This window comes from Rhagoletis zephyria, unplaced genomic scaffold, assembly GCF_001687245.7.
Source record: "Rhagoletis zephyria isolate East Lansing unplaced genomic scaffold, Rhagoletis_zephyria_1.1 Rzeph_scaffold_01953, whole genome shotgun sequence".
Classification (NCBI taxonomy): Eukaryota; Metazoa; Arthropoda; class Insecta; order Diptera; family Tephritidae; genus Rhagoletis; species Rhagoletis zephyria.
Genome location: NW_016159037.1, coordinates 38,956 through 99,212, shown reverse-complemented (window position 1 = coordinate 99,212; position 60,257 = coordinate 38,956). Strand labels below are relative to the sequence as shown.

General features: G+C 34.3%; 1 protein-coding gene and 1 long non-coding RNA gene across 2 annotated transcripts; one reads left to right on the top strand and one right to left on the bottom strand.

The window, feature by feature from the left end:
- Positions 1–19,468: 19,468 nt before the first annotated feature.
- Positions 19,469–28,402, bottom strand: LOC108365668 (uncharacterized). Its single transcript, XR_001847981.1, has 3 exons — positions 28,391–28,402; positions 23,662–23,664; positions 19,469–19,543 (listed from the first exon to the last, which is right to left on the bottom strand). It is a non-coding gene; the product is annotated as an uncharacterized LOC108365668 (long non-coding RNA).
- Positions 21,196–47,420, top strand: LOC108365667 (transcriptional regulatory protein RCO1-like). Its single transcript, XM_017619765.1, has 4 exons — positions 21,196–21,200; positions 21,420–21,426; positions 38,566–38,571; positions 46,339–47,420. The coding sequence occupies exon 4, from the start codon at positions 46,389–46,391 to the stop codon at positions 47,151–47,153; it is 765 nt and encodes a 254-aa protein (XP_017475254.1). The 5' UTR covers positions 21,196–21,200; positions 21,420–21,426; positions 38,566–38,571; positions 46,339–46,388; the 3' UTR covers positions 47,154–47,420.
- Positions 47,421–60,257: the final 12,837 nt, after the last annotated feature.

The window sequence follows — 60,257 nt, the reverse complement described above, 5'->3', positions numbered from 1 at the left end:
AGACAAGATAGAATCAATTCAAAAACAATTCCTACTTTTTGCTTTAAGAAATTTCCGTTGGGATTCTCAATATAACCTTCCACCTTATACGAGCCGATTAAAACTTATTAATCTTCCTACACTTTCCAGCCGCAGGCAAATGCTTGGTACAATTTTTATAGTTAAATTACTAACAGGCTCAATTTCAAGTCCGCTTCTTCTTGGCGAAGTTAGCCTTAATGTTCCCTCCCGGGTATCAAGACACTTTTGCCCCTATTTCTGAAAGCTTGTAAAACTAATTTTGAATTGCACGACCCACTCCGTTGCTTATGCCAGGATTTTAACTCTCATTCCAGCACGTTTGATATATCAGATCCGCTTTTCAGCATTAAGAAATCGATACTGTCCTCTCTCAATAAATGAAACATTAAAATAAAGACATAAAATCGGCTGATGAATTTAGTTCTGTAGCTGAACAGTTTTTAGATCTCGACACTTAACAAACTCCTGCCTATCGTGACTCGGCGCAAAAATTGACGTCATGCGGACCGCGCCCCTCGTGCGGATGGGCGGGAATGGAGGGTAAAAACCGTTGGGATGTTATTATTATTTTGAGGATGACGACTCCGATGTCTGTGGGCATGGAGAAGAGAGGTTAATTAAGTCATTCGAAAGATTGTTCTGGCGTGGAGCGATTATCCTTTCATTAGGCGGACTGTGAAGACGCTTGCGTTTTGAGACACGAATATCCTTCATAGATTGTACGGTATCTAAGCATTTAAAACATTTCAACACATTTTCATAATGCTTGAATTTTTCGGTCAGTACCGACAACTCTCTCCCCACCTCAGAAAAACCATTTCTGGTTTGCCTAAACAACTTAAAGAGATCAACTTCGGTTGACCTGCACATTAAGCAAGACCAGCGAAGACCTTTGCCATCATTAATTGCGTCCAGAATACTACCTGTCAAACCAGCACATTTTAGATGGCAAATACCATNCATAATGCTTGAATTTTTCGGTCAGTACCGACAACTCTCTCCCCACCTCAGAAAAACCATTTCTGGTTTGCCTAAACAACTTAAAGAGATCAACTTCGGTTGACCTGCACATTAAGCAAGACCAGCGAAGACCTTTGCCATCATTAATTGCGTCCAGAATACTACCTGTCAAACCAGCACATTTTAGATGGCAAATACCATACAGAGCCAGCACGATAAGTAGCGTTCAGAATCGCTTTTAATTTGGCAATTATCAAGATCACTCTTCATAGTAAAAAATTAATAACAATTATGTATGGTAATAAAAAGCAAACAAAATTAATTAAAACAGATTAGGAGCTGATGTATTTAGTTTTAGAATATATGTAGCGAACAGTTTGAGTATCACTGTATTATGAAACTTAATAAACGCAAAGCAAACGGCTGTTCAAAAATAAAAACGATTTCAGTTAACTCCAAGGAAATTACAACGTCAATGATAACGACAAATGACTCAACAAGGTTAGATGTATGCTACTGAAATTTAATGAAATTTAATATAAAACACAAAACTTTCTCTTAGCTTCGATTATTTTTACTCTAAGATGCTTGTAAGCACTTTTTGTAACAACTTTAACTCTGAAGTCGCACAATAAACTTTGCAAATAGAAAGACAAATCAGAGCACAATATAAGTTGAACCTCACAGCTTGACTTACATCAACAAATAAAATTTATTTATATACATAAGCATAGATTATTTAATATACTATTAAGTTATATACATACATATGTAAATGTGTCCATACATAACATGCATATACAGTGACGAGCAAAACTGTAACATGGTGTAACACTTTTTATTTCAGCTACCGCTATATTTCCAAGTTCTAACGACTTTCATCCTTTTGTTGTATATTCTTGTTGGTACATCCCTACTCCCTCTCTCATAACGATTTGAAGTCAATACAACAACAATAAAAAAACCAGCAGACAAAAATGTAAATTAAGGCAGATGTTACAGTTTTGCACTCACACTCAGTTTTGCATTTGACAGTTATCTTTTGCTTAGTTGGAAGTCAGATGACTTTTTTCTATATTGTAATTTATTGAAGAAGTAATCACCAGTAAATAACATAGTTAATCAGGCACCATAAATGTAAACAATAGATTTACTGCGGAAAGGCGGAACCGCACGAAAAGTGGCAACAAATTTTGGAATTTGCTATTTGAAAATGTTAAGACTTAGAAAAGATATAGCCTAAAGTGTTCCCAAGGACAAAGGAAGTCTGTTAAAAAATATTACGGTACGATATCTTGTGAACTTAGCAGCAAGTAGCGATGCAGCCACTATTACAGACGCGCTTAAGGTATTAAACTTTAATGCAAATCAATTGACAGCGAGGCGAAGAATTGCCAAATTGAGCGCAAAGGGATCATAAAGAAGAAAAAAAAAATTTTATCATAATACATGTGCGAGTGTGGCAGCATTTCGCTGCATCGCACGAAAACCGCACCGTTGCCTATTGGGATATGTTAGGCCGTTCAATATGCAATAAAAAACATATTTTTAAGTTTCAATTAAAGGTCATTTGGTCTGACAAGACTAAATTAAAGACCCAAATTAAGCCTAAGCGCATCACGTACGGCAAACTGTGAATCACAGTGGTAGGATCTTAATTGTTTGGGGTAGTATTTCAAAAATATTGTTGGTCCGTTAGTACGCATTATGCGTAAGGAACAGTATTTGTTCATATTACAACAAAATTTGCAAGATGTAGTCGAAATATGAGAGTTTCTGCTGAAAAATCACCCAAAACATACTGCATATGTTCGCAAAGACAGGATGCAAAAGCAAAAATGTGCTAATTTGAAATGACCTCCACAATCCGCGGACATGAATCTCATCGAGAATTTGCGAAATCAACTAAAAGCACAGCTTAATACATAAGTATCAAAGTCCGTAAAATCGAGTACATGAGCTGTGAAAGCAAACTAAGGATATACCTCTAGAATTTTTACAAAGATACAAATAAGGTATGCCAAATCGCATCCAAGAACTGAAACAGGTAAAAAAGTACTGAACATTGTGTTAGTAGTTCTTTTTTTCTTGAAAATTGTTAAAAAGTTCTTAAAAATATATGAGTGCAAAACTGTAACATCTGCCTTAATTTACATTTTTGTCCGCTGGTTTTTTTATTGTTGTTGTATTGACTTCAAATAATTATGAGAGATGGAGTAGGGATGTACCAACAGGAATATACAGCAAAAGTATGAAAGCCGTTAGAACTTGGAAAGATAGCGATGGCTGAAGTAAAAAGTGTTACACCATGTTACAGTTTTGCCCGTCACTGTATATATACATATATGAGACATTCTTTTTCATATCGGACACGAAATTTGGTGTCACACTTTCGATTGGCTGAAAATTTTTTTTTATGGGTTCTATACATGAAATAAGCTAACACGTGTTCGAGGAATCTTTTTTCGCCATTTTCTTTAGAGATAGGATCTGTCAAAGTTTGAATTTTTTCGTGATTCTGACTAATCATGTACTCCTTCAAATCGTTATATCTCGTCTTAACGTAGTTTTAAAGCTAAAGAAAGGGGCTTAATATTTCTATACATAAGATCGTCAAGATTGTCCTAAGGCTAACTTAGCTATTAAAGTTGAACTTTTTGAAGTTGATTTGCATAGTGAAGACCATTACATTAGGGATTTATGGTTATGCCATCGTAATCTTTGTTTAATTCTCTATAAAAAACGTGGTAAAAAAATGGGGGGTTTTAAGAACTATTTTTAAAATATTTTTCTTTACGACGAGATGGTTTATTTTGTGAGAATCAACAAAGTTTTGTAATTTGCTTTCCAAAACTTATGTTGAGACATATTTAGTAAGGTGTTAAACATCGAGTTTTTGCAAGAATTTAAATTTTATTGCAGATTCCGAAGTTCCAAAATTTTTACTTTATTGTGGATTTCGCCAGAATATCTATATGGATTGAAAAAAGTGGGGAAAAAATATTGTTAACGAAGCAATATTCTGCCGAAATCCGCAATAAAATCTGCGTTTTGCTAATTTTAGTCCTGCAATTGCCACTCCCATTTCTAGGGGTTTGTCGCCTTTAAGTAAAATCGTTACATTATATCTGGATAGGTATTCTATCAGAATCCGTAATAAAATTTTACTTTTTGCAAAAACCCGATGTTTAACACCTTATCAAATATATCTTAACACAAGTTTTCGAAAAAAAATTACAAATAATTGTTGATTCTCACAAAATATACCATCTCGTCTTAAAGAAAAATATTTTAAAAATAGTTCTTGAAAAACGCCCATTTTTTGAACCACGTTTTTTTTTATAGAGAATTAAACAAAAATTACGATGGTATAATTTTAAATCCATAATTTATTAGTTTTCACTATGCAAAAAGTTCGACTGTTAATAGTTAAGTTAGCTTTAGGACAATCTTGGCCACCTTGTATATAGAAATGTTAAACCCGTTTCTTAGCTTTAAAATGACGTTAAGATGAAGTCTCTACGGTCAGCAGAACCCGAGATATCGCACACCGTCTTCAAAAGAGTCACAACTCAAAATAATACGTTTGTCAGAAAATGCGAAAAACTATTTCTTAGCACATGATAATCATATGGGCAAGGGCGGCTTTACCTTAGTTTTTTTAAACAAATTATAACAAAAATTTGCTCCAGCTTTTGCTGAAAGAAGATAAAAGCTCTGCGAACATTTTTAGCGTATAATCTCAAAAATGCCAAATTTTGAGTTGTGACTCTTTTGAAGACGGTGTGCGATATAGCGATTTGAAGAAGTACATGATTTGTCAGAATCACGAAAAATGCAGACTTTGACAGATCATATCTTCGAAGAAAAAAATAAGAAAATAATTCCTCGAACACGTGTTAGCTTAATTCATGTATAGAGCCATGACATAATTTTTTTTACGAAATCCGTCCGACTTAAAAAAGAATGGCTCATATACGTATGCATATTTTTATGCACATATGTACATATGCATGTATTTTGTCTTTACAGAGAAAAATAAGTAAGGAGGATAGTATAATCGTTTGTGCCGCAGAATTAAGAAACAACGAAGCACTTTTTAACACCCCGGAAATAGTTTCCTACTTGTAGCAGTTATGCTGTATACCTGAATGGAATATAATCCTTAGCGAAAAAATTTATTTGTGTCCTGTTGTTCAAGGACATATCTACATATGTATATTGTCGTGTAAGGTACAAAACCGCGTATGTGAATTATGTAAATTATCTTCTAGAGAGTAAAAACACTCATATTTCAAAATGGTTCTCTTTTTTATAAAGCAATCGCATACCTGGCCAGTATATTTCAGGACGAATGGATAAGGATTGAGCCAAGAGCTTGTGTGAGCAAATCCAATTTTTGGCAGCTAATGCCAGTTACGCGGTTTTGCAGAATCACGATACGCGGTTTTTTAGTTTAAACGACGATATGTATATATAGATGTAGGAAAAGTGCGTAAACAAAGAATAGAGGCCGGTCCACATACAAATTTGGCGTTGCGTTCAGTGTTGCCAGGTCTTCGGCATGAGAAAACGTCACTCTTGGTCGGAAAAACGTCATTTCCTGCCCAAAAACGTCTTTTTCAAATGTATGCTCACAGGATAGTTCTTATTAAACTTTTATTGAATACAAAGGTACATACATAAGTATATATGTAAGGTGTATTAAAATGTAATTTCGACAGAGCACATTTAAAATTCATTGCAAACTGGTTTGAGATTGTTAATATAAATATCATTTTATATATACACTTTTTATCAACTGATTAAGTCATCAATATTTTGATCGATTGTGGCTGTCTTTCTTTTGTTTATTTAATGTTTATTATTTTTCCATAAAAGCCAAGCTGATTATATAACAAAATAAATATAAATCCACATTTCAAACTTTGTGCAAAAATTATAAAAAATATGCAAAGTTTCAGCTAAATTTTCGAGTTTTTATTCGGATTTTTAAGAAATTTTTGGAGTATGCAGTTTGATAGCCCATTATTTTCCAGGGTAATAATGTGGAAGTTTTAAGTTGCTAAAGAATCGCGTTGATTTTTAATATATTTTTTTCTTTTGTAGACATTTGGTTAGGTGGTAGATTGTCGAAAATGCTAAATTACGTTCTGCTAAGAAGGAGCATAGCAATATTTCAGCCTTTTTTGCGTTCATTACATTTTCAATGAAGTCTTAAAAAAGTCGCCTACTTTTTTAAGACTTTTTATGCTGCTACAGCTTTTTTGGTGCTTTTGCGAGCGTGCGTGTTTCCTGATTTGGCTTTTAATGTGCACTTGCAAACATTGCAATAAGCCTCGTAACCTCAAGTGTTTACAAAACCAGCCTTTGAACGCGGGATCCTTAGTCCAATAATCCAAAAAAAAAAATGACCGTACGCTTGGTATGCATCGTATTTAAGTCATTTGTGTCCAAAGGACAAATATCATTTGAAGAAGCTGCTGCAAAAAACAAAGCTTGTTAAGATTTATTAAGAAAATAATTCAAAATCAGTTCTACTGACAAGATTTAGTAACCGAGAAAAATTACTGGGAAGTTAATAAACGTCATTTTTTGCACAAAAAACGTCCGACCGTCAACAAGATACAAAAAACGTCCAAATGACGTTAAAAACGTCAACCTGGCAACGCTGGTTGCGTTGGTGTTGAATTTCAATGCAGCCGTCCACATACCCAAAATTTGGCAGCGCTAACGCCTACACAAAGTGGAAAGATCGCGTGCGTCGGTCGTCAGCTGCTGCAAATAAATAAAATTATGTGAAAAATTTTTTCCTTTTAATCAAATGAGGGCAAGAAATATAATTTTTTGGGTAATTATTGCCAAGCTTCGTTGTAGAAAGCATACTTTTAACGTGCGTATGTATGTATGTATGTACCTAGATAAAACTGGTCAAACTAGATGCGCTCTATTCTTCTCAGGGATGGAAAATCAAAATTTCAAATTGTACCTAATTTGGCAGTATAAATGTACCTTTTTACTGTCAAATGTACCTAAAAAGTAACTCACGATTTTGTTAACTTTTTTATTATTTTCATACAATTGGTAACTATTTAATAAATTTATACATTATTTGCATTACCAAGAAAGGGATTAATATATCAATACAGTTGAATTAATTTTCATAAAAATTCAATAAATAATTGTAAAATCAACAATTGAATATTATTATTGGCAGTCTCTCAAAGTGACGCAACGTTTTCCAACCAAAAAATATTGGGGCGTATTCTTGTTTTCGTACGAATCGAAAATCTTGAAATTTTCCTATCATTTCCCATACAAAAATTTCAAGCTTTCGATTCGTACGAAAACCAGAAAACGCCTCATTAATTTTCAAGAATTCTATTACATTTCTACGAAAACTTGTTTTTTCCCATATAAACTACAAACTTTGAGCTCTTTCTAGCGACCTCTAAATATTTTTTGATATAAAAAAGGGTTATACTTTTTTCGGTATCATTAATTTATTCATTTATTATAAACTGCATGTTTTAAGCAGGCTTTCTAACTGTTACATTTGATTTTACATGCTTGAGAATTACCTAATTATTCAAAAATATACTGAAAATGAAAATACTTTAACTTTGTCCCGTTTTCTCAAGTGGGCAACTTGCTGTCTTAAGATATCACTTTCGCAATGGCATCACGCCAATCAGATCGATCTGTACGCAATGTAGATGGCACGGTAAAATGAAAACTGAGTTGTCAAACTACAAAATGACAGCGGATGCTAAGACAGCGATGGTAAGAAATTCGGCAAGACAGATATGGTTTAACAGTAGAAATTTGCGGTCTCCACCTGGCGTTTCTGTCTTACCACAGCTTTTTTTAACAGAATCTGTAGAAGGAGGAGACGTGGGGATAGTTTACACAATTCATGTTGGATCTGAATCACACACAGTTAAATACACTGAGGTACACCATGTTGACTGTCAGTTGATCAGTTGAAATATATATGCATTGGACTCGAACTGGTCTTAGGTAGTAGTCCCTAAAGGAATAAAGGGTGAACACACCAAAACTGCGACACTTTGGGAAGCTTATAACCCAAAACGAATTCAATATTTTGAAATTCAAATACCATAAGCTGACCACATGACCTTAGTTGGACGTAGAAGAAATTTCATTTGAATTTGATTCCTAGTTGAGTTAAAAATGGCAACCGAGTTAGAAACGAGACAAACCATTTTGCACGAGTTTATAAATGATCCGGCCTTAAGTACACGTAAAATTGCTAAAAAATTAAAGATTGCACTATTCGACAGTTTGCAGGGTTTTAATCGGTACAAATAAGGCCTGGCAGTTACGAGAAAACCAGGGAGCGGGGGTTAGCATGGTCAAAGTGATAAAAACAGTGCTCGGAAGGTCCTCAGTGCGTTTTCGCGAAATCCGAAGATTTTGTCGCGTTATGTTGCAAAATCCGTACGCAGATCGCAGTTTTTCGTACAAAAGGTAAAGCGGAAAGCTTCATTGAGATGTTCTACAGCTCAAACAGCGCCAGACCGAGGCGCAAAGTAGAATGTTACAGCGAAATCCCGCATTCGGAAGTTGTATGAATTCTAAATTAAAAAATACAACTGCATTGTTATGGACTACGAAACCTACTGCTATAAAAATTCAAAATATATTGCAGGTCAAGATTTTTATACTGGTGCAAGTCGTCAAGATGCCCCTGAAAGTTGTAAGCTGAAAATGAAGTCCAAATTTCCAAAAAACCACATGGTTTGGCAAGCTATTTGATCCTGTGGCCGTAAGAGCAGCCCTTTTTTCCCATCCGGGACAATGAATGATCAAGTTTATCGGGATGAGTGCCTCAAAAGGCGTCTTCTGTCATTTATCAACAGATAAGGAGTAGGCCACTGTTCTAGGCGGACGTGGGAACCTGCCACTATGCCAAGGACACATTGCCGTGGTATAATGCAAATAACATCAATTTTGTACCTCACGACTGCAATCCACCCAATAGCCCAGAGCCACGTCCTATTGGGGAATATTGGTCAATTGTCAAAGAAATCTGGCAGAAAACAGGTGAAACAGTGAAAAATATTGAAGAGTGCAAAACAAAGTAGTTGTGCGCATCGCGTAAAGTCGATGATGCAGTCGTGCAGAACATGATGGCGCGTGTGCGATGAAAATACCGATCACTTGCATATGGAGCAAATAATAACTAATATTTTAATATATTAATATTTTAATAACATCTAAACTTCCAAGTGATATAATACAAAAAATAATAATTTCAAAGCCTGCTAGTTTGTTTCTGGTAGTAATTTCTAAGTGTCGCAGTTTTGGTGTGTTCACCCTTTAATAAATTGCGTACTTGAAGAGCAGATGCTCGAGGATTTTCAATTGGCATGGATTGCACTGCGTACGTTAAGCATTATGTCTATTTTGCAAACCAGGCCATTGATACAAAACCTTATGTGCTATATCGTGGGTAGCCGAACTTTCTATTTTATATATACTTATCCATCGTTGCAAGAATAAATTCCCACCATAGAACATTCAGATTGCAGATACTTCCGCCTTTAATTTAATTCTTCCGTACATGCATTGCAGCCACTTTGCTAGAAATCCCTCAAAACTTGAGGAGTTTTTTCACTGTTCGCAAGGTGTTTAATAAAGGAGCTTGGCCACTTTGCAAAGATTTCTTGTTACCACAATGACATGTTGACAATAATATACTAGTTGCATATTTATTTGGCTATCGTCTAATTGTACCTAAATTGAGCTCAGTGTACCGAATGCAGCTTTTGGCTCGAAAAAGTCGGAAAAGCTACAATTGTTCCTACTTTGTCATTCCTGATTCTTCTGTGCATGAGAATACCCTGCAGCAATTCAGACTCACCCTAGGTTAGCCCTCAGATAGTCCCTATTGTTACCAGCACTAGTCCCTCATAATTCCCCTGCCAATGGTTTCAACTGCTATTTTTAGCATTGGCGTGTCATTGGAAAAGGACCGGTCCAATCAACACTGACCGTAAGATAGTCCTGGACTAGTCCAATTTTGGAGATTTTTTTCGTTGGATTAAGATTGCGTTCTGCACTTCGCAGATGCTTTTTCATAATTCGGAAACACAAAAAAATAATAAATTTTATCATTTTATAACCTGTTGCTTCTGACGGCATTTGAACCCGGACCCTCCTGAAAGCTACCAAATAGTGGCAAGCATCTCTGCTCACTGAGCTACAGCCACGCATGTAAAGGCGTGTTCAAATGTTCACATTGCATCAAGACCAAGCGATTGGGACATTTACAGGGTGGTGTTCTTTAAATATTTTTTTTTATTGAATTGCAAGACAACACCACCCTGTCACTGCCAAACTGTACTTTTCGTCTATCTCTACTCCGGTTCCTTGGGGACTGGTCGAAGGCTGAAATTTTCGATGCAAGCAAATGTCCAATTCTGACCATTTAAATTTTAACCGCCTTATTGCTGCAGGAGATATACATAAATAAATACATACATATGTGTATATATGTATGTATGTATATACATATCTACATGTGTACATACAATCCTTTACTCGAAATTCTTAATTGATGCAATTTTTATATCATAAATTTTTTCTGACGAAACAATCCATTGCCTGTTTAATCTGCTTGCCTAATTTACCCGCTCATTTATTCGCCTCGCTCGTGTGCTGCTGCAAATGAGTGCCTCACTCGTAGCGACGCGCGCACGAGGGCAGAGCTAAAGAGGTCCTCGTTTGCTTGCCGTTCTGATCTTGCGCTGCCCTCGTTTGCTTACTCGCTCGCTGGCTGCTCAGCGCGTGTGGTCGTACTTAAAGAGCATTCGTTTGCAAACAGCCTCGCCTGTTTTCTTAAGTTGCGCAAGCTCAGAGCAAACTAACGAGCGAGCTAGGGGCTTTAATGAGGCAAATCCGAACCCTGGTTAGAGCAACGTTATCCAAATTGAAATTTATTAACAACAAACAAAAAATTTCAAAATCATTCATTAAAAGGTTAAGTAAAGATTTTTGTTTACTTAACTTTAATGTTCATTAAATGCCGTTAACGAATCTTTAACTGACTCAGAGGGAATTTTTCCAAATCGTTACTGAGGGACACCTTAAGTAATCATTAAACGACTCTGAGTGCTGCTGTAAGTCTTTCATTCAATAGTCAAACTAAATACATAGACCTAAAATTTCTGCAGCACAAGTACAAATTTGAGATCGATTTTAAGGTTCGATATTTATATACCTACATACGTATACACATATATTACTTTTTATATAAATTCAAGTCTATTACATGCGCTCCACGCTTTTTATTTTCAATCTCATAAATTGTTTATAAGGACTTTTGCAACAATTTCAAAGTCAAGAGTTATAAAAGCAAATTCTATGGCACTGAGAAATGCTATTTTCTTCTTTTTGGAAGCGTGGTATATTAAAAAGTTTTTTATTTTATTCATTTTTTTCTTTTTAGTCATGTCTGTATAAAATTTTGCAATAAGTAAGAAATAACTCAAAAATGCTTGTTTTGGAAATTTATTTTTATAGATTTTTTTAAAGGTCATTAGACCTTTCGATTTAGGACAGAAAATACGAATTTGTAGATTTATTAGTTTTTGTATGACCGTTTTTGATTCGATTTCAAAGAGCGAATGTGATCTGAGAAGAGGATATATGTAAAGGCCTTTCAAATGGTATATAATAATCTATTATCGGACTTGGCTTGTTGGGATTTTTATCGGGTAAAATAAAAGAATCCATATTGCTCTAACTTTTTGAAATTCTGACCATCGATAATTTCCACAATTTTAAAATATGTAGTACTGTCTAAAATTAAATCAATTTTTAAATAAACTGATAGCTCGTTTATTGCAATCGCATAAAAATTGTCGAAGTTAGGCGCATTTTCTTAAATACGTCATTGAATTTATATTGTGTATGTAGCGGACTTTCAGATTTATTGGGCAGTGTGGCTAAGGAATTTATCAATATTTATTCAAAATTGATATATACAATCGCTCTTTAGCAAAAAATTGGTTTTTCCAAAAATTTTAGGAAAATGGGGGTGGCACCGCCCACTTATATCATATATGTGTATCTCAAAAATTACTTGATCGATCTCGACCAAATTTGGTATATACCATTTTAAAGGCCTATATTTTCTCTTCTCAGGTCATATTCTATCTTTGAAATGGAATCAAAGATAGTCATTCAAAACCTCATAAATCTACAAAATCGTATTTTCTGACCTAAATCGACAGGTCGCGACCTTTAAATGACCTTTAAAAAATTTATAAAAATAGGCAATAATATTTCTCATAAAAACGAATAAAATTAGGGGGTAGGGTCTTGAAATTCCCAAAAAAGCATTTTCGATGGGCACCCTCATAAGTATGTATTGTATTTTATCAGAATTTTTATTTATTTTCTCTTTCAACATACACACATGCATATATCTGTGGTCATAAGCAATAACCGCCTAAGTCGAAAAACCTGAATTTGAGAAAAAAACGTTTTAAACATATGGATTGTAGCCTTATGGGGAAACCAAAATGTTTTCACCTATAAATTTTTAAGTAGCCTAGATGGACGAGATGGGGATTTCACGTACGCATAGAATAGGGGTTGAAGAATACGGTAGCATATATCATATATGGGCATTCCCATGGTGGCGCACGTGACAGTCGTACGATTTCAATGTGATACAAAAAAGGAATACCATTTGTTTTCTTTAACTTTTTTGGGCCATTGTATAGCACATAATTAGCTCTATATTTAACCGAAAAATGAAATCAATCGAACTGCTTGGTCCTGAAATATAAGCATTTAAAGAGAGTGTCGTTACGTGACAAAAAATGGAAGTTGATTTTTTCTTTTCTTACAAAATCGCAACACTCTGCGAATTGTGGATGGCTATTTTGATGAACATTATTTTGATATGATTTGGAGCAATTCTAGTTGTTTTTAGAGTTTTTTGAATTAATGCAAATTGTTTCAATCCTCTTATTTTTAATATTTTTATTGAGCTTTGTACCACGATTCAATTCTCCTTTACAACCACAAGTGTGAAACGTGACGTGACGTGGCGTCACGTGACATAAATTTCTATCGTTATATTTTCGTTAATATTGCTTTTAAATGAATTTTCTACGCAAAAAAAAACATGTATTTTATGTAGAATATACTTTATATTTTGACTTCAGACCCATTTCGGGGTCAATTTATTAGAAATTTATGATTTATTATGTTTCAACCACATACGCCAAATTCGAACCAAATCGGACCATAAATACGGTTTTTCGAAATATCTCGACCTTGGCACCACCTAGGAAGACCATTTTATGCAAACATGATTCTACTTACCTAGCCAGTATATATTTTAAAAAGCAGACAAATCGGCCCGTAAATACGTTAGATATTCAACTTTTATTTTTTTTTTGTCGTGGTGGACCTTCCGCTGGAAACACCCATATGTAATACTCCTATATTGGCAGTAAGAGCTAGTACCGTCCGAAAATACTACAGTACAGATATATCAATAAACACGTACGAAAGAAAAGGTACACATACGTTTATAAATAAACATGTACACAACACATATACAAAAACGGCAGTCAAGTACACAATACATTGACAAAAATGGTACTAGACTGTCTCGCTTTGATTTCGGAATGCTTACACATTGAGAAGTTAGCTTACTGCCAATATAGAAGTATTACATATATGGCATATATAACTATTCTTTCTTTAGTCGACTTAGGCGGGTTTTGCTTGTGACCACAGATATGTACATTAGACTGCATCACCAAAAAAGGTGCGCCTTTTCCGCCGGAATTACAAAATTTATTATATTTGAAGACGCCCACCAAAATATTTCGGAAAAATATTAAGATTTAGGTGAACTGGACCGATTTAAAAATACCTCCAAAAATGTAGTTTTTTATGAATAAAAATAGTTCCTTCAAGAACTTTAAAAAAAATCCCCTCAGATGGCAAAACAGATTAAGCTTATAAAATCTGCATAAATATTTAAAAATCTTTTTCAAGGGAATCGTAATAATGAGATTTTTGATGCTGTTTTTTTTTTAATTTTTCAAAGATTGATTTACGAAAAACTTGAATAACTGGGCCAAAACTATTCTCATTTAGACTTATGGGGTCTCAGTAGAAAAGTATTTTCCCACTCTTTATTTCTTTGCAAACAGAAGTCATTCATGTCCCAGTTTTTTTAAATACCCGCACATCTTAATTCAACTCGGAATGACGCTCGTTCATTCTACCTTTCTCTTTCATTCTTTGAATGAGTTTATTAGCAAAGAAATAGAAAAGGTGAGAAAATACCTTTCCAATGATACCTCACAAGTCTAAATCGGAATAGTTTAGGTTCAGTTATACAAGTTTTTCTTATACCAATCATTGAAAAAATTTAAAAACAGTATCAAAATCTCATTATTACGATTCCGTTTAAAATTTTTTTTTGGAATTTGTGTTTCAATATTTCTATGCAAATTTTTTAAGCTTAACCCGTTTGGTCATTTGAGGGGATTTTTTCAAAAAAATCTTTAAGAAACGATTTTTATTCGTAAAAAACTCCATTTTTGTAGGTATTTTCAAATCGGTCCAGCTCACGTAAATCTTAATATTTTTCCGTAATATTGTCGTGAACGTCTTTAAATATAATAGATTTTATAATTCGAATGGAAACACAGTACCGATTTTTTTTTATGGGAAGTGATGCAGTCTTATATACATACATACGATCACCAATTAATTTCATTTAAAGAAATGGCGTGCCGTTCATTTCCGCTCGGCTGCTCCATTCCAAAACACTATAGGGCTGTTCAGGATGTTGTGGAAATGGTCTTGGATTTGCAATTGGAATTGCATTTGCAAAGTTTGAGCTTGCTGCCATGGCAACCGTGTGCATTTTATTGTTGTGAATTTTCAAATGCAAGAGCATATGCACAAGATTCTGAAAAGCCCTAGTATGTTTTAAAAATAAAATTGATGTAGAGAAAACAGATACTTTGTTTTGGGATGGGAAAAGATTAAAATTTATGTAGATACTAGGTTTTTGATGTGTCGTATCTCCGAAAATCTTGCAGTTATCAACAGTATATCCCAAATTATAAAAACCCGATTTTCCGAGAAAATGTTGGATACCGTGTTTTGGAATGTAGCAGCTGCGCTGTAACATAGAGCATATTTTTAGGCGCTATTGGCAGCGAGGTAGCTGTCTAGACTAGTTTTGCTATGATATCTACCGACGAAGTTGAAGCCGAGACTAGTTATTATAGATACTTTTATTAAAGCAAAGATTGTCTGGACAAAGCAGAAATCAAGTTGATAAAAGCGTGGTAATAATAATGTTTATTTCCCGCCAGTGCCCTAGTCTGGCGACTACTATTGTCTGGCCAAAAGTCCAGAAGTAACCAAATTGATTTGAGACTTGGGGTTTGGGGGTTTTTGTGCTCCCTGATTTCGAACATGATTTCAAATTTTTTAAATTAAAAATAGTGGATCAAATATAGCGACCAAATTTTATAACTTTTTCCTTTGCACCAAAATCTTTCATTGGAAGGGGTTTTCGAGGTCGCTGATTTCGAATCCGATGTCAGATTCTTAGAATTTTAAATGGCGGATTTACTTTGGCGTCCAAATTTTATAATTTTTTCCTTTTCACCAAAAACTTTTATATAAGGGGCGATGGCGAGGTGGCGATGACAGTTTTTTTACATTCAAAATGCGGGTCCAATATAGGGTTATCTTATCGGATTCGGAGCAAAAAAAATGTAATTCAAAATAGTAGACCACATTTTTGCTATGTATTTTTCCCTAATCATAGGTGCTTCAAATAAAAACTTTTTCCTTTGGATATAAGTATAACGAGAGTTTGTATTTGTACTTGCGTATTTAACAGTGATGGGCACACCTAAATACTTTTGTACTTAAAGTACCAGTTTGGGAACTAAATACTCAAATACTTAACATTTGGAGATGTCTAAATTAGAGGTGGGCAAAATACGCGTGAGGGTGAGCGGGTTTGAGATAAAAATCACGTAATTTCCGTGATCGTGCGTGGCGTGAGCGTGCATGAGTTAGTTTTCCGTCAATCACATAAACATAAACATAAACATAATTTTAACATATCACTATTATTGGGAAGGTATTTTCCCGCCCTTTTTACTTGTGTGCAAAAAACTCATTCAATACCAAATGGCTCTAAATTGGAATAGTTTTGGTCCAGTTATTCAAGTTTTTCTTATACCAATCTTTGGAAAAGGTTAAAAAACGGCATCAAAAATCTCATTGTTACGATTCCGGTAAATTTTTTTTTAAATATTCCTATGCAGATTTTTTACGCTTAAACTGCTTTGTTATTGAGGTTTTTTTTTTAAATTCTTTAAGAAGCTGTTCTAATTAAAATTTTTCCTAAATATTTTGGTGCAAGTTTTAAAATATAATAGATTTCATAGTTCCAATGGAAACACAGTACCGATTTTTTTACGATAAAGCCTATTTATATGAAATGCTATTTATATAAGTAAAGTTTCAATTTGAAAAAAACAAATATCCGTGAAGAAGCGTGCGTGAGCGTGCGTGATTAAAAAACTAGGCGTCGTGAGCATGTGTGAACGTGATTGAAAAAAAATATAGCAGAACGTGAGTGTGCGTGATTTGCAAAACCATCAACGTGAGCGTGCGTGAACGTGAGCCAAAATTAGTCACGTGTCCATCTCTAGTCTAAATATTCAAGTAAAAAGAACTTAGGTATGTATTTAGGAGTTTATAAGTACCCAAATAAAATATACTTAGGGATTCAGGAGTTTGCTACTTACATAAGTACAAAATACTTAGGTATTTAGGAGCTGTTTGATATTAAAGTAAAAAAACTTGAGTATTTAGGAGCTGCTAGATACTAAGGTACAAAAAATTAAAATATTTAGCAGGCGGTCTTTTCCAAAGTACTCCGTTACTTAGGAGGTGCGAAATAATTTCACTTCTTGGTATTTAGTCTCTCGATGGCTAAATACTTTCAAACTAAATAGAAATTTAAAAAATTAACCTCACCCTCTACTCACCTCAACTAACCTTACCACAACTCACTTAACCACAAACAAACTCACCACACCTTACTTAAACTCATCACACCGCATCCTACCACACCTAAATTCACCAACCGTAACTCACCACAGTTTAACTCATCACACCCGTTCTCACTAAACCACACCTCAATTTGGGGACTATTTCGGCATTTTAGAGATATCTGAAAGCATTTAAACATGCCATGAAATAAAACTATTTAAAATTTACGACAAACTGATCGTAAAACTCACATCCTTACTTCCTTACTAATATTATAAATCCGAAAGTGAGTTTGTTTATTTGCTACGCTCTCACGCTTTAACTACTCAACCGATCATCATGAAATTTCGTACACTGCTAACACTTAGCCCAACTTAAAATATAGGACAAATTTAATCTCGATTAGACAAGGGGGCGTGGCACCTCCCATACAAACGGAATTTTCCATACTGCATTTCTCAGGAAATATATTTGATAGATTACTGGAACTTGGTATGGAGATACATATATAAAATCATTATCTTCTCATGGATGAGGGCTGCCACCTTTTAAAAAAATCAAATTCAACTTCAATTAAGGGAGTTATTTATTTGAAAATTATATTAAAAAATGGAGGCTTAAAAAATCTGTAGTTCGAATATATTTTGAAAAGGGTTGCCACCTGTTTGAAAAGTAAAATTTAAATTAATAATACGCAAGCTATCTGAAGAATTAAAATATGGTTGTCTAACTAAACATTGTTAAGAAACCTTTAGTCTGAAAGTTTTGAATACTATTGAAGTCTTTTACAAGGGTTGCCACCTTTTTAAAAATTAAATTCAGGTATTTTGAAATAAAATTTAAAGTAAAAGGCGCGCAATGGTTCTGGCGGTTGAGTTATCGGTAGTGGTTTGAGATTTACCGCTGCACAACTCAACCCGGGTGTCTCCGAAAGAAGCTTTAACGCATAATAATACTGTCAAATCACATCCATTGGGCCAGTCGTAGCACACAAGAGTCCGATATATTCAATGATGCAACAGATCGATTTAATTTGACATTCACGGCACCTTTTCTAACTTGGAGATTATTCGTAATGACTCCAGCGCCACCAGGGCTGCATCCGCCTCTTTCCAATAGCTCCAATTTTTCTCCAAGGATATGCGATTGATTTCACATATCTCCATACCAAGTTCCCGTACTCTACCATGAACATTTGCAGAGATATTCTGTACAAAAATTCAGTATAAATGGGAGGTGCCACGCTGCCTTCTCCAATAGCACTAATTTTCTCCATGAGTATGCGTATGTAGCCCATTTTTCTCCATGAGTATAAGATTGATTTCATATTTCGCCGTACCAAGTTCCAGTATTCTATTATGAACACTTCCAGAGATTTGCAGTACGAAAAAATCGGTTTGTATGGGATGTGCCGCGCCCCCTTTATATATCGAAATTTTTGTAGCCTATAACCATCCCTGGGACATAAAAAAACGGCTTTCAAAATATATATTAGCATAGAAGATTGGTATGGTTCTAAATGGTTTTGAATATCACAATATGAGTGTCAGGCGAAAGAGGTTTAAAACGGTTGCCACCAGTTAAAAAGGTTAGNTATGAACACTTCCAGAGATTTGCAGTACGAAAAAATCGGTTTGTATGGGATGTGCCGCGCCCCCTTTATATATCGAAATTTTTGTAGCCTATAACCATCCCTGGGACATAAAAAAACGGCTTTCAAAATATATATTAGCATAGAAGATTGGTATGGTTCTAAATGGTTTTGAATATCACAATATGAGTGTCAGGCGAAAGAGGTTTAAAACGGTTGCCACCAGTTAAAAAGGTTAGATTCAAACTATTCAATAATTTAAATGAATTATTACAATATGGGTACCAATTGAAATGGTTTTTAAAAGGCTTCGATTCAAAACTACATGTAAGAGGTTTCCATCTGTTTAAAATCTCAAATTGAGTTCAGGGGATAAGTTAATTGAAAAAGTATGACAAGTGAGAAGTTTAAGAAAGTTTTAGTTTGAAAATATTTAGAAGATGGTTAAAAATTTTAAACCTCCTGTGTTTTAATTGAGTTTTCTTGAAATAAACTTTACTCAATGTAGCACGTAGAAATTTCATACACTCAGCGGAGCGGGTGAGGGCGATCTAGTATTTATTTAATCAAACAAATCTTAAAGTAATAAATTTTTTAAATTGTATTTAAAGAACCATGTGATTGAGGGTCGAATACATCACAAATAACAATGTTAATACCAAGTACTTTTGAAATTAATGATTAATACAAAAAAAATTACAAAAATATACAAAAACGATTCCTCTAAACATGTTTATTCTACTCTATAAAGAAATAGCGAATGGGGATTTTTATTTCTTTTTTTCGCAACTTACTCAAAATTTTGAGGGTGTACGAGTCAAACGGATCTCAGAATCGGATTCAGCGGGTCGAAACACATGTTGGTAGGTTGGTCTGGTTAAAAACCTACCCCTTTTTTGTGCCGGTGTTACTTAAAATGTTTTTATAGGCATTCAAAGCGGAGACTTCTAGTCTTGACCTGAAGTTGTTAAATACAAAACCTACTGATGAAAAACATATTTAGGCTGAACTGTCAAAAGGTAAGCCATTTGAAGATAATGACCCATATCTCCTCCATTACAAAAGATTTGAACTTCTTTCACCACCACGTCGGATAAAGTATAACTTTTTCGATTTGAGTAAGTTTTGAGTAGATTGATTTAAAAAATTATGTAACTTTTTCTTAAAGCTATCTGTTTCGATTACATTAGCGATGCTTCAAAATTCATAACCAAGTTCTTACCATCAATTCGATATTTAAAATTTTTCGGGATCCCGGGATTAGCTTTCGTTTTCGGGACCTCGAAAACACCGGGATCCCGGGATTGGCCTCCCTAGCCTTGGCTCATATACATATACTAGCAGACCCGGTCAACTTCGTTCCGCCAAAAATTAATTTTTTGATTGAAACATTTGGTCCAACGTTTTCACCAACAATTCACGTTCACGTTTGGTTTTGTGGTCGTCACAACGCATATCCTCAATTGCCGTCTTAGACACTCCACACATTATGCGCCTAATCAAAGAGAGTAATCGTTTCGTCATGCCGAAACGAATGCATGACGACTCGACTTCTCCTCAAATAGTTTTGCAGCGAAATATTGCATAATTGCTTGTGGTTTAATATAATTTGAACGAATTTTAGCACGAAATCGGTTATTTTCAATTATTACCTATAGAAATAACAAATAATTTTTATTTCCAACACAAAAATGGTCTACAATGTTGGGCGCTTCGATTCAGGAAGCTTTTATGAGTAGGCGAAAACATGATTATGAATGGTAATGTACAGAGCTGCATTGAAATACATGTGTTCGGCATAAAAGCTTCACACTTTAGTATGCCGAAACGATTCGATTCGGCGCTAAATGAACGGAGTGCCTTAGATCAGAACATCCTAAAGTGGGTTCCGCGGAACATAACCCCACGTCTCCACCTTCCACAGATTCTGTTAAAAAAGCTGTGGTAAGAGAGAAATGTCAGGTAGAGACCGAAAATTTTCACTGTTAAACCATATCTGTCCCGCCGAATTCCTTACAATCGCTGTCTTAACATCAGCTGTCATTTCGTAGTTTGACAACTCAGTTTTCATTTTACCGCGCCATCTACATTGGGTACAGATCGATCTGATTGGCTTGATGCCATTTGCCATTTTTATGCAAACTGAATATACAAAATTTATGTAAAGTACATGCAAAAAATATGCAAGAATTATGAAAAGTATATCAAAAAGGTTTATAAAACGCGCATATCTGTTATGCAAGAATTTAAGTAACACCTAAAAAACAAGAGCGAAGTCTTTTGCACTTGTGGCTATGTTATTAAGATTTCGGAGAAAATTAAACAAGTTTTGTTAAGCGCATATCTCATTTTGTTTTAACTTGTAGTTGGTTTGCTCTTTAAAATACTTTAGAGTTGTATCTACTATTGCAATATACAACCGTAATTTTTTCTAAATTTTCAACTGAGAGGATCTGTCGTTTGTCGTTTAAAATAAATTTATAAGCGGAAAATGGTCGCAACTAGTAATTGGTGCAAAATTATATTTGGTCTAAAACAGCTGGTTGATGGATAAATCAGTATGTTCTGCCAGAGGATCTCTTAAAATCGCCGCTATTTGCCTTAATTCGAAGAATAAGGGGTTTTTCTACAGAGCCACAAATGTGGCTCGAATGTTAATACCATAGTTCCCAGGAACGTTTTCTAACGATTTCTCGAATTCTGTTACAATGCTATAGATACGCCAGTTGCATATGCCGTTCCTCTAATTTCTGTATAGAAGCTGGCAAGTTGACAAAATGCGTTTTTTTGAATAGTAGAGATGTTAGCAAAGATTGATCTCGATTTGCATTTTGCACAGTCTCAACACACTCCGCATCAGGAGTTAGTGCTTCAAGAACCTAAAAAATTTAAAATGATAAACCATAATATCTTTCGTGAAGTGTATATTAGGTACCTCTTTAATTTTAAAATAGTTGTCCGCATAATATAAAGCTGCATTAATCCAAGTGCCCCATCTGGTAATAATCGGACTTGGTGGTAAAGGAGCATTACCCATAATTTCTTTCTACAAAGATATTCGGGCAGGCGATTTCAAAAATACTCTTTTTACAGCTGAAATGAAATCATTAACGTTTGGAAAAAGTAAACAGATTTTTTCAGCAACCTCGGTGAAGTCCGTGGGCTAGGCAAGTCAAATGTTTAAGGTTTTTGTAAAACACTTTGAGATGTTTTGCTGCCTTAATCATATCAGCTGCATCAGTTAGTAGAAGTAAAATTTTGTCTGCATTATTTCCATTTGGCTATAGTTGAGGAAGAGAACAATTAATGAAGCGAGCAATAGATTCACTACGCGCGAGCTATTTCTGAACAGCAAAGCAAATGGGATGATGATGTCTCATTTTCGTTAAGCTTTCCTACGATAAAATTCGCAATATAGCGCCCGTTGAATCAGTGGTCTCATCAACTACAATCCAAATGTAATCATCTTGAATGTATCTTTTTATATTTTCTATCGTTTGGTCATAGACGTCTTGAAGACAATTTTTTCGAAGTGTGGACTCATCTGGAACCATACGCTGAGTGTATTTTTCCAAAAAAAATCTGAATTTTGCATTTTGCAATGCATGCCAAGGGACATTCACAGCAACCATTGCCTGGCATAACTCCAAATTAAAGTCTTCGCGTGTTGCCTCTTGATTTTCCTGATTAATAGGGCTGCCCGATATCTCTGTTGCCAAACCGGGACACTTTAGGGAGGGCCTCTCGCTCCCTTCTCTTTCATTTCGACGTGCGAAAGGATGTAGTGAAATTTTATTTTGACAGACAAAAACAAGAACATAAAAACATGAGATCATGAGATCATTACAACGTACGCCAACAAAACAAAACAACTTATCACAACTAAAGCACAGAGAATTTTTCACAATGCATGAACCTTTTTTTATTCTTTATAAAAATACAGTTTATACTAAATATATGAAAAAAAACATAAAAAAATTGTTAAACTTTGTGCTAAACTCGGCAAAATTCAATAAATTTTCAAACAAATTTGCAACATTCTAATCAGACTTTTTATAAAATTTTTTAAAATGAAGTTTTGCAGCCCATTAAATTTTAGTTGATTTTTGGTATTGTTTTTACTGAGAGTTTCTTCCATACAAACTATGTTCTATAATTCTTTTTATATGGAGGACACTGTCAGCAAAAAAAAATGCTAAAAATCAACGAAATTTGCTGGCAACTTCAGACGTGTACTTTATTAATTGGCCCAAAATCTACATTTTCAAAATTTTTCTAAAAGATCTGACTAGAAATTGTGATCTGATGAAAGAGCCTTCGAGCCAATAATTTTGTACGGCACTGTACTCTAGGTTTCATGAAAGAAAAAAATTCAAGTACAAGATAACATAAAAATATCAGTCATATTTTTCGTTGCTGTGAACTTGTTTCAAAACTTCTGTCTTTTCCTTAATATAATTGTAAAACTCTGTGCACGTCATTTTGAACGTATTTGGNAAATTTCTCTACTTATATGTTTGGCTTTTCTTTGTTTTATTTTTCCAACGTCAAAAGCTGGATTTTTTTTTTGAAAAAGTTGGTACAACAAAAAATACGAAACACGTTTTCTGTCAGATAGCTAACATGGCGGATAAGAAGAAGAAGTGAAACTACCTTCTAAAAATTATTGTATCATGGGTACATATACGAATCATCAACTATTGCTTGTGCAAAGTTCAACTATCTCGAAATGTAACTATTTCACAAATTAAACCGGTGCACTGAGAGAAAGAAGTTTAGAATTAAAAAAGCGTGCTAAATTAAAAAAATACGCATATGAAAGAGCGCCAACCCAACTCGTAATACATTTAAGTATACAAATTTTAGTGTTTAGTATAGAAATATTCACTTCAAATACGCCCATATTAAAATGAAGCGATTTGCAATTACTGATTGCTTTTTCATAATTAAGTTAAAAAAATATTTAAATTCCATGCTGGTTGTAATGGGAATTGAGCTCTGACCCTCTGGAAACTAGCAAATTGTGGCAAGCATCTTCGCGCACTCAGTTACCGCCAGACATGTAAATGTGCATTTAAATGTTGCGTTTGAATCAACACCACGCGTGCGTGTTATGAAAGTATTATTTTTAAATACGAACATTTTCAAACGATAATCAAATAGAAAATATTCATGTTTACTGTGCGTTATTTCCCTCAGTGAATTCATAAAATTTTTCTGAATATTACAACGCGTTTTTTCGCTTAGTGTAGTGATTTTTGAACTTTTATTCAAATTTGTGCAATCAAATGAAAAACCGGGACACTAAAACGAAACCCGGGACAAATAGTCTAAAACCGGGACATGTCCGGGAAAACCGGGACGTCTGGCAGCCCTATGATTAATGCGCTTGCCTTCCTTAAGAAATTTTGTTGCAACATACTGCACTAGCTGCGATTTTCTTGAGCACCCGAAAGCACAAAATTTTTTATAAATAATGCATGAATTTTTTGAAAATTACTTACGAATTTGTTGCATACTTTGCATTTGATTGAATTCTCACTGATCTGTAAAGTTCCATCTTTAATTATATTAAGTCACTTTTTGAAAGCATATTTTTTTAAGGATTTGACATATTTAGTTTATTTTAAGCTAAGTTATTTTAAGTATGAGTACGACTCGAATTGAAATAATTATGTTCAGCGAAAAGGTTTAAATTTTGGTCGATTAAAAAAGCATACTCAGCAGAATTATAAATTGCAGTTAATTTTAAAGTACAGTTCAATACAGTACAGTACACAGTATACAGCCAAAATCAGTCTAAATTTATAATACTTTATTTATAGGGAATATTCAACAAAAAAGGTATAAAAATATGCAAAATATATGGAAATATGCAAAACATAGTAAGACCAAATTAACTCATATTCTGCTATAATGAGCTTCTACCCAGGTCCGGACTTTCTGAGATGCTAAACAAAAATATACACTTGCATACGAATCCGAGCTCATGTGATATGTTATGACAGCAAGTTGCCCACATGAGAAAGCGGTACAAAGAAATTTGACAGATGTTAAGACACATTTAGTAGAAAATGGAGACGTGGGCTAAGGGTTCCGAAGAGAAGTCACCGGGGTTCCGCGAAATTAATTTTGGTATGAATAAGCACGGTTGTCGGTTTGAGTTGCACAAAGAAAGAAAAGTTCTATAAAAAGCTTGACCGTGACGCAGTTATCTATTTTCAAGTATACATATGTACTCGTAGTTGGTATGATTGCCGTACTGAGTGCCATACCTAAATAAGAGCGTTGAGCTTGCGCTTGACAGCTTGTTTATTTTCTAACCGGTATGTGTTGTTGGCGGCTGTAGCCAAAGGGTTATATACAACTTTCTACAAGGAACGCGATGAATTGCCAAATAAAATGTGAAATGTCATAACTGGGCACTTGGTCAATCACCTGAAATCTTTGTCAGATTATTTTTCGGATGGTAGTAGTAATATCGGGACAAACATCTGGTATTTCTTCATAGCATTTCCAAAATACTATATGTCTGTCACCAAATATTATAATATTCTTCAGGAGACTACGTGAGCAATCTCGTATTTTTACCTTCCTTTTATTAACTCGGGATGTAACTATGTAATAGTGATGCGCCTAAAAGATGCACCGATTTCTATTCTCAAGTTACATATCTGATGACAGTACGAATGGCAATTATAATAGGGAGATTTTAGTTTTTTAAACTATAATTTTATTCTATCACTGTAGCCTGCCACAAGAATATTAATGAGTCTTGTATTGCTTCACTTTGAATACGTAATTGCGGCTTAATGAAATCGTCGCGCATACATATAAATATACTGCCCTTCAACCAAGCTAGTGCTAGTGGTGGCATGGTTGTGGGTTGCAGCGCGCTTTGGTTGGCTTGGTTACTAATGCCGTCTTTAAGTACTAAGTAGTACTATATGGGTACTTTTGAATTTGCTACTGAAATTTCTTATTTTAAAATTAATAATGCGAAAATGTTTGGAAATTAATTTTAATTGGAAAATAGTTGCGTATCTAATGAACAAAACTTTGTAAAGGAAACAACTTTACGTCACAGCTTATCGGATTTTAATTAAAACTAAAAAGTTTCAATGAAGTATTTCCGACATTGACTTGCCCAAATGTACTAATTGGATATTTAGACCTATAATATTTTGGCGGCGTATACAAGTGTTCGCTTTTGGGGAAATGAAGCGATACGACCATGTTAAGATCATGGAAAAGCTACAATAAATTGGGTTTTAGCAGCTGCCTTCATTTCGAATGCGAGTTTACTTAGGCCGAAATGAATCTGATACAACTGTCTTCACTCGATGTTGAGGCGGGCTAATCACCTTTAAAGGGCACCAATTAGATTGTCTGGAAAGGCATTGAAGGTCGCAGATTCTTATCAAACTAAGGTCACAAAAATGTTTGCTGTAAACTCCAATACCTTAGCGTTTTCCGCGCTTCTCAATGGTGGATACAAAAAGCAACGCTCCCGATCTTGTTGTCATTTCGTGGACTGCTTTGGTTATAGTAAAGGTCAGCGATCTAGAAACGAGTATTTATGTATAAACATTGGCAAGTTTATTCATAAACGTGGCCTTTACACGTTGGCGAAGGCGAGTACCGCAGACGATATAGACAAAGCGCAGCGAAGTAAAATGCAGCGGCTCCGGTGGCTTGGCCATGTCGTTTGAATGGACCCCGACGTTCCAGCTCTGAAGCTATTCAACTCGGAACTCGCTGGTGGTAGCAGAAGAAGACGGAGGCCCCACTGCGATGGAAAGACCTAGTGGAAAAGGACTTGGCTTCACTTGACATTTCCAATTGACGTCAGTTGGCACAAAAGAGAAACGACTGGCGTGCTTTGTTGAACTCGGCCAAAATAGCTTAGGCGGTTACAGCGTCAAATAATAAGAAGAAAAATTTGCAAGCATACAGTAATTTTCTAGCGGGTTCTTTCTTTAGCCTTCCGCTTCATCGCAAGCTTTCCATGCTGATACCCAAGTATCTACCATCATCAATGTGACACCATTAAACGAAGAGAGCTAGAATTGTGGCTTGTAGTCGAGCCTGCCAACTCTATCTTTATGATAAATATGGCATCTCAGAGCTAAGGAAAGTTGACAGCGCTGTTTGTAGTTTTCCTTCGTGGCGAAGGCGGACATTGTTAGATGGGTATGTTACCCGCTTTACCTCAATGGTTTGCCTCAGAAAGGACACTATTTGTACGTCATATCAGTAAATCTGGCTGGTTGTGCTCCAAACATACACTTTGACCTCTTGTTGTGCCAGATGAAGGTCGAACCCTAAGTGAACTTATAAATAATCAACTTCAATGGGCTGCTGTTGTAGAGAATCCAAGGAATACCTGCGCATTATTTTTGAGACATTCTCTAAAATTCCAAACTGCCTAACCCCCAATTATTTCAGTCGAGTTCCTAGATGAACCGAGCGAATTTCGTATTTGCGGGATTCAACTTAGGAACTTCAAATTTCGTTTTTCAAAATATCAAAGCTTGCTTAAAAAAATTTATCTTTCGCCATAGAACTCATTTATGCTCGCCGAAAGGAGAAAGATAGCTTCTCAAAAAGCACAACGCTACGTAAAGGTGAAAAGACGCCAACACCATTTTGTTTTTTTTTTAATTTAGTTTTTGATACGGAATGGCAGGTAATACGAAATTACATAAACTTTTTGTCTCTCCTGAATAATTTCAAAAAATGGACTTGACACCTTTTCATCATTAGGTAACAATAAATAATATTTAAAATGTTTTCATAATCGGCAGTATGTATGTATGTAAATAAATATGGAAAATTGTATAAAAAATTTACTTACAAATAATTACATTATAATTACAAAATTCATTATGTAGTCGTACGTTTATGCGAGCACTTTTGCTTTGTAGTTAATACGCATTTGCGTAGCGCAATAAAATTCATTTATCTTCTTCAAAGTGAAGACTTCTGCATGGATTCATAAAAAAATAACTGGAAAAGTGCACCAAAAAAGGAAAATGGATAAATGTAAGCTATTATCAACCGAAAAAAACAAATGGCAGCGGAAGAAGAGCAGCTATGTATGTATGTTTTAATGCCGTCGCACCAACACAAACCCAACTGCGTCTGCTTGAAATGGTCCGATTGTCTTCGCATTTGTCTATCTGTCTTGCCTGTCTACATATCCTCTGCAAGCACACATATTATGCGATTGTAAGATTTATAATATTAAGTTTTATTTTTTTTATTTTTTTTTGTTCCGGAGCTTGCAGCAGCGCGTACGCCAGCATGAGGACGAAGAAAAGTACGAGCAGAGCAAAGGATTTCAAATATCACAAAAGTCGAGTGGCACATTAAAATACGAAATGACAGCGCACATTATTTTCATTGCTGCTACATTTATAAGGCTGGCCTTGTGCATCACACACTTGCTATGTACATAGGTATCTCTGGTGATAGAACGATACGAGTACCGAGTACAGAATATCGATACTTTTCATGAGTACTGAGTAGTATCGAGGACTCGATACTTTTTGACAAGTACTGAGTAAATATCGCGAGCACCGAAAAGCATCGCCTTTTTAAAAACTTGTTTAGGTAAATGTTTTTTTTTCAATTACATTGAAAAATGTTTAAAAATGACCCCATGGGCATAACGTTCATTTACTTTAATACTGTCATAACTCAAAGAACCGAAAAATTAATATATATTACTTTGTTCTGGTGATCTACTGGTAATCGCTATGACATTTTTATACAACATAGAAGAAGAGGTAGCAGTCATGTGGACATTTGGCTCGGTAAAAACTTCTTAAATAATTGGAAACGAATATCTTGTCATACCTTCGATAAGACTGGCCTATATAAAAAAGTGGTCTTTGCTTTGAACCAGACCCACATATCGACATATATTGAGGTCCATTTGACTCCTACACCTCCTAAATTTGGAGTTAATGGCGAAAATTGTGGAAAAATGACAAAACCGAGTCAAACGGACATCAGATTCGGATTTAGTGGGTCGAAATACGTGGTGGCAAGTGGGTCTGATATAAGCACATACCAATTGTTTTTTGTGCCGGTGTAAGGAATGGGTTAGAAGGGTGGTCTTCGGCTCGATGACTTGGCAATTCTGCAGAATAACGGAGCCTTCGTTTTTCAATGTATTCTACCTTGGTTTTAAATTCGAAATCCAGCCCGATTCCGAAGAAAGGGAGCTTATCAGCTTAAGAGCTTCAAATGAGCCTTTTGCTATAAACATTTGTTTCACGCTTTTAAACTTATTGCAAGTTCTTTTCAAAAACTCCGTTAGAAATTCTTGTTAGATCAGACTTCAGCTATTAAAAGCAATGTCTATTCAATTTACAAAAAGAAAGAGGTCATGTTTATATGTAAACAAAGCAATCTAATTTTTGTTAACTTTTCGCGTTTGCCCTAAAAATACTTGGAAGTACGAGTATTATCGATACTTTTTTGCAAATATGAGTACTGGCATCGATTCTTTTTTAGAGTATGATAAATTAGTACTAGTATCGATACTTTACTAAAAAGTTCTATCACTAGGTATCTCTAAGGACAATGCAAGAATAGGAAATGCGAAAATAGTAGCCAAACAGGAAAGAAGGCGTAGAATAAGCAAAAGAAGTCATTGCAAATAAATTGAAATTGCAAGCAGATTTATGATAACCGTAATTTTTGCTGCCGCCCACAACTTTTGCGCCGAGTAAGACTTAGGGCAGCGCATTGAGACTTTGAGCAAAACCATCATAAAAATTATGATTATTTGTTATTGGTATGGATTTATAGGTGAAGCATTAGTTGTTGTTTTCCCGCTGTTGACCTGTGGTAAGAAAATGCGATTTGGCTTTATAGTAATGAAATTACCAAGGCACATATTATCAGACCTGAACATTAACCTTAAAATTTAAAATTTAAATAAAAAAATTTGGATCTAAATCGGCGAACACATGAAGTTCTGAATCTACTTTTTTATGGTCATACAGTTAAAAAACTAATTTGGGATGGCTCGTTTCTGGCTATTAGGTTTCAGTTTTCTTTAGAAACATCTTCTTTGGAACACCTTTGGTTCAACTTTCTAGGAACATTCAAACGCGGGAAGGGTTTTCGAATCGTATACATATTAGAATAGGCACCTATCTAAAAAATATTCGAATGAAATAGGTTGGAAATTAAATTAACCAAAATGTGGAAATATAAATATGTATGTATAATGGTACACATATGTTTGAAGTACAGTTCATTTTTCAAAAACTAGGATTGTCGTCTATATACATAACAAATATAACGATTCTAAAAAACATATACTTAATCAAATGGTCGAGAAGAATTTCATAAAGATCTGTTTTCAAATATGGCAGCAACCAATTTTAAGGCAAAACATACTTAAACTGAACAAATTTTACGTTATCTTAAAGCAAATCAGAACGGAACGAAAAATGACACTGAAGATGGCACAACGCCGAAACCGGTTTGTCTCCAAACCAAATTTGACAAGGGATGACGGAAATTCGTTCCATAATACATAATACAGCAAATCAGAACCTTTTTAAGAAAGAATTTAACCAATAATATGTATTTTATAACAGAAAAAACTTGGCGACCTACGCCTTTTTGAGCAGAAACTTTTTGCTTTTTACTTTTGAAGCATTAAAAAAAATCAAACACGAAATATACTCTTGAAGCTTGAAATCCCAAAAATCCACAAAAAAATATAATAAATAGGAACGAATACGTTCGGGGAGGTGCCGAAAATATCTTTAAAAGTCATGGAAATTTCCCAAAAAAAACATAATTCTGATAAGCCCCAAAAATACTAAATGAATTTCAAAAATAAACATAAAATCACAAAATAACCACAAAACTTAACGATAAAAATCTCGAACCCAAAACGAATCCAAAAAATTGCGAATAATTCCCAAACACAGCAAAAAAAATTTAAAAGTTACCCTAAAAATTACAAAAGCAACCGCAAAAATTCACGAATAAAATTGGAATATTCTTGAACTGGTTTCGAAAATCGCGGTAAAACCCAAAAGTCTCGGGGGAATCAAAAACTCCCGAAAAAATCAAACAAGTCCAGAACAATATAACACGAAAAGTACAAAATAAAATGGTAAGAGTTCACGGAAAATCCCGAAATCCCGATCCCAATAATATCGAAAAAATCCGAAAACCCCTAAACGCAACTGGATAAATCCCTAGAATACCACGAACGGTCACAAAACGCTAAAAGACTAAACTGAAACAAGAAAAAGTAAATTGCCTTTTTTCGAGCTTGCATTCATCTTTTTTAGGTTAAATATGATGATTGCCATTAGAAAACAATTTAAGAACAAAAAAGTATTTATCAACTTAGACAAACAAGCCAAATAATAAATGGCTGCATTTAACTTTCGCGTACTTAACTTCACTCATAGTAGCACACCATGGCGTATACGTAATATTTCGTTAGGGATTCCAAAAAAAGCGCACAGAGCGCATTTATCGTCACATTTTTAACGCCTTATTTATTTTCAATCAATATTTATGATGCATTGCATTCCTTACCAGCTCACTTTTACCAACAATTTTTCTCGCAATAGTGACGGGTCTGCACAGTCGAGTATTCAAGCATCAAAAGTCAGCAAAAAATGGGGTGTCGAGGGAAGCGTGAAAAATTGCATATCGCATTGCAGTGCATTGCAATGTTTTATTGATATTTGCATTTACATATTATTGTGTACTTAGAAGAAAGGCGCTTTTAAAACAAAACAACAACAAACTAGCATGCAGCCACAAATCAAAAATATAAAGCTGTAGCGATGCGAAGGGTGCCTTCTCATTTTGTATGTGTGCAACTTATACTCACTCAGAGGCATCCAAGTTGGGTTATGCAAATGCAAACATACATACCCTGGTAGACCGCCTTACACGATTCTCCAATACACATGTACAATGTTTCGAAAAAACTAATACATATGCAAAATAATTTCGCTCTTCTTGTTAAATAGCAAAACTTTAAAAATATATATTCAGTTCTTCCCACTCATAGTAAATGGCATACATTTTGTAACAAATTTTTCGGAAAGGAGAGAAAGAGACAACTGCCTGTGTAAGAGGTTGTTAGTGCCGCAAAACTTACAGACAAAAGTAATTGATATTTCAACTCGGTTCGGAAAAAATTGCGTCGATGTCATTCAAAAACCTTTTATGCCCTTTAAAATTTGTTTAGGAAGTTCATATAAATATTAATGTGATATTAATATAATGGATCAAACACAGAAATAAGTAAAAATTGTCTATTATAACATCAAACATACCGAGTACATCATAATGAATTCTTTTCAACGAGTTCTTTTAAACAAGTTCTTTTTAGTGAGTACTTTTTCGACTAACCTTGTCCATAACTTTTATTTACATATATCCTGAGAAAATAAAGTTTAATGTGGGATGCGCATTCGCAAACTCGCGAAAATAAATTAATGAAATAAGAAGAAAATAACTGAGTGTAGGAATAAAGGTAAGAATAATGAATAAGCTAACGTTTCAAAACTGTATGAGCAGGGGAAAAACGCAATTTGAAAAAAATGTGAAGAAAATAAAAGAGCTTCACGCCGGTGTGCAAAATAGTTTCGTGCAAAATAATCAAGTGAGTGAAGTGAGTGAAGATATAGATCTGGATGACCAGCAGATTGTTGAGGAAGTGAATCTAGATTTTGACGAAAGCTTAGGTAATGTGTTACTCGCAACAAGCGGTCAACATTTGGACAAATGTAGAGAGGTAAAGAGTTGGGCCATAAGACACAACGTTCCACATGTCGTTTTGGACGACTTACTTAAAACTTTACGTAAAGTTGGTGTTGATAGTTTGCCGGAATGTGAAAAAACTTTAATGGGTACAGATAGAAAACCCATTTCAATTCAGAGATTCCCGAATGGTGAATTTTTGTACTTTGGGATTCAGCATCATTTTTCTAAAAACTCGTTTCCTAGCTTAGTTGATAGGGAAAAAATTGTAATTGATATTGGAATTGACGGGCTAAAATTATTTAAAAGCTCTAATCGTGTGCTCTGGCCAATCCTAGGTACTATTGTGGATTGCGCGAATAAGCCATTTACAATTGGTTGCTTTTCGGTAATGACCAAGCCAGATTGTATCGATGACTTCTGAAAAGATTTTTGCCATGAGGTAATTTTTTTAAAGCAAAATGGTATCAAAACCTGGTCGAAACTAATTACATATTTTTTAAAACAGAAAACGCACATATACACACTGAAGGGCGCTTCTGGAGACGTGGATCTTGTTATGCGCAAATTATTTGCGGACGAATTGTTGTATTTTTATAATTGGGATGGCAGAAAGGAAAAAAAGCGTTGTCTAACCTAAATTTAGTCAACCAGATTTTATTTGCTAATATATAACATATGTAGATATACGTAATTTTTATCTTACCCCTTTTATATCATTTTTAGACGTGTTTGTGACAAAACGTCGACTGCAGTTCGAAAAAGAGGTGAAGAAAGCCGTGGAACCCAGCCACAATCGCTTTAAATATACGAAAGCAAAGGTTTAATTTTGTATGATTGAATTAATTTATAAATGTAAGGGACATAAAACTTATACAAAATAATTAAATGTATGAAAAGTTAGAAAAGATAAGAAAAACATTTCATTTGAATAGGATAATCGTGTGGTAACACTACCAGTAGGTTTTGCGGTAATCGCTTGGTAAGACTACCAGTAGGTTTTGCGGTAATCGCTTGCTAAGACTACCAGTAGGTTTTGCGGTAATCGCTTGGTAAGACTACCAGTAGGTTTTGTAGTAATCGTTTGGTAACACTACCGGTAGGTTTTGCGGTAATCGTGTGGTAAGACTACCGGTAGTTATTGAGGTAATCACTTCGTAGGAGTACTGAAAGAGTGAACAAGCTATATTTGGCTGAGTATGACATACGTGAATGTTAAAAGAGTACAGATACTCAACAAGATTTACGACAAGAAGAGAGAAGTTATACATAAGGAGACATATTTGACTAGGGTGTTAAAAGAAGACAAAAACTCACACGTATAGAAGACTATAGGGTAATTTCTGCACACGGGCCTTAAGAAACTCATATGAACTTTGCCCGATACATAAGGTAAAGCTCCTGGAGAATTCATGGGATATTTAGCTAATAGCTGTCTACCAGGGTACTTACCTGCATACAAGTACACACATTCATTTAATGAATGTATATATGTATGTAGGTACTATAGTTGATTTTAAACATCGCCTGCATTTGCTTATTATTTTACTCCTGTTTTTTTTTTGTTTTGCTTTATATAAACTGCGTTTAGAGCTTGCTGCTTTTGCATTTCATTCCCCCAAGTGCCAAGTGGTTTTAGTGCAAGCATTGCTTTCCGAAGTTTGTAATTTTGTGATATTCTCATTGTGAATGGGCATTTTGCACTGAACATACCCAAAAGTGACAGATGTCAGCTGCTCATTTATCAAAAATTTATTGGAATTTTCGTGCGATTGAAGCCAAAAGTTTATACGGCAAGTTTTGATGCAATATGTAAGCATTTTTTGCAATATTTTTGAATTTTTTTTATGTGTGGTTCTTCAGAAACATATGATTTGACACTGAAATACTAAGTTAATGTCTGTCACTATGGCAATATTTTAAATACCTCAATAAATTTACCAGAATCCAAATACCACATATCTGTCGCCGTTATAAGAGTAAATATAATGAAGTCGCTAAAAAGGCCAACTTAACTTTGCTTCCTTCTGCCACAACGTACTCTGTCAACAGGGTTTTCAGCTTACACTTATAGAAAAAAACAAATTCATGTCGAAATTGGAAGCTACTCCAGAAATGCGCATACAGCTTTCAGACATTGAGCCTTATGAATAAAAACTAAGCAATTGCTTTTTCTTAAAATTTCAGACCTTTTACTCGATTTATTCAAATAAATTTTACTTGTTTACTATTTTACACAATAACTAGTAGGCCCGGGCAGACGTTATCCTGCTACACACCGATTACACCGATACAGGTTACATGCATCGTAGATATTGTTTTTTACGTTTCATTTGATATCGAAATTTACAAAAGATTGTTATTATTGTTCACTACGTTTGAAAAAAAAATATCTCTGGTCACGGTTCAAACATCAGCCAGTGGAATGGATAACATTGGAAGTTGTCCAAATGGTCAAATTGTCAAGATTGTATGAAATAAAAAAACAATACACACCCACAAAATTACATTGAAATCGGTTAAGCTGTTTCGGAGATTAGTGTAAACGAAAATAGTGACACGGGATTTTTATATATTACTAGCAAATACCCGGCGTGCTTCGCGACGCCTCGTGAGTAATTTTGCCTCAAAGTTAAGGAGGAACCGTATTGAAACCCAAATGTGAAAACCTCTTCAGGGGAAGAATTTTGCCTTTATTAGTATCCATAATTCATCTGGCCGGCAATTGTATCCCTAGTACATATGTACATATAATGTGTTGTAATGGATTGTTAAAAATAATAAAAGTTAAGATCTATCTTCACAAATCAGTGCCGTATCAGTTCAGTATCATTGCCAATCAGCATCGATCAGTGATACCAATTCACACATATCCGTAGTATGTCGTCCGGAACTTTCAGTAAAATGAAGTTCATTGAAACCAAGATGACTTATTTTACTAATGATCAATTGGCAATTATTGCCAAATTATATAATTCTGGATAATTCCGTACCAACTCGATTAATTTTTCCTCCATATCAAATAAAAATTTGCAACCGTCAGTTCGTCAGTGAAATACACAAACAAATCTTTGCCGAGTTAACTACACTCATTTTTTGTTTAAATTTAAGCATATTAAAAGAGGTGAAATTTGTTTGTTGAATTCTAAACACTTAAGGCCAAATTCACAGTGCGTAGTTAACTCAAAATCGGCAGTTGACTACAGATTTTCAGTGTGAATTTGGCCCTTAGGGCCCTTAATATAACTATTTTAAAGTATAGTTAAATCATTACTTAAACTTAACTACACAAATTTCTATAGATTTTCTTAGTGCTCACAATTACAGTTTACACATAAAATGTTTAATATTTGCTCTAAACGTTTTTTGTTTAAATTAACGCATATTAAGAGAGGTTACCAGTTTCCTCTCCTAATGTGTGCACATTTAGACACCGTGTTAATAAAATTAAACACGGTCTGTTAACTTTTGCATGCCAAGTTTGGCGTATAGGACAAAATTGCACATAAAATGTACTTAGTTTTTATTGTTAGTAGGGAATGTTTTTTTGCGTTAAAATCGGTTGCAGCTTTAAACATTCCATGTATATATTTTAAAAAATCTCATGTTCAAAAATCCAGTCTTGAACATCTTATGCGTATACTTACACAGATTTTGTTTGAAAATAAACACTTTTCAGGAGCAGTTTTACATGCAGTTTTTAAAGTGTATAACAAAATTGCGGAACGAACGTTGAAGCAGCACTGACGGTAAAAAACGGCACTGTGCCGGACAGTCTGAACAACTCTATTTGGGATTGTGGCAACGAGATTATATTTTTCACTCACACTGATGGGTATGGCACTGATATGTGTAGATAGACTTTTATTGTAAAAATCATCTATATAATTGATTTGAGGTCGATAAATAAACGCTGATCTAATTCCGATTGCAAGCATCGTTTCTATTCGCGCCGCCGCTTCTATTATCCGATTACGGGCCATTGCCCTTGCGGCTCTCGTTTGTCCTGACGAATTTCTTTTAGCTTTAGGCATTTTTAAACACTTCGCACTATTCTGTTATTTTAAAGATTTTTTTATATTTAGTAACGAAATTCCACTTTGTAAATACATCACTGATTTGCTGTTGTTTGTACATGCCACTACAGCATTGGAAAAATGGAATTCAGCTAGACAGAGGCAAGATTCCCATAAAAAACAGGGCTACATTACTTTACCATATCAATTCTAATTTGAACATACTTATGTACATGTTGAACTAACATTGTTGAGTTTTGTTTTGTGCAGAATTTGCATGAAGCGAAATACGTATTTCTTTGTGTATTTATTCTGCATGCTACTACAGCGATGTAAAATTAGGTTACTACACAGAGAAAAAACGCGTTGTAATATTAAGAAAAATTGTATGAATTTATTGGGGAAAATAACGCACAGTAAACATGAATATTTTTTATTTGATTATCGTTTTAAAATGTTCGTACTTAAAAACAATACTTTCATACCACGCACACGTGGTGTTGAATCAAACTGAACATTTGAATGCACATTTACATGTCTGGCTTTAGCTGAGTGCACGAAGATGCTTGCCACAATTTGCTAATTTCCAGAGCGTCAGGGTTCAAACCCCATTACAGGCAGCATGGAATTTAAATATTTTTTTTTTTTTTAACTTAATTATGAAAAAGCATCCGTTAAGTGCAAAGCGCTTCATTTTAATATTGGCGTATTTCAGTTGAATAATTCTATACTGAATACTAAAATTTATGACGAGTTGGGTTGGTGCTCTTTCATATGCGATTTTTTTTTTAAATTTAGCACGTTTTGCACAAGCAATAGTTGATGATTAATATAAGTATGTACCTAAATACGTGAAAATGACATGTACAGAGTTTTACAATTATATTAAGCAAAAGCCAGAAGTTTTGAAACAAGTTCACAGCAACGAAACAAATGACTGATATTTTAATGACTGATATGTTAATGATTACTTATAAGTACCGTGCCGTACAAAATTATTGGCTCGCAGACTATTTCATCTGATCACAATGATTCAAACCACGCCTACTGTGTCAATGAATTTTCGTTTATTTTCTGGAAAGTGAAGACAATTGTGGGAATCTGTAGGTAATTATAGAACAAATACACTTTGGACGGTTTTTCGAAATTGCACTTCGTTTTTGTTTTTTTTGGTATTATAAGAATATTGCAATTTTTGAGAGAAAAATTCGTAACTCGCGACCCATTTGATGAAATTTTTTTTGAGAGTTGCTGAAGCTTTTCCCTTTACAATAAAAAGATTTGCAGAATAAAATTTGCAAAACAATTAATTCTTTAATAATAATAATTTAAACAATTGCAATTATTTATATATTCTAGGCCCGCGATTGCAGTGAAATTTTGGCACAATATACTCTAAACTCTTGTTTTTAAATTCCAAAAAGAAAAAATTGGTCTTTCCAATTTTGACAGTCGCTATCGATTTTTTTCTGACCTTTAAGCCTTGAGTAAATAGCTATTTTCATGTAAGCTTGTGTGAGTGATAGCATTAAAATTTAAAATATGTATACTATTTCGAGTAAAAGTTTTTATTCATATTTAAATTGCACTGCCTTTGATTTTTAGTTATTTGATGTGGGGTTCCATAAAATGATAGGTGTTTAGTAAGGGTTTCATCATCTTAAAAGTTTAAGAACCCCTGCCTTAGATAACCTAACGAAAGCGTTATGTCCGTGAAGAAGTTCCTGCGGCTCGATTGTGAATCGTCCTTGAATCTGTATAGTATAGTTGGTTGCAATTTCAAAATGGGGGAGAATCATTGGTCCACAGAAATCCAATATACATAGACTTATTTCAGACTAAATACCTTAAATGTCTTACAATTGTGTTTGTGGGCATTCATCAAGAATTGTCTTTATTCTCTTTAGTCGCCGTAAAGCAAGCATTGCACTGGTTCTGGTGGTTGATTTAACGGTGGTAATTTGACTTTGATCCCTGGTGTCTCCGAGTGACTTCACTTGACTATTTTTAGAAATAATTCGACTCCAGCGCCACCTTGCGTCTCTTTTTTATACGCTCGGGTGCACAAGGGTATTATAACTTTGTCCACATAACGGTTGTCTGTAACAGGCAAAACGAATCCAGATATAGACAAATGTATACACAAATGATCAGAATGAAAAGAGAAATCGATTAAGCGATGACTGTCTGTCCGTCCGTCCGTCCATCTGTGCACACGATAACTCGAGTAAAAATTGAGATATCTTATCGAAGCTTGGTACGTGCACTTCTTTCTGGCGTAGGACGGACATTATTGAAAATGGGCAAAATCGGACAATAACCACGCCTACCTCCCATATAACGGTAATTTAGAGAATGCTAATTTACTCAAAATTTATGCACCCCGGCTTACCATGTAGCGGTAGCTTTCGGAAAGGTGAAAAACATATATTTAATACTTTCGCCTGGTATTTAATGTTCGGCTCCACCCGAATTTAGACTTTCTTACTTGTTTTCGATAGTATGGCCCCTACCGTAACTAATATTTATATATCTCGAATTTGAGCCAAATCGTATCGTAAATACGATTTTTAGTAATAACTGCAGCGCCACGTAGCGTTTTAAGTTGTGAACCTGAACTATACAGGGACCCACTCAAACACGTAAAAGAATTTCATAAAAATCTTTTCGGTCGTTTAGGAGGAGTTCACTCACAAACAAATGTACCGAAGAATTATGCATATATTTACAAATAGAGGTAAAAGTTTCGAATAGCTCCGACCTTTTTCCATAAGTATGGGGTTGATTTCAAATATTTGCTCACCAAGTTCCAGAACTCTACCACAAATACTTCCAGAGATATGCGGTATGAAACATTCGATTTGTAAGTGAGAGGCTACGGTCTCTTGATATATCGAAATTATTATCAGCCTATAACCATTCTTGGAAAGTCTGCAGTAGGTGTCCAAAATTAAAAAAAAAAAAAATGGTATAGTTGTTCGCGAGATCACCTTTTATAAAAAGAAGAGACTTCTCTGTATATAATTACCATAGATAATAAGGGTGGGGGTGCAATAACACCATCCGCAATAAGGCCATATGGACATATCCTGGATTACGGACGCGACATTCGTACGACTTTAGAGTTAAATAAATCATACGAAAAGTGAAGTCACTTGTGAGAAAAATTTGTCGTTGCGTAGCTTTTATACCGTCCTTTGGTTGACAAAAAATTAGGTGCGCTTGGAACACTGACGTCGAGAAAATCAATGAAAAGGGGGGATAACGGGCGCGACAAAAACAGAATGGTTTCAGAGTACATGTAAAAATGAAAAAAAAACTCAGCGAATCCTGTTAGGTTTTCCTTTATTAAAAATTATTTAAATAAAGTCAAATTATGGACTGTTAAAACCAATTCATTCTTAATCAGAAGCAATTCGTTGTTGATTTAATTTTGAATTAAAATCTGGTAACGGACGCGTAATATCGGACGTGACAGATTTTTCCCCCATACAATATTTTTACTAGTAACACATACTAAATGTAATTTTGTATTTAATTTTTTCAGTTCTTCTCTCCACCGTTTCGCGTTTTCAAAACCTCTCTTCGCCATCTGAATACGAAGTTTAAAGTTATAAAGTTGTTTGAATTCATTTACTTGCATTTTCGGTTTACCTTTTTTGGGAAATGCCCATGTGGTCTTATTTCCATTTTGTTTTGGAAATAAAACCGTATGACGTTGTTTCCAATCCAGAAGTGAAATAAAGTCATATTCTAAATTGTACAAGTGAGTAATAAAGTCATAATTGAAATTACAACCGCTTCAACTAGAAATGCATGTCTGGCCACACTATTTGTGGATCACACTTTTCCTATTAATTGACCGTGGGAGTCTTTCTTTATTATTCAGTCCGGATCTAGAAGAGAATATTCTTGTAGTTTATAAGGAACAATGGTTATAAAGAAACAGAAGAGAATGAAATTATTTGGTATCAGCATATTAATATTTAATAAAATTTTTTCGTAAAACAATTTGCAAAAACTTACTTGGTTTCTCTAGCGCCATTACGTACTAGAGACGTAATGAAAATAATGCGTTCAGATTATCCGGCTCCGGGAACAACGTTCTAATGAATAAGTAATAAATAAACTCTCGCCGTGTGTTAACATTGTTACGGTAATAACTCCAGTTTACGAACACTTGAGAAAATCATTGGAAACCAACAAACTATTTTGTTAAAAGGGGTATCAAATATACACATTTTAAAACCCCAGTATTACGAATCTAGGAACGGAAATTAACTTTTTTTAATATTTCAAAAGCTATCGGAAGAAAATACATTCCGAACATTATTTACGACGTTAACTCCTGGCGGCAACTTCAAGTGCCGTTTTTGCAGTGGGGGGCTTAATTCAAATTCGGCAGTTAACTTTAATTTTTGTACTGAAAACTTGTAGTTAACTGCCGAACCCATCACTGTTAAAATGGCCTAAATCATAAAAACTAACAACATTTCTAAAAAACTATTTTGAGTACAAATAATTAAAATAATTATGATTTAAGTTTGCAAAATTCGGTTATACCATATTCAATATTTTTGGGCGCACAACTCCTTTTTTAGTAGGCAACCTACGGCCGCGCTTCAAAGAGCCAGCTTTAGCCGTACCAACATCTCGGCTACACTATTACCCAAAATGTTATGTGAGCGCCGAGCTTAAGTTTAGTGTTTCTTTGTTCCATATTGAATAAGCTTGTTTGTTCGATTTTGTAAACATATACATATGTATGTACGTATGATACTGAATTATTTAAATTGATACAAATTATTACTAATAAAATGAAATAAATACCCTGCAAACCCTTTTTTCAGAGTTTTCTGAGTTGTAGCAAAATTTTAAAGAATTCGTAAAGAACTCATCCGATTTTTTGCCGAATTTTCTAAAATGAAATGAACTGTGTACACCTCGATTTTTTTACGAAATTTCGGAAGAAAATCGGTAAAGCAATGAAGATAATGCTGCTATGTGAGGAATTTTTTCAGATTTTTCTTTATTTTTCGTACAGAAATTTCTTTACGAGTTCGTGTCAACCCCTTCATCTTTGAAGATTCGTAAAAAAGTCGTTACAGAAATGAGATACTCCTAAAGGTTTCGTTAAGATTTCGAGAACTTTGGTTTGCAGGGTAATGATTTGATATTTCCGGATGTATTGGATATTGAAAAATAAATACCCTTCAAACCATTTTTTCAGAGTATTCTGAATTTTAGAGAAATTTTAAAGAATTCGTAAAAATCTCAACAGATTTTTTGCCGAGTTTTCTAAAATGGAATAAACTGTGCACACTTTGATTCATTTATGAAATTTCGGAAGAAAATCGGTAAAGCAATGAAAGTAATGCTGAAATGTGAAGAATTTCTTGCAGAATTTTTTCAGAATTTTCTTTATTTTTCGTACAGAAATTTCTTAACGAGTTCGTGTCAACCACTTCATATGTACTCACTGGGTATATGTACTCACATAAGTTTTAATTTTGCGGGGGCATAACTTGGCGGGTACACATTTGCTCGCTCCCCCGCACTGCGCTCGCAACCCCCGCTGCAATGCACTCCCCCGAACCCTTCTCCACAAAAACTGGTTTTATGTTTCCCAAACAAAAGTTTTAAAAAGCGCAATAAAACCATAATGGCTCTATTTCCATTTCTAGTTAGAAATAAGGTCGTATCGAAGTTATGGTTTTATTTCCAATCGCCAAGCGAAATAAAGCCATTATGGCCTTATTGCGTATGGTGTTGTTGCACTCCACCGATAATAGGTACAGCCCGCGACAAAAGATAGCACATCAACATTTTTACCAGTTTTGACTACATTTTGGTTGCTTTTTTTAAGGTTCATTAATTTTTTATTAAAGTTCTGCTCCTTATCTAAAAAACCATGTAAGTCCAAATTTCAAACTTTATACAAGAATTAAACAAATTGCACACAATTTTAATCTCAATTCCAAGTATTTTAATTAGAATTTCTAAATTAATTTTCGGTATGAAGTTTTGTAGATTATTAAAATCTAGTATAACAAAGTGACAGTTTCAAGTTGCTAAAAAATCGTGTTAATTTTTGATAATCTTTTTCTGACGTTGTTATGCACTCTTTTCCATATGTATAAAAAATTACCTTGTATGGAAGAAAATGCGTGATACCGTTTTTTAGCAACTTCAAACTTGCACTTAATTTTACCAGAATTCTGTCTTATTACATTAAACGAGCAATTCTTGTATATACATCCCGCGACAAAAGATAGCATATCAACATTTTAATTTCTAGAACAATTTTTGGTATGCAGTTTTATATCTTATTAAATTCTAGTATAATAAAGTGGAAGTTTTAAGTTTCTGAAAAGTCGTGTTGATTTTTGATAATTTTTTGCTGACGGTGTTGTGCCCTCTTTTCCATTTAAGAGATTACTTTGTATGGAAGAAAATGCGTGATACCGTCAGCAAAAAAAAACTCCACGCGATTTTTTAGCAACTTAAAAGTTGCACTTTATCATACTAGAATTTAATAAGCTATAAAACTGCATACCAAAAATTATTCTAGATTATTAAAATTAAAATGCAAGGAATTGGGATGAAAAGTTTGTGTAATTTTTGTACAAAGTCGGAAATTTAGATTTATATGGCATTTCTTAGATAAAGCTATATTTTATATAAAAATAATGAACATTAAAAAATCAAAGGAAAAGTAGTCAAAACTGGTAAAAATGTTGATGTGCTAAATATCATTTGTCGCGGGGTGTATGTAAATATATACATATATCCCTAAGGTTCTCGGAAACGGGTCTAATGATTTTGATGAAATTTTGTATACAGATAATGTTTTCCATTTTAAGGTTATCTAAATAGGTATTATCTCCAAGAGGACTCTTATAAGGTTGCCACCTATTCGAAATTAGTTACAAACTAATAAGAACATCATAATATGGAAGGATTTTATAACTCCCTAATTCAAAATCGCATAGTTTATTTTTTTTGTTTAGAAAATTAAGGTACAATATTACTATTCATGGGTACCTAGAGAAGGTTCTTAAACAATGCTTTCCCTATGTACTAAGTTGTATCCCTTTGGATATTAGTGTAAGGTTGCCGCTTATTTACGATTCTTCACAATTTATGTAAAATATCGCAATATGGGTATCAAATGGGAAAGGTATTGGTGAGAACTTTGGTCCGAAAATATTTCCGATCAGGGTTGCTACGCTTCTATGTAATACAAATTTTTATTTTGTTAATATCAATCAGCATTTTTTTGTATGTATACACAGTACATATACGCTCAAATATGTACTATATACTTTATAGATATCAAAATCCATTCTTTTTCATTTGTTTCCAAAATATTTTTTCAAGGCTATCCAAATTACCAGTATTTGATACCCAAACCTTGAATACTTTAAAAAGTATATGCACTCCTAGCAAAGCTCGGTCAACCTGGTACTAAGCTATAAAACTGCATACCAAAAATTATTCTTGAATTAAAATTAAAATGCTTAGAATTGGGATGAAAAGTTTGTGGAATTTTAATAATTTTTATACAAAGTCTGAAATTTTGATTTCGTTAGATAAAGAGCTATAATTTTATACAAAAATAATGAACATTAAACAAACAAAAGATAAATAGTCAAAACTGTTCAAAATGTTGAGGTGCTATCGTTTTGTCGCGGGCTGCATAACAAAAAGCCAATACCCAAATGCTTTGCGGTGCCTTAAAACACCTTTCGAACTGTAAAACAATCAGTCAATTATATTCTATGTATATCTATAATACGTGTACCGAATTTCAAGAAAATCGGACCATAAATAAGATTTTTTCGAATAGATCGGTCCCTGGTCCACATATTAGAAAAAGTATCGTATATGTTAATCCAGGCAATAAGCTACTACTTACGTACCAAATTTCAAGAAAATCGGTCCATTTACCGGAAAAAAATCCTATATGCTAACCTGGGCAAAAAGCTACTTACATACCAAATTTCAAGCAAATCAGACTATAAATAACATTTTTCGAACAAATCGGTCCTGGTCCACCTACCGGAAACAAGTAAATTGGTTTGACTCTTAACATGGTGGTCGCTGGAAACTATTCATTTACAATATCTCATGAAAATCGGAACGGATGTTCGCGAGATTACCTCTTAAAAAAGGGGCTTCTCTTTATATAATTACTATAGAAGATGCTATTTGGCGTGGTGAAATGTGCTTGTTCGTGGTAGCGGGAAATGCAAAGTTGTGAGCAGCAATACAAAAAGTCAGCATATAGAGAAATCAGAGAGCATACTTTTTTCTTCAGGATAACCTGACAGTTGTGAGGGTTTGCAGATGCCTTGCCATAATCAAATGTCTGTTGACATTTCTAATTAATAAAAAAGAGCATACTTTTTGATTTTAGCTTTGCTTGCTTATTCGTGTTTAGTGGAGTTACCGAACAGCGAACATATACATATGTAGGTACACTAACAACAACGCAAATGAACAGATGCGTGAGCGCACAAATTTTCGTATCTTTGCTTTACCTGCTTCTTCCCGCTTAATGGAAGTTTTTCACTATGTCATATTTTGAAGCCAAAATTTTTCGACATATTTTGACAGAACTCCTTTATCCATAACTTTACCCATAATATTATGTGCCAAAAACAGAGAGATCGCGGATTTATCAGCACACGTACACGACTAAAGACCTATCCTGATCGAAATCGATCAATAAAGTGTTTTTTTAATCTTATTTGACGATGCGATTTCACTTTTTTCACGACAAATGCCAGTGAAAATAAGCCTTAACGCAGCTGGGTACATTTGGCACACACCGCACGTACACACAAACAGCCTTTGTTTTTGAAAAAGTGTAAGTTTTGTTTCACAAATTTGAGTTTAATTAACTAATGTTTTTGAAGCTGAACGTAAGTAATCATTACAAAGTTTAACTGCAAAGAAGAAATATTTCAATCGATTTAAACGTTTTTGATTTATACCAGTTTTAAAAACGATTCGATGATTTTTTATAACATTTTGACATATTGACACGCCCCTTTTATAGGTTCCTTCAAATAATGTTGAAATTATCCTTCCCAGATAGTTCAGCTTTAAAATGCAAAAAACCATTTTCGAATCGGAGCATTCTGTGCGAAGTTACATTATTACATACATATTTTGTGTCTTTATTTTACAAGATGTATAGATATTTCTTGAAGAAAATTTACAGAAACGCAAAGTACTTTTTCAAGCAACAGAAATAAGGAAAAGTATTTCGGGAGATTTTCATTGAGAACTGGTGTTGGATTCTGTAACTATGAGAAAATGCTGTGTATACTGAGTGCCAAACTCACAACCGAAAATCACCGACTAAAATAGTGTGAAGTATACACGATTTTGACAGTTAAAACTCATTCTCACATTTCCTGAATCGCAATTTAGAGTGTACACTTGAAAACTCGCAGTTACAGAATCCAGCCCCACTATATTAAGCGACATAAACAAGTATATCGTCGTTTAAATAGCAAAACCGTGTACCGTGGTATTGCAAAACTTCGTAACTGATATTTGCTCACCGGACGCTCCTGGCATCAAGCATCTTCCGTTCCTACCCAAATATCGATATGTAGATATCATACGTACAGATTTTTAGGAATAAAGGAGAGAACCGTTTTGAAAAAAGACAGGTTTTGCACTATCTTGATACGCGGTTTTGTCCTTTAAACTACGATATTCAGGTAACTAAACTCAACCTGAACTTTGAAAATATGTAGTTTGTTTGTTAAATATTTGCTATTATAACTTTGGCTTTAAACCTTAAAGCCTGAATTAAAATGTGAAACCCATCACTGTGCAATGAGTCGTAGTTAAATTAATTTCTTTAACTATTTTTCTATGTTACAGCAACTCATCAAACCCACACACTTCTCTCTGACGAACCTTTGCTATTGGTAATGCCGCCAACTAATGCACCTCGGGCAATGGATCCTATCCATACTCCTGACCCTGATCCGTTGGCATTTCCAGTAAACAGCAACACTACCGTCTCATCTATGGAAGATTCCTCTGATCCGAATAAACAGGCAAGGAAACAGAAACGAAAAGATAAACATAAAAACAAACATAACGTATCATCAGATACAGAAAAATCACCAAATAAGGAGCACAAACGGAAGCGAAAGAAAAAATTACATGCTCATGAACCAGAAAATCCCAATGAAGGAAACGAAGTAGGCATTCCAAAAATTAAAATTAAATTTAAGACGCTACCATTGCCGGGGGAAGTTACACCAGAAGCGCAGTTTTTTTACGTGTCAGCCGATATGGTTCGTTCAGCTGAAGAGGCATCACGCCCAACTTCGGTGGAAACAGTAGAAGATATAACACCACTTTCCACACAAAAATTGGAGAAAGGCAAATCAGAAAGGACAGTAAAAGTATCGCTCTCTACTCGTAAAACCAGCCAAAGGAAAACAGCTGGTAAAAGAAATTTGCAGTTGGCTCAATCGAAATCAGTAATATTAGCTCAATCAACATTAAATCTTTTTTGTTGCGTCTGTAAGGAAGTGGGTGCTAATAGTAATTGGGTAACGTGTGATGAGTGCCATAAGCACTACCATTTTGTATGCTTAGATCCTCCTTTAAAAAAGACACCAAAAATACGCGGTTACTCATGGCATTGCGCTGATTGTGATCCTACAGATGAGGAGAAAAAATAATCATTATTACTACAAGATATGGGAATTTACATTAAGTGTACTTTAACGGCATGGGTTAATTCTACTTACTGAGTCTAGTACAAGATGAGTTAAAATAAATCAATCAAATTAACCAGCCTTCTTATAATAACGTATGTGTCACGTGAGGTCCACTGGCAAGACATATGCCTTGTGCTTTTATTTTATTTATCGACTCTAATCTTTGAAATTAATTTTCTTTTATAATCTATTCCACTAATTATATTTTAGATTTTGACAAAGGGGAAAAAATAAAAACATGACTTCTTTCACGAAGAAACGCATAAAAATTAAAATGTTTGCGAAATTTCGAAAAACTTTTGCCCTGTGCTGTTGAAGTAGTACATTGAAAGGAAAAATGGAGTTTTAAAAACTTGTCAAGTCAATATGGTAGGTTTGAGCCATGGACGTGAACCTGATGAAAAATGTGGTCGGTTCGTTCAGCGGTTCGAACCGTTTTTGCATTTTTGGATTCGTTCGTCAAAGCGGTTTTTTGGTCTTTGAACCGGGGTTTCGGTTCGGTCATGGTAAATAAACATGGTAGGTATTAACATATTTAACAAAAAGAAAAAAAAGTGGGTACATTTATCTATTAAAAATTGGTTGGAACGAACCTTTAAACCTTTATGAAAAGTGGTTTGGCTTTCGGTTCGGATCAAACATTTGTGGAAAATTTCGGTTCGGTTAATGGTTCAGTTAATTAATAGAAAAAAGCTGTTTTCCGGTTCAAAACCTGTTCACGACCCTGGTTTGAACATAAAAAATAAAACAAAGCCAACATTTTGTGCTCCACTTTAATAAAGTTTAGGCCAAAAGCTGGTGCCTATCCAACATAATTAAATAATAAAAGGTTTGCTCAGAAAACAGTTTTCTCGCTCCCTCTTGACAAAATCGGCTCCCTTAGCAAGACACTGTGGGTGGGTTCGTGTGTGTGTGCAAAGCTTTTGTAAGGGAGTTAAGGGAGTGTCAAAACTCTAATGTCAATAATGAGCAAACACAATCAACAATCTATTATGTCATAATAAAGCGATTTAACATAAAAATTAATATGAAGGTATAGTATGGCGAGATCAAAGGAACAAACCCGTCTTTACTTTTTGACAGCCAGTTTTATTCCGAAGTCTGTCGCTTACAATGTTGTTTGTCGTTTTACAACAATGCCGGCCACACAAATCCCAAAGCATCTGCATAAGTGTGCGTGTCAAGCGTGTGAGAAGCGAAACCATAAAGTCGTGCTTACATATCGTCAGCGTTGGTGTGAAAACACGAAGGCGAAATATAATTATTGAAAGGAACCGAGTTTATTTTAATAGTGACAAAAGTTCAATTCAGGTTTATTTAAAAATGTTGTAAGTAATAGAAAAAGTTTGTACATAAAAGTTTTGTAAAAATATATTAATTAATTGATACGCTGTTAACACGGCGGCGGCTACATTTCGACTCTCGTTGAGTAAGATGAACGTTGAATGGACGATGCTGCCACTCAGTCAAACAAATGCTTGTGCTGCTAGAGTTACCTTACAGTCGGCTATCCTGGAAATGTATAGCGACCTCGCAGCACTCATTTTCATCGTCAGAATCGTTATCGTCGTTTTCGAAATTAGGGGGAAGTTGACACCATAACTTCAACTTATCACATGCGTAGACTGAAGTATAGTGACGTGACGTTCGTTTGGTGTTTGGCAAGTCTTCAATTAGGTAACGGTCTTTACCAAGGGCTTGCTTAATTTTAAATGGACCGTTGAAACGAGGCTCCAAATTTCTCAACGTAACAGTGCTAGAGGGTTCATTCTCGACTAACACCAAGTCATCAACTTCGAATTCTGTAGGTTTTACATGATGTTCGTCGTATCGCTGCACATAAGGACAAAGTAAGTAATTACGACGACAAAAATAGAAAAACAAAAGTCTTTAAATCTTATCACATATACCTTTCCAATACTCCTTATAAACCAGTCCACAATGTAACACACAAATTTTGACTTTTAACGCAACGCAGCAGCTTAAGCAGAAGCGCGAAGTTGGTTTTCTATCTTGCGTCGAATTAAAAATTTTTTTATTTGAAGCGATGATAAAATAGTTTCGCTTGTCATTTTATTCTTATTAAAAACTAATAGTTTGGTTAACATGGAAAGTGAGGCGTGAGGTATGTACTTTATTTAGCGATTTTTGTTAATAATATAGTTGTTTGTAAAATGGGTATAATACCTATTTTATAAATTGCCTTTTTTTATTGAAAAAATTGTAAAATTTGTATATTAGTTAGAGTTACAAAAAAAGTTCCAACGAGTACAGCAATTTCTCTTCGACAGAAAATCCAACAAATTGCCAATGTAAAAATATCACGAACTCGTCCCCGTTTTCCCCTTTCATTAAATAGAGCATCTTTTTCTTGAGTCGTTTATTGGCACGAATCCAGAATATAGGAGGACAAAAATGTTTACTCCATATGTATTTGACAGATTTCAATGAAATTTGGTATCCAGGGGATTTCGTTCTCAATGATTTCGAAATTGATATCAAATTTTCAAAATTCAAAATGGCGGATACAATATGGCGGGAGATATCTTAAAAAATGTATAGATAGTTATGAAGCTTGGTATCCAGAGATTTTCGTCGTCACTGGTTTCGAAATTGGTATTCAATTTTCAAAAATCAAAATGGCGGATCCAATATCCGCTTTTTTAAATTATATTTTGTTATGAAACTTGGTATTCAGAGATCCTCGTTATCTTTATTACGAAATTGAAATTAAATTTTCAAAATTCAAAATGGGTTCTAATGGTACTAAAGGTAATACATTGCGTCAAAAGTAAAACGCCTATTGTTTGGTACGCCATATTCGATCCGCCATTTTGATTTTTTGAAAATATATTAATTTCGAAATCAGTGACGACGAAAATCTTTGGATACCAAGTTTCATATCAATCTACACATTTTATGAAAATCGTCCGCCATATTGGATCCGCCATTTTGATTTTTTTAAATTTAATATCCATTTCGAAACCAGTGACGACGAAAATCTCCACGCGCCTTGATTACAAAATTGCAGGAAATGAGCCAGAACTCCTCTTTGAATTATAAAATTTAGCAATTACTAAGAGGGTGCAAAACTGGAACAATCCAGTTCATTTTTGTTTGGTCATTTTTTTCTGAGTTTCCATATGCGAATCTCAAAATTTTTATGGTCAAACGTTTAATTAAACATCGGTAAGGCGAAATGCAAGTTTGAATTACCATAAAGTAAATAAACTGAAGAAGTACATTACCACAAACTTAACTTTCCGTTCTATTGTTCCAGTTTTGCTCTTCAGTGTATCTATATATATATAAATGCTGTGTTCGTATGTCACGGTCGTCAAAACTCGAGAACGGCTGAACCGATTTGAATAATTTTGTTTTTGTATTGTTCGGTATAATACCAAAACCAATGATATCGCAAAAAATTAGAGGGTAGCCACCTATTTAAAAAAATTGTAACCCAATTATATTGATAAAATAAATAAATTATTACAATATGGGTATCAAATTAAAGAGGTTTAAGAAAGATAACTGCTGGAAATATTTTTGGCGAGGGTTGCCACCTATTTGAAAATTTTAACTCCGTCAAATTGATAAAATTAATGAAATGTTGCAATGGTACAAAGTTAAATAGGTTTAAGAAAGATAACTGCTGGAAATACTCTTGAGGACGGTTGCCACCTATTTGAAAATTTTAACTCAGTTAAATTGATAACGTAAATAAAATATTGCCATGTGGGTGTAAACTAAAGAGTTTTAAGAAGGCTTACAGCCGAAAATATGTTTGAGGAGGGTTGTCACCAGTTTGAAAATTTAACTAAATTTAATTGATAAAATAAATGACATATTACAATACTTGATACCTGAGTTTAAGAAAGATGATAGTTGGAAATATTTTGGAGGAGGGCTGCCAACTATTTAAAAATTTTAACTCAGTTAAATTGATAAAATAAATGAAATATTGCAATGTGGGTATCAAATTAAGTAGGTTTAAGAAAGATAACTCTTGGAAATATTTCTAAGGAGGGTTGCCACCTATTTGAAAATTTTAACTCAATTAAATTGATAAAATAAATGAAATATTGCCATGTGGGTATCAAACTAAAGAGTTTTAAGAAGGCTCACAGCCGAAACGATGTTTGTGGAAGGTTACCACCTGTTTGAAAATCTAACTAAGTTTAATCTATAAAATAAATGACATTACAATATAGATATCAAATTAAAGAGGCTTAAGAAATATGACTTTAGGAATTAATTTTGAGGAGGGCTGCCAGCTATTTGAAAGTTTTAGCTCAGTTAAATTGATAAAATAAATGAAATATTGCAATGTGGGTATTAAACTTTAGATTTTTAAGAAGGCTTACAGCCGAAAATAAGTTTGAAGGGGGTTACCACCTGTTGGAAAATTTAACACAATATAATTGATAAAATAAATGGATTATTACAATAAAGGTATCAAATTAAAGAGGTTTAAGAAACAGACTGTAGGAAATATTTTTGAGGAGGGCTGCCAGCTATTTGAAAATTTTAGCTCAGTTAAATTGATAAAATAATTGAAAAATTTCAATGTTGGTAATAAACCTTATTTAAGAAGGCTAGCAGTCGAAAATATGTAGGAAGAGGTTTGCCCCCTGTTTGAAAATTTAACTCAATTTAATTGATAAAATAAATGACTTATTATAATAAAGGTATAAAAAACATGGTTTAAAAAACATGACAGTTTGAAATATTTTTAAGAAGGGTTGCCACCTATTTGAAAATTTTAACACAATTAAATTGATAAAATAAATGAAATATTGCCATGTGGGTATCAAACTAAAGAGTTTTAAGAAGACTTACAGTCGAAAATATGTTTGAAGAGGTTTGCCAGCTATTTGAAAATTTGAACTCAGTTACATTGATTAAATAAATGAAATAATACAATATGGGTATCAGACTAAAGAGTTTTAAGAAGACTTACAGTCGAAAATATGTTTGAAGAGGTTTGCCAGCTGTTTGAAAATAGAACTCCATTAAATTTATAAAATAAATGAAATGTTACAATATAGGTACAAAACGAAAGGTATTTGAGGAATCTTGATTTGAAAACACTCTCAATAGAATTATACCATACTAGCTGTACCCTGCCACGCTTTGCTGTGGCATATTCCTGTTACATAGAACATAAATGATTAACGAAACAAAGCATACGTTTCATATAAGTTTGAGTTTCTAATAGATACTTGTGTGCACACAGTATTTGTCGTTTTGCCATTCTCTGCATAGATATCAAGGATATCTGGTTTGCCGACTCGGGAACATGCCACATCTGAGAAGCACTCCGTATCTAAATCTAAACCGCACTTTTCCAAAAGTTGACCTTGGGCATTATTGATTGCGATTCCGAATGCCAATCGAATTGGGAATTGCAATCTTTTAAATTGAAATTGTGTATCGGTCGGAATCATGGGAATTCTCCACCTTTGAAAGGCCACGTTAAGATCTCTGCTTACACTACGTTCTTCATCAATGTCGTTACTGGTAGTCGCGTGCAGTTGCAGACTTTTGGCTGATTAATATTCCGCAACATGATAATTGACACACCTATTTTCAATTTCTGTATGTGCCGTCATCCCTGGAAGATGAATCGAGTTCAAAAATTAAGAAACATTCTTTCGATAAGTTCTCCTTTCGATGTTTCTAAGTTACAAAATTACCAGGCAATAAAATTCGTCTTAATCTCTCATTGACTGGCACCTTTCCGTTCCCAATATCCAGTATTTGTCGCGAGAATACCTCGGCTGCAGTGTATGTATGTTCGCCTTGCCACAATGTTGAATATTTCAGGCAAGCATTTATCTCCTGACAGCAACATCAATGCATTCCCGAATGGTTAAACGTTTCCATGCAAATCTTGCGACAATCGATCAAAAACCTCAAGCAATTTTTTGTGTGCCATGGTACACTCATCCCAAACAATGAGTCTAAATTTTTGTAATACTCTTTCCATACTGGATGTTCTGGAAATATTTCGCGTGGGATTGCTGAATTAGCAATTCTTTCACCTGGTAACAATGTCGCAGAAATTCCAGGCGAAGCCCTAGCTAAGCTTATGTAATTTTTTGAACGAACCGTCCCCAGAATCAATCTGATAAGGAATGTTTTCCTAGTTCCTCCTGGCGCATCCAAGAATAAGGTCCCCAGATATCATTTTCTCCTTTTTTGGCGCTGGACCTGGAACGTCGGTTCCCATTCGAATGGCATGTCCAAGCCAACGGTGCCGATGTATTTTCTTTCGCTGCACTATGTCCATTTCGTTGTAAAGCTCATACAACTCATCGTCTGCGATACTCCCCGTCGCCAAGTCGGAGAGACCTGTAAATCTTTCGTAAGATCTTTCCCTCGGATACTCCAAGAGCCGCCTCATCGAATGTTGCCATTGTCTAAGCTTCTCCGCCATAAATCAGCTCGGGCATGATGAATGATTTATAGAGTGTGGTTTTTGTACGTCGAAATTTCAAATAGGTGGCAACCCTCCTTAAAAATATTTCCAACAGTCATGTTTTTTAAACCATGTTTTTTATACCTTTATTATAATAAGTCATTTATTTTATCAATTAAATTGAGTTAAATTTGCAAACAGGGGGCAAACCCCTTCCTACATATTTTCGACTGCAAGCCTTCTTAAAAATATATGGTTTATTACCAACATTGAAATTTTTCAATTATTTTATCAATTGAACTGAGCTAAAATTTTCAAATTGGTGGCAGCCCTCAAAAATATTTCCTACAGTCTGTTTTTTAAACCTCTTTAATTTGATACCTTTATTGTAATAAGCCATTTATTTTATCAATTATATTGTGTTAAATTTTCCAACAGGTGGTAACCCTCTTCAAACTTATGTTCGGCTGTAAGCCTTCTTAAAAATCTAAAGTTTAATACCCACATTGCAATATTTCATTTATTTTATCAATTTAACTGAGCTAAAACTTTCAAATAGCTGGCAGCCCTCCTCATAAATAATTCCTAAAGTCATATTTCTTAAGCCTCTTTAATTTGATATCTATATTGTAATGTCATTTATTTTATAAATTAAACTTAGTTAGATTTTCAAACAGGTGGTAACCTTCCACAAACATAGTTTCGGCTGTAAGCCTTCTTAAAACTCTTTAGTTTGATACCCACATGGCAATATTTCATTTATTTTATCAATTTAATTGAGTTAAAATTTTCAAATAGGTGGCAGCCCTCCTTAGAAATATTTCCAAGAGTTATCTTAAGCCTATTTAATTTGATACCCACATTGCAATATTTCATTTATTTTATCAATTTAACTGAGTTAAAATTTGTAAACTGGTGGCAGCCCTCCTCCAAAATATTTCCAACTATCATCTTTCTTAAATTCCTTTATTTGATACCTGTATTGTAATATGTCATTTATTTTATCAATTAAATTTAGTTAAATTTTCAAACTGGTGACAACCCTCTTCAAACATATTTTCGGCTGTAAGCCTTCTTAAAACTCTTTAGTTTACACCCACATGGCAATATTTTATTTACGGTACCAATTTAACTGAGTTAAAATTTTCAAATAGGTGGCTACCCTCCTCAAGTGTATTTCCAGCAGTTATCTTTCTTAAACCTATTTAACTTTGTACCCTCATTGCAACATTTCATTAATTTTATCAATTTTACTGAGTTAAAATTTTCAAATGGGTTGCAACCCTTGCCAAAAATATTTCCAGCAGTTATCTTTCTTAAACCTCTTTAATTTGATACCCATATTGTAATAATTTATTTATTTTATCAATATAATTGGGTTTAAAAATTTTCAAATAGGTGGCAACCCTCTAGTTTTTTTGCGATATCATTGGTTCTGATATTATACCGAATAATACAAAAACAAAATTATTCAAATCGGTTCAGCCGTTCTCGAGTTTTGACGACCGTGACATACGAACACAACATTTTTTATATATATAGATGGCGCCATTTACATTTGAGCCCTCTCATTAAGTTATGGACACTCATTTTTGTGACGGTATCTGCTGCTCTCTGCCAATTAATTTTGAAATGCTGCTAATTTTAGATGTCTTCTTTCGTTTTTAACTATTTTCTTTCAATAATTTTCAACGGGTCGCCATTGTGAAGAGTTTGATGGGTTGTGGTCCTTTAGAAAAATATCTACCTCGTATCTGACATACCAGTTCATGGAAAGAGGGCTGTAATGGCTCAATGCTAAATCGGGTCAGAATAGAACTGAGCCTTTATGTTGCTTTGTGAACGACAGCAAACGTTATTGCAAACACTGCATCATATAAATTTCTTGATTTTTAGAGCCCGTGATAATAAATTTTTTGCTCTTCGTGCCACACTGGCAAATGGCTTGCCACACAAAAAACAAGGAGCTTGTCCAACAACTTGGACTCCATTTGTCTTCGCTGCATTATAAAGCTCAACGCCCCGAATCTGCTTAAAGGCTGTTCGACGTATGTTTCCTCGTCCACACATACTTTTTATTGCTTTTTGCAGAAAATTTTCTCCGCAAGCTCACACTTCGCCGAACATATTTCGAAGAATACGTAAAAGTTAAAATAAATAAAATTAATAACGACAAAATACCCTATAAATATGTATACTTACTTTATATGTACAGTTAGTTTTACGCAAGTGATGAGTAAACATAAGCGACTAGGTTTTTTCGTGTCCATTCTTTATGCTCAATACTCTAAATAAAACAATGATATTATTGGTTGTTACGAATGACTTTACATACAGCCCCCTCCAAAAAGAGATCCTGAGGTCGGCCCTGAGTACAACTAATACATAAATAAGTAAAGAAGTATAAGTTCTGGCGAAACCGAATTTTATTTACCCGGTGCAGGTATCAACTATCATCGTTCGAACTTTCTTAAAACTACCTAAAAGTCTATAAGAGTGTTATTTATTGTTAAGATAATGTTTTAAGTATTAACATGGAGTAAATTAACGTCATCAGTTATTTAAATATCGGAGTTTTCCCATATCCGAAAATTACCGTTACGAAAAGTGGAAAAGCAACAATAATTCACAAGGCGAACTTAGTGGGATCGGTGATTCGAATCCTACTGAAAGAAGTCTGATGAGGAAATGTGGTGATTTCCGAAATAGCTATCACTTCTACCATGAATAAATAAAAAATTATTGTTGCTTGTCCACAATAGTTTTTCATATAAAAACGGCCTCGAGCTCAATAAAAATTGTTGAATATAATTGTTATAAGGCCATAAAATAACAAACACATGGCATTAAATAACAAAAACATGGCATGGCGTCAAGACGCCAAAATTGAGTTTAATATTTTAAACGGCTGGCAACACTATTCACAAATGTTTCAAGTAAATTCGTACATCCCTTTTTGAACGAAGAGAGGTCTCAAACGGCGTCGGTTTTTTCATTTTCTCAAAATTCAAACCACCGTGCACCGCTAAAAAAGGTCGTAACTTCAAAAAATAAAACCTTAATGCACATTTAGAATGACGGTGCTGATCTGATGACCATAACAAAAAACTATTTATTTATAAAAATTAACTCAAACTAATTTTTTCGGCATATTATGGGTTTTTTCGAAAGAACATGTATTCCCATTAGTTATGGAACCCGATTTCATAATGTGACTGTCTCCGCAGTAGCGCATCCTGTTAACCCAGTTCTCCAAGACCTTGTTGCTGGTTTCTGGCTCTATCGTAAGAAATGCCCGACATACGCCTTAAAGGCCTGAATCGTTAATAGATTGTTAGCATTATATTGGTCCTTCACGGCATGGCACAAAAAAGTCTAAGGGCGTGAAATCGCGGCTCCGAGGGAGCCAATTGACTTCATCGAGACAGCTGATAACACAATTACCGAACTTTATCGCTAAAAATAAAAATCGAATAGATGGCAACCCTAACAAAAAATATTTTCAAGCGAAAGTTCTATTAAAACTCTTTCTTGGGCCACTCATATTTTAATATTTCATTAAAGTTGTGTAAAAGCTTAATAAATCAGGCTTTTCAAACAGGTGGCAACCTTCTGCGAAGCATTTTCAGACTGAAATCTTAAAGCTCTTTCGTCTGATACTTTGATACATAATTCAATTACCCGAAGAATTAAATTGAATTAAATTTTTTTATCACCTGGCAACTCTCCTAAACAGCTCAGATATAAATCCTTCTCAAACCCGTGAACGATTAAATCACCTCTTTTAGTAATTTATTTCACTTAATAATTCATTTAAATTTAAAATTTTCAACAGCTGGCAACTCTTCAAACCATCAAACAAAATTTTGAGGTTTAAACTGAAGATTTCTTAGCACTCTTTCGTTTAACACCCATATTTTAATACTGTATATAACTAAATTCGGTTTTTAAAGCAGCAACCCTTTTCAAAACATTTTCAAATTACTACCTTTTTAAACTCCTTTAGTTTGGACCCCTGTGTGGGAACATTTTGTAAATTACCTATGTAATTTCCCTGTTTGAAATTTAATTTGATTTTTTAAACAGGGGCAACACTCTCACAGTTAAGAAGCAATTCGACTGATACCTATGACAACTCTTTTCAAAAAGTAAAACCTCATTGCACATCTGCAACCAAGCCTTTTATTTTGACACCTCATTTTTGAAAATCGAGCGAAGGATGGGGATATACTGGTATTGATTTATAAATAATCTCAAATTGATTTTTTAAAAGGTGGCCTTTCTTTGCGGAAGAGTAAAAGCCTACTGCACATCTACATATCAAGCCCTTTAATTTGATACCTCATTTTTGAAAATCAAACGAATGGTTCAGATCTGATGACCTTGATGATGAAAAGTCCTTTCGCGTATTATATATATAGATATAGTTAAATTCGACTTTTTAAACAGGTGGCAGCCCTTTTGAAAAGTAGTTCGCGCTAAGATATTCTTAAATACTCTTCTGATAAATTAAGATGAATTATATTAATTAAACATGTGGCAACTCCGCTAAATATAGTTCAGAAATACAAACTTTGTAACCCCCCTTCGATTGATACTTATATTTTAATAATTCATTTAACCTATTTAATAATTTGAAGTTAATTTTTAAACAGGTGGCAACCCTCTTCCAACACCTCAAAAATAGTTTGTGCGTTCAAACTAAAGTCTTCTTAATATTCTTTCGTTTCACATCATTATTTTGACATTTCATATAACTTATGGATAAGTTAATTAAATTCGAAGGTGGCGACCCTCTTCAAAATATTTTGAAACGGCCACCATGTGCCGCCCCTTTCGTTATTCGCCCATATGTTGAAACATATTTCTCTTAATTAATTTTCTTAATTCAAATTGGATTTAATTTTTTAAACAGGTGGCAACCCTCTTAAGTTAAGTCAAGAAACAAATATTTTCAAAAGCCTTTCCACTGATACCCATTTTGTAATAATTGATTTTTTTTAGATAATTTGAATGAAATTTTTTAAAAGGAAGCAACTCTTCAAAAAAGTAAAACCTTATTGCATATCTGCAGTCCAAGAGTTTTAATTTGACACCTTATTTTGGAAAATCAAACGAACGGTGCTGTTATGACGGCATTGCTTATTATATAGTTTATATTCAATTGTTCTACAGGTGGCAACTCCTTTCGAAAAAATAAAACCAGTTTGCACATCTACAGGCCAAGCGCTTTAATTTGACAACCCATTTTTATGCAGAACAAAAAATGCCTTGGCGTATTATTTTGAACTTAATTTTTTAAAAAGTGGCAACTCTTTTCGAAAAAGTTAAACCTTTTTGCACACCTAAAGTCAGAGCCCTTTCATTTGACACCTCACTTTTGAAAATCGAACGAACGGTGTGGATCTGATGGCATTGATTATTAAAATATTTGAATGCAATTTTTTATCAGGTGGCAACTCTTTTCGAAAAAGGAAAACCTTAGTGCACATCTACGGACCAAGCACTTTAATTTGACATCTTATTTTTGAAAATCGGGCGAACGGTACAGATCTTTTACGCTGCACAAAAAATCCCTTCGCGTATTATATATATAGATTTTTTAAGAAATCGTCCGCCATATTGCATCAGCCATTGTGAATTTTGGAAATTTAATTTAATATTCGAAATCAGTGATGATGAAAATCCCTAAATACCAAATTTCGTTGAAATCTGTCAAATACATATGGAGTAAACATTTCGATTTCGATTCGTCCCTATGTGCGCTGTTTAGCTTGTTGCCTTTGCTGGTTTACCTTTTCAGCTGCTTGTATACGTAGTTAATTAATTAATTAATCCCACCGCTTTTTACCCTTCATTCCCGCCCAACCGACACGAGGGGCGCAGTCCGCATGACGTACGGAACCCTTTTTTTTTTAGTTTTTTGGTGCCGAGTAGTAGAAACAGGAGTTTGTTATGTGTCGAGATCTAAAACTATTCAGCTACCAGAATGAAATTCATCAGCTGATTGGGTATGCTAAAGATAGTATTTCAATTATTGAGAGTGGAAATAATAGGTTTCTCTTTATAGTAAAAATCGAGTCCGATATATCAAACGTGCTGGAATGAGAGTTCAAATCTTGACATAAACAACGGAATGATTCGCTTAGTTCAAAATTAGTTATGCATGGCTTCAAAAACAGAGGTCGAAAGTGTCTTGACACTCGAGAGGGCACATTCAGCCCTATTCTGCATTTCGACTCGAATCGAAATTTTCTCCGTTTGGCAAGTTTGGTATTCTGCGTTCCGTTTCCTTTCGATCAATCTTCGAAATTTACGATTATACCTATTCTACATTTCGATCGTAGCTCCGTTTTTCTAAGTTGCAAATTTGTTGACGGAGAACGTTTCAATTGTTATTTTCGTGGGTTTAAATAATAAAATTTTATAAAAAATTTAAGTAAAATATACTGTGCATGATTGTAAAAGTCATCATAAATGAGTTTTCTCGATTTCTGTGTTTTCGCGAGAGGTAATACGAGCAATACGAAAAATTTGCTCAAATAATGGCAACCAAAAGGGATATTGCGTGACGTTTTCAAAGTGGAAGTCCAGGCGTTTTTGTTTACATTATCTATAAATAAGACTGTGAAATGCACTGAATA

Coding starts and splice junctions, on each gene's coding strand:
- LOC108365667 (XM_017619765.1), top strand. CDS start 46,389: ATGCCGCCAACTAATGCACCTCGGGCAATGGATCCTATCCATACTCCT.